The sequence below is a fragment of the Arachis stenosperma genome, chromosome 7 (genome assembly GCF_014773155.1).
Source record: "Arachis stenosperma cultivar V10309 chromosome 7, arast.V10309.gnm1.PFL2, whole genome shotgun sequence".
Taxonomy (NCBI): domain Eukaryota; kingdom Viridiplantae; phylum Streptophyta; class Magnoliopsida; order Fabales; family Fabaceae; genus Arachis; species Arachis stenosperma.
In genome coordinates, this window is record NC_080383.1 from 15,503,030 (window position 1) to 15,575,118 (window position 72,089).

At 36.1% G+C, this 72,089-nt stretch overlaps 2 protein-coding genes and 1 pseudogene across 2 annotated transcripts; all 3 read right to left on the reverse strand.

Moving 5' to 3' along the window:
* Positions 1-843: 843 nt before the first annotated feature.
* Positions 844-2,645, reverse strand: LOC130939468 (uncharacterized). The gene is made up of 5 exons (XM_057867571.1): positions 2,476-2,645; positions 1,919-1,976; positions 1,745-1,876; positions 1,517-1,637; positions 844-1,031 (listed from the first exon to the last, which is right to left on the reverse strand). The coding sequence occupies exons 1-5, from the start codon at positions 2,643-2,645 to the stop codon at positions 844-846; spliced, it is 669 nt and encodes a 222-aa protein (XP_057723554.1).
* Positions 2,646-7,848: 5,203 nt separating this feature from the next.
* Positions 7,849-22,142, reverse strand: LOC130939469 (uncharacterized; annotated as a pseudogene).
* Positions 22,143-37,862: 15,720 nt separating this feature from the next.
* On the reverse strand, positions 37,863-40,353 carry LOC130941260 (protein phosphatase 2C 37-like). The gene is made up of 4 exons (XM_057869693.1): positions 39,535-40,353; positions 39,092-39,406; positions 38,751-38,856; positions 37,863-38,596 (listed from the first exon to the last, which is right to left on the reverse strand). The coding sequence occupies exons 1-4, from the start codon at positions 40,045-40,047 to the stop codon at positions 38,259-38,261; spliced, it is 1,272 nt and encodes a 423-aa protein (XP_057725676.1). The 5' UTR covers positions 40,048-40,353; the 3' UTR covers positions 37,863-38,258.
* Between the last annotated feature and the right edge of the window lie 31,736 nt (positions 40,354-72,089).

The window sequence follows — 72,089 nt, forward strand, 5'->3', positions numbered from 1 at the left end:
GAATTTTAATTGATCATTGCAAATATATGATTTATCATAAAAAGAATGTTTAATTATTCTGATGGTCTTTATAGTTTCATCAAATTTTTAATTAGGTTCTTATATTTTTTTTCTGTTAGATCCCTACATTGCTTTAATTTTGTAATTAAGTCCTTTTTAAGATAAAAAATAGGTTTAATTATTTTGCAGGTCCCTATAGTTTTACCAAATTTTTAATTAGGTCCTTATACTTTTTTTTTTTAATTGGGTCCCTATACATTTTTTTTTCAATTTAGTCCCTCTTAACGTTAAACATTAAAAAAATATTATTAAATTGTGAAATTACTTGTATACATTTAGAGACCAAATTAAAAAAAAAAAAATATAAGGACCTAATTGAAAATCTGGTAAAACTATAAATATTCAATGAAAAATATTCCTATAATTCTTATTCAATGATTCTATAACATGAAAGATATTCTTATAATTTCTTTTATTTTGTCACTATTATTCTTTTGCTTATTTATATATAAATTGTATCAAAAATATTTTTTTATTTTTAAAATACCTTATCTTAAGAACATAAAAAAAATAAATGGATAAAATAAAACTGAAATAATAATAATAAATATATATAAAATTCAGTTCCATCTTTCAATTATTCATTATGATAATGTAATATTACATTTGGCTCAATATAAAAGAAAGAGAATGCAGTTCCAAGACCATCTCTAGCCAAGTTTGGTATAGGCTTGACAATTATATGATCTAACTCTGACATCAACGTATTTTTTAGTACTAGAACATGAAAATAGAACCGAGTCTAGCATATAATAAGAGCCTTAGTTCAAACAGCATTCATATTTAGATATTATTCGACCAGTTAGCAGCACTCCCAATCCTTGACATACCAGTTGATTTCTTCTTAGCCTCATCCATTTTAAAAGTTGCACCACACACCTGACCAGAACTGTCAACTCTTGAGACAGACTTCACCTCATTAAGTGGATGCTCAAAATTGTTCAAATCTCCGGATGTTGTAAAGAAAAATCCTAAACAAGCAGCAATACAAGTTAGTTTTTGCCGCATGATGTATAATTTAGAATAATATGAGGATCTTGAAATGGGAAAGATATTGCAAAGTAAACTATAAAAAACAGAGGCGGGTGAGGAAAAAGAAAATATCTATGTACCTACATTTTTCATTCTTGGGTTACCAACTCTTAATTCTTTTCTTCCCCGAGTTAGGATATTGATATAGCATTCGAGGATTCCTAAACATCTTTCTAAATGCTAAATTAAATAAGAAGTATATAATTTCAATGTTCTGAAAATTTTAAAAGCCAATAGGTTCTTCTATTATTTAGTTAAGATGCTTCAAATGAACCATTAGGAGGATAAATAATTTCATTTTCTTTTTCCCCTTAATTTACTTTTCGCGAGCATATTTATAAAACGTTAATTCTCACAGAAAATACTCAGTACAGCAGGCACAAAATAGTCACCAACTTTTTACATAAAATCATTTTAATATTACTTTTAGGAAATAGTGTAGAAGATGTCCCATAGCTCTTAGTTACAACTTTTTTCTCATCTGTAAGAATAATATTTTCATCAGTATCAGCTCCCCAAAAGAAGAAAATACACCCATCAGCATCCTGAGAAAGAGCAGGAAGATGCATTGTACCCCAAGGTATAGTCATATAGAAGCAAATTACCGGCAAATAAATATGAGAGTAAAATAGATAGACCAAGGATTACTCACTACAGTAATAAATACGGTTTTAGAACCACTGTCAAATGGAATAAACGCAAATTTGTCTTGAAAATTTCTCACAACCTGAGCAGCAGGATAGGGACCACGATCTCTAAGAGTCCTGTATGCCTCTATGACAATGATCAATTAAACTTAATAATCAATTAATTATAAATAAAATACATAATCAGAACTCATATAATCAAACACTTTATCTCCAATCTCACCTCTTTTCTTATTTCTAACATAATCAATTAATTACAGATAAAATACATAATCAGAACTTATAATCAAAATTTTTTAACACAATTAAAACTAATTTTAACAAACTAAACTTCACAATTAGATTAATTGGTTCTCCTTGTCATTTAGGATGCTGGTTACCTAATCAATTAAAGTAAAATTATATACAAGCGGCAACAAAAAATAAGCATAAACAAAATTAGAGGTATTTAACAATCAAGATTTCTCAACATTGTACTTGAAGCATTGGAATTGGGAGAGGATGCCATTTGACTACTAGTTGTTTTAAGCATAACATTTCTTCCGTTCTTAGTGTAGTGGGAGAAAGACATTATTGAGAAGAATTATTACCCAACGCTGACAGAAATCCACATGTTCCCGATATTTGCAATTCAAAAAATGAAAGCCATCTAACTGTTTCCTTCCTACATGCCACCTGGTCCCTTCATCTCCTCCGATCCAACAGTTGAAAAACTAAAACAAAATTCAATCATCACCTGTTGTTGCAGAACCAGTCCAGACAGCAAAACGGAGTCAAGGGGCGGCAATTCGAGGCAAGGCACCGCGAGGCGCGGTGAGACAAGGCGGACGAGCGGAGCAGAACAGAGCACCCGTGGGCGACGCAGAGGGATGACGACCATCCAACGACAGACGACAACGACGCCATGGAAGACGGCAGCAGAGTGCAATGGAGGAGAAATCCAATTGGGAACTTAGGAGAATAACTTAGGGCTAGTTAGAGTTCTCTGATTTTGGGGGACAAAATATAAAGGATATTTTTGGTATTTTAAAAAAATAGAGGTGTTTTTAATTAGGTCTTTTAATTAAATTAAGAGAATATTCGATTTTTTAATAGAATATTCTATTATTTCAAACGGTTTGATGACGGTAGGGACTAAATTAAAAAAATTAATGTATAGGGACTCAATTAAAAAGAAAAAAAATATAGGGACCTAATTAAAAATTCGGTAAAATTATAGGGACCTGCAGAGTAATTAAACCTAAAAAATATTAGAGTTAACTGAATATTTCTTCGCAAATTGAAAGTATTTATAATTAAAAACTTAATTAATTCTTTAACCGCATGTATCTTCGTAAAAATATTATGTTAATTTTAACATTTTTAACACGAAAAAGACGCCATTACAAACTTAAAAGTAGTGTAGGGATCTAATTGAAAGAAAAAAAAGTATAAGAACCTAATTAAAAATTTGGTGATTCTATAAGAACTAACAGAATAATTAAATCTAAAAAAATTATTTTAAAATATCAAAATATATAGAATTAATTTACCCAAATTATTAAATATTATTTAAATTATAATTTATTTATCCTCATTATTGGTAAATTAATAATAATAATAATAATAATAATAATAATAATAATAATAATAATATCAATTAATAGCGGTATAGTAGTTGCTAGTTTACCAATAATGACGATAAATAAATTATAATTTAAATAGTATTTAATAATTTGGATAAATTAATTCTATATATTTTAATATTTTTAAAATAATTTTTTTAAGTTTAATTATTCTATTAGTTCTTATATATAGAATCACTAAATTTTTAATTAGGTCCTTACATTTTTTTTTTTAATTAGATTCCTACACTACTTTTAAGTTTGTAATGACATCTTTTTTCTGTTAAAAATGTTAAAATTAATATAATGTTTTTACGAAGATACATGCGGTTAAATAATTAATTAAGTTTTTAATTGTAAATACTTTTTAATTTGTGAAGAAATATTCAGTTAATTCTAATATTTTTTACATTAGAAAGAATTTAATTACAAAATTAAAGCAATATAAAAATTTAACAAAAAAATATAAGAACCTAATTAAAAATTTAGTTAAATTATAAAGACCATTAAAATAATTAAACATTCTTTTTATGATAAACCAATGATCAATTAAAATTTCTATTGATTTTGAGTAAAGGGATAATAGGATTTTTTTTTTTTAGGTTATTCGTTTCTATGGGACCTCCTATTAAGCCTAATTTAAGGGAGGGTTTTAATTATTTTTACGGTCACATTTTACACTCTTTCAAATAATTTTGTATAAAAAATTATTTTTTAATTCTAGTCATTAGCGTTTTTTTACATATTTAATTACAGCTTGATTCAAAAATATGTGGAGTCTACCATTTTTCAAATTACAGCTTTTCACAATTTTTATAAAACTGCTAATCAACACACATTTTTATATTGACGAGCTGTTCTATTTATATACATGGCACGTGATTTCTATACATATAGAACCCATAATATATCTACACACTAGCAACCCCTCTAAATAAATTTAAGAGAAAAACCCAAATCAGCCCCTGACAATTACCTCGAAAGACAACGAGGCTCCTGACAAAAAAAAATCCCAATCCGACCCTTGACAAAAAAAAAACTCAACCCGATCCCTGACAATTATCTCGAAAGGACAACGAGGCCCCTGTGCCAAAAAAAATCAATATTATTTTTTTTGGCACAAGGGCTAATCAGTCTCAAAAAAATTATCAGAGGCCGGATTGAGTGTTTTTTTTTCTCGGGAACCTCGTTGTCCTTTTGAGATAATTGTCAGGGGCCGAATGGGATATTCATTCATAATTTAATAGTGCTATTAAACTAATAATATATAAATTTATCAATATAGATATAGAATTAATAATTCTATTAATTTTTTAAAATTTATTAAATTATTTAAGAGTAGACAGTAGAGTATTTTTTTATTTTAAAAATTTGTTAAAAGTTTTAAATATATTCTTAAATTTTATTTTGTTTTAATTTTATCTTTTAAATTTTTGAATTACAACAAAAATATATGCCTAATAGTTATCACTGTTTAAATAAAAAACTAACATGTATAAGTTGGCAAATTGATATCTCACGTGATTTATAAATGACTGACTGAATTAATAATTGTTTTTATTTTTTTTAATTTTTAAAAATATATAAAAGTTTTATTTGAAATTTTTTTTATTATTTTTATTATCTTCTTCTTCGTCCTCTTCTAAAATTCTTTATTTTTGTTCCTACCATAATTAAAAACCCCCATAACAGAGTCATTAAACCCATCAAACTCTCAGCCTTCAAATTCAAGAATCAAATATCAAACAAATAACTAAACCCTAATCCATAAATTACAAATTTAGATACATTGATCAATTGATCAAATAAACTCAATAAACACAATCTTTATCAAATCAAACCAAAACTCAATAAACACAATCTTTATCAAATCAAACCAAAATTCTCGCCAAAAAAAAAAATTTCTGTCGTCACTTTCTTCTCTCTATTTTCTTGTCTCCCTTATCTTCGTGGTTCTCACTTTGGCTCTCATTCTCTGCTTTTTCGTTGGCAATGAAGTTTGTTGTGCTTTGTTTCAACGTTTAGAAGAAAATGACGCCATAATTTTCTCTATGTTAATCGTCGAACAATGTAACTCTCCACTAGGGGGTGAACGCAAATCAGATCGAGTTGGATTAGATATAGCCAAAATTTCAATCTGATGTATATACTAAAATTGTCAGACCAGACCTAATATCCGCGTTTTTTAAACTTAGATCTGATCCGCATATTTGCACATCAAATAAGATATCATATATATCTACAAAATATAAAAATATTTAAAAATCTTATTTTTATTTAAAAATATTAAAATATCAATAAAAATTTTTTTTATTCTTTTAAATATGTTTACTTATAAAATATTATTAAACATATTTTTTAAATAATAAAAAAATAATACAATATATATGATAATTATTAATTGAAATAAAATATAAAAAAATCTACTTATTTATTTATTTTGTATGAATCTATGATATGCGGATATCTACCTAAAATCTGTAATTCGATTATATGAACAAATTCGATTCAATTCGACCCAATAACATGGATTTAAATCCTCTAAAGTTTGAATTTTACTTTAAAAAATAAAGTATAATTTCTCATAATTGATTTTATAGGTGAGACCAAAAATAAATATAAAAAAAACTATTAAAGAGTAGAAAATCACACTTTATATTCTAAAGTAAAATTCAAATTTTAGAAGATCAAAATCCCAATAACATTATAAATCAGATCAATATTTATAATTTTTTAATCAAATTTAAATAAACACCACAAATATATACGGATCTAATTCAATCTATCATCACCTTTATAGTCTCCACAGCATTACTGCTCATAACTCTCACAATGTCGCCTAGACAAAGATAAGAGAATAGCGTGACAGTTTTCGTCCCTATTACGGTTTGTGTTCCTATGTTCTCTCACTTCTCTTCCTTTGTGGCTAAGGAAAAGAAATGCAAGAGTAGTTTTTGAAAAGGGAAAGACTAATAGTTTAATTCACATAAGAGGTTGGAGCTTTGGATCGGTGTTAAGGAGAAAGAATGAAAAAAAAAAAAAAAAAACAAAGCCCTCGTTCGGAAGGATTACATGGTTGGTGCTTTCAGGGAGCGGAGCTCAAGGCAGGGCCTGCGGCAGTTGACAAGTTTCAAATATGGTGGCATCTGTAGGAATGCCTACATACTGGATGAAGAAGAAGAACCCGTCTCCTAATTTCTAGGTGTGTTGGTGTTGGGCTTTAGTCTAACAAAGATAAAACAAAAAAAATTTACATTTGGTATTTTTTTGTTGCCACGTCAAAAATTTAGTTTGCCATGTCATTAATATCTGTCAATAATTTAAACGTTATTAATAAAAAAATATATTTAATATAAATTAAAAATTTTTAGAATAATGTTGAGATATTAAAATATAGGAATATTTTTAAATTTTTTTATAAATTCTATAAAAAAATATATTTTACTCATTATTTCATAAATTTATAATAAACGTGACTATTAATATATTAAATACTGTTAATAAATATTATTATAGTGACATTATAAACTCCTTTTAATATATTAATTTTAATAAATACTATTATAGTACTTATTAATTTAATAAATTCTATTATGGCTTATATAAACGCGATCACCATTCACATTACATATAGAATTATAGATATATTAAACTAATAATATAATTATATATAAGTATATTGTAGAAAAGATGAACATCAAATAATTCTCCCAAATATATGTACCAGTGTCTTATATTATGCCGTATGCCGTACGCGTAGAAGTTTCTTCATCTTGAAGCCTTTAAATTTCAGTTCAATATATAAGTCTCTTTATTTAGAACATAGCAGAATTAAATTAATAATTGAACTGTCCGGTTATTAGGTTATTAAATTATTAATTTAATTAGTAAATTATTGATTAAATTGATTGATTTAATTTTATATAAATAAAAATATAACATAATTAAAAATTTATAATTAATTTTAAAATATATATTTTTACTAATATTTTAAAAATAATCAAATTATTTTAAAATAATATGAAACAAGAATAATAATTATTTTATTATTTTTATTTTTTTATAAATATTTTTATTTTTTTATATTAAAATAATAATTATTTTCAAATTTTAATAATTTATTAATTTGTTTATATTTATTATACTATTATATATTATAAGTATTTATTAAAAAGATAATATTAATAGATATTATATAATTATAAAAATAAAAATAATTGAATTTATAATATTGTTAAATAAAAATATAATTAATTTAAAAATGAGTGAGTTTATAACTAAAATTAAAATAAATTAAGTAGAAGTAATTATTTGATGAAAGATATCTAATGTTTAGAATGAATTAGTAAAACTATAGAATTGAATTGAAAAAGTGTTTGGAATGCCAGAATCAAGGTACGTAAATAAGCCAAAATGAAAATTATTTCAGCAATAAGCCAAGGGATATTTATATATAACTCGAACTAATGTGGTTCGAACTACAAAAGCTAATAAATCGAACCAATTCAGTTCGAAATAGGGTCAGAATTGATTGAACATAGTTCGAACCAAGGTGGTTCGAACTCAAGATGCACATAATTCGAACCATGCTAGTTCGAATTATACATAGGAAAGCGTTGCATGTAATTCGAACAAAGCCTGTTCGATTTAAGGAGAAGTAATTCGAACCAACCTAGTTCGAATTACTCATGAATCGGCTATATAAGGAGTTCGAATTAGCCTCATTCGAACCATTCTTCCCTTTCCCTACCCCACAAAATTCCAGAGAAAACGACCCAGATTCTCTCCGAGGAAGACCTAGGAATACTCTGCTGAATGGGGGACGATCCGGCACGGTTATATCGCTTGGACGGATCATCAACGAGGAGGTTAGTACAGATATAACTTCGTGGTAGTGGTATTTGTGAGTTAGTGGTTTTGCATGCGGGTTTAGTGGCAGTTCATGTTAGACGGTGCTTTAGTTGGTGGTTTATGTATGTGGTTTCTGTTAGTGGTTTATGGTAGCAGTTTATGTTAGTGGTTTATGTTAGTTGTTTTATGTTGGTTGTTTTATGTTGGTGGTTTAGTTGGTGGTTTAGTTGGTGGTTTATGTTAGTTGTTTTATGTTAGTGGTTTGTGTTACTTGTTTTGTGTTAGTTGTTTTATGTTAGCTGTTTTTAAGTTGGTGGTTTATGTTAGCTGTTTTATATTAGTGGTTTGTGTTAGTTGTTTTGTGTTAGTTGTTTTATGTTAGCTGTTTTTCAGTTGGTGGTTTATGTTAGCTGTTTTATGTTAGTGGTTTGTGTTAGTTGTTTTATGTTAGCTGTTTTATGTTAATGGTTTGACTTATGCTATTTTATGTTAATGGTTTTACTTCTGCTGTTTTATGTTAGCGGTTCTAGTTAAGCTGTTTTATTTTAGTGGTCTAGTTGCGTGATCTATGGTAGTTGTTTTGCATGTGGTTCTCGTTCATCGATTTTTATGCAGTCTTATTTAGTATGATGTTTTTTGGTGAGTTATCAATTTCGTTATGTTTGTCATTGGTTATGAATCCGGTTATTACAATGCGGTGAATGTCATGTGCAGCCCCAGCGATGCATCAGGAGCATGCGGCGGCAGCAGGGCATGCGACTAGATGACAGATACGTTCCGTACTTGCAGATGGCAGGTCTATACCATCTTGCAAGACTGAACGATAGATGGTTCCGGTTAGACGAGGCCCTTGTCAGTGCATTTGTCGAGCGATGGCGTCCGGAGACGCACACCTTCCATATGCCGTTCGGAGAGTGCACGATCATACTTCAGGACGTGGCATACCAGTTGGGGTTACCAGTGGACGGGCGTTACGTGAGCGGCTGCCTATCAGAGTTCCATTTATACATCCAGGGTGGCCGTCCAGCCTAGGTGTGGTTCCAGGAGCTGCTTGGAGTGGTACCTCCTCCCAGCCAGGTTCAGAAGTACGCAGTGAACTGCAGCTGGTTTCAGGAGACTTTTGGTGAGTGCCCTGATGGAGCAGATGACGAGACTGTGCGGCGATATGCCCGTGCGTACATCATGATGTTGTTGGGTACGCAGCTGTTTGGGGACAAGTCTGGCAACTGCATACACATCAGATGGCTTCCCTACGTAGCCAGGCTGGAGGAGATGGGTACCTATAGCTGGGGTTCTGCAGCACTGGCATGGTTGTACCGGTGCATGTGCCGAGTGGCAAACAGACATGTGGTCAAGTTAGCGGGCCCACTTCAGCTACTTCAGTCTTGGATCTTCTGGCGATTTCCTCGATTTAGGCCTTCTGGATATGAGACGTTCAGCTGGCCATTGGCTTCGAGGTACTTTACTCAGCCTTATCTATTTCATTTTAATATAAATAAATCCATGTTCAATAATAATGTATTAGAAACCCTAAACACACAATTAAGTGAAAATAAGACACGTGTATGATGCAGGTGGTCAGGATACAACCCTTCTGGTAGCGAGAAGGGTCCTAGAGTGGAGATGTGGAGGCTGAGGATAGACCGGTTACAGCACGGGGAGGTGAGTATGCTACTTAATAAGTTTCTTTATTTAACCAAACTTTATGAGTTGGCCTGACAATGGAGAGTTCTCCGTGCAGTTTATCTGGATGCCGTACACCACTCCTGACGTACTTCAGGTTGTGTATCAAGAGGTTTTGGAGCCTCGGCATATGGTGTTGTGGCGGTCAGTGACGTCGCTGATCTACTTTGCCGTCATAGAGTGGCATCAGATAGATAGGGTTCTTCCGTAGTTCGGAGGGGTGCAGCCCCCCTCCGAATCCTGCACTGAACATCGACTTTCTGATGTCGAAGGACGGCAAAGGAGACGATCGATGGTTTCCGTACGATCTTCAGAAGTGGCATCTGTATTGGGAGTCCCATGCGGACACGGTGCTGAGGTTTGATGTTGTTGCCGACCCTGGACCATCGCATTTGTTTCTCGAGTGGTGGAGTCAGCATGGAAAGAGGTTCTTGTCTCCGGATATGCAGTTGGGGGATCCGAGAGCCGTTCCTATTCCAGTTGAGGCCTCACAGCGAGGTGCCGGACAAGTTCCTGACATGGATCGTCCTGAGGACGTGCCTGACAGGCGCAAGGTTGAGAGGAGAGCTCGTGTGGGCACACGACGGAGCCAGCGTGAGTGGAGGTGGCTTGATGCGGCTTTAGACGATGATGACCATGCTGGTGTGGCTAGAGGCAGACGACGAGGCCAGGGAGGGAGACGGAGAGGGCGTGGTGCCGTGACGATTTGATTTTTGATGGTTTAGAATTCACAAATGAATTCTCGTTGCAAGTATAGTTTCTAAACCAACAATAATCCTTTCATACAAAAGATTATTTGTCACAAGTAACAAACCCCTAAATTTATAAACCGAAGTATTGAACATCGGGTCGTTCTCCCTAGGAATTACAATAAAGTGTCTTGTTATTGGTTATGAGTTGTTTTGGGATTTTTGGACAAGAAGCATGAAAAGTAAATGGCAATGAAAATAAACTAATGGCTAAAAAGGTCTTGGCAAGGGTTGGTAGTCAAGGATCTCTATCCTAATCACTAACCATAATATGAGAATTGGCAAGGATTAATCTCATTAAATCATCCTCTCACTAGTAGTAAAGGAAAGTTAAATGAGCTATACCAATCCTAGTCCATAAGTCCTAACTCTCCACCAATTCAATTAGTGAGAACTAGAGTCAATGGCTCCCAATCATCAATCACTTGGACATTAGTAACTCAAGAGTTCCTAAGTTACCTTTCCAAGCCAAGAGTATAAAATTCTACTCTAAAATCCAACCAAGCATTTCATCAAACACTTGGAAGGCATAGAAAGAAAGCATAGTAAATTGCAAGAAAAGTAAATCTACACTACTCAATTACAAGGAATTAACAACAACAAATCAAAAGAAACACATTTATTAAAAATTACCTTTTATTGAATTGAAAGAATGTAGAAGGAGCAATTCTAGATCTACAACAAAATCTAAGAACAACATAAAGGAAATTATAACAAAAGAATAGAAGAAGATTGAATGTAACTACAAAGAATTGAGAGATAGAAGTGGAAGAAAGCAAAGATTAAAACCTAGATCTAAGAACTAAACCTAATCCTAATCCTAATTCTAGAGAGAAGAGAGAGCTTCTCTCTCTAGAAACTACCTCTAAACTAATCCTAAGGAGTGTGTGTGAACTAATGAGTTGGAATCCCCTTTGCTCTTCAATCCTTGGCTTTAAATAGCATCTTTGGCGCCAAAGTTGGTTGGGATTGGGCCCCACAACCCTTCAGAATTCGTTGGCCATGTTTTCATTAAAAGATCATAAACCAACACCGACGCGTACGCGCACAGCACGCGTACGCGTCCATAGGGTAATTCGCAGGTGCGCGCAAGCGCCAGGTGCGCGCGCGCGTCCATGGGCGATTTCAACTTCTTTGACTTTTCATGATTTCTCCACTTTGCATGCTTTTCCTCTTCACTCCTTTGATCCATTCCTAGCCTTTTCAATCTGAAATCACTAGCAAACATATCAAGGCATCTAGTGGAATCAAAGGGAGATTGAAATCATCAAATTAAAGGCCTAAAAAGCATGTTTTCACATGTAAGCACAAATAAGGAGACAATCACAAAACCATGCTATTTCAATGGATAAATGAGGGTAAAAGGTATTAAAATCTCTTAGAATTAATGCAAGACAAACCGTCAAAATGGGGTTTGTCAACCTCCCCACACTTAAACCAAGCATGTCCTCATGCTTAAACCAAGAATGAAGTAAAGGGTATGGCATTTATTCAATGGAACTAACTAAATGCAATCTACCTATATGCAACTATCTAAATGAATGCAATTGCTTGGTCAAAATAAATCAATTCCCAAGAAGCATATATGCACAAGGGCTAAGGACTAGCAAGTCTAATCTGCAATTGAATTGAGTTATTAAATATTTTACAAACTTTGCATGAAAAGAGATGATCATAGGTGGAAACATGTAATTGAGCATCAAACCCTCACCGGTAGTGTTTGCACTCTATTCGCTCAAGTGTTTAGGGTTGATTCACTCAATTCTCTCCTAATCATGCTTTCTAAGATTTGTTTTTCTTCTAACAATCAACATATATCTCATGCATGCGTACATATATCATGAGGTCTTTTCTTTGGTTATAATGGGGCTAGGGTCAAGGTAGGATGCATATTTGGTCAAGTGAGCTTGAAATTTGAATCTTTGATAAGCTTAAACTTCCCACCTAACCTATGACATCCTATACAATTAAATTCCAACCTAACTACCCATTTTTCACTCTTTCACATACTCATGTATTCCTTTTAAATTTCACAACACCTATGCATTGATTTTATTGGACTATACTTTGATTTGGGGCATTTTGTCCCCTTTTTATTATTTTTCTTCTTTTTTTTCTTTCTTTTTCTATTTTTTTTCTTTTGTTTTTCTCATTTTTTTTATATACAAGAATCTCAATGCATAAGGTTTTACATTTGATCAATACATGAGTATGTACCCAATTCCCAATATTTTCAATAACAATACAAAATTACCCTTTTATTCACCCAATGTCCCAAGGTTCCCACACTTGAATGATACTCACACACTCTAGCCTAAGCTAATCAAAGATCCAAATAAGGACATTTATTGTTTTTCGCCTTAAGGCTTGTAATGTGCTAAAATTAAGAACAAGTGGGTTAATTGTAGGCTCAAATTGGCTAACAAAGGAATATAAAAGGGTTGGCTATTTGGATAAGTGAGCTAATGAAATGATGGCCTCAATCATATAAATGCATGTATACACAGAATAATGGACATAAAGAATCAAACAAATCAAAGATTACAATCATAAAAAGAGAATAATGCACACAAGAAGGAAAATAAGTGGTTATAGGATGTAACCACACTATTAGGCTCAAATCTCACTTGCTTGTGTTCTTAGCTCAAAAATATGATCCACAAGATATATAATTCAAGCAAGTTCTATGAAAAGTTCTCACTCAAATCAATTGGTGCCCTATAGATAGAAATCTTGAAAAATTTCATTATTTTGACTAAGCTTATTGTGTATGTGTATGCAAAAACAAGAAAATGCAAGTAAAAACCATAAAATCCTAGAATGAAATGCAAAAGTGTTGGGGTTAGAAATTTATCACCCAAGATCGCCAAACGGTCGGACGACCTCCCCACACTTAAAAGTTTGCACCGTCCTCGGTGCACTCAAAGATGAGTAGGGGGACGGGTTGCTACAATTGATGAGCTCCTTCAAAAGGTTGTGCGGATGACTTGTTTGTTGCCCCCTTTAAAAGCTTTTCCTTTCTCCCTCCTTGGTGGCCAACCTAAAAGGATAGAAAAGGAAAGGAATATTAAGCCTATGACAAAGGTATCAAAGCAAATAGAACATAGGCGGGGGCTAATGCCAAATAAAGGTATGGTTCTCTACTACATGGTAGCTACAACATGTAAAAGAGAAAATAATATAAGCTAATGGCATATTAACTAATACTTGATGCAAGAGTAAAATCAAAGCATGAAAAGCATATGGTACATCAAGTTCACATAAGAAGAGGTGGGTCATGAAAGACAATATAAGGTTATCTCAATGCACAAAGACATAAGAGTCTTACAAGAGGAAGCATTGATTTAAAAGTTTCATCACCCAACAATATCAAACAAGTCAAGAAGCACCAAAATAATGCAAGAATTTCTCAACAATTGAGTTTAAGAATCCAACACCATTAATGAAATGACACTTAGAAAAAACTGAAAACATGCTGTAGAAACAAAATGAAAATGGAAAGAGTAGAAGTATGCGAATGCAGTGAACAAAAGAAAATGGAAGATGAGAAAAAAAAACTCTTTTTTTTTTTTTTACCGACGCGTGCGCGTCATGCACGCCTACGCGTCGATGTGCATATTGGTTGAAGGACGCGTACGCGCCAGGTGCGCGCACGCGTGCATCGAGTTAGGCCGGAGGCATAATGTCGGCCCAAGTCTGGCACAACTCTCGGGTAAAAGTACCGGGGGTGCAGATTGTGCAATCGACGCGCGCGCGCACAGTGCGCGTGCGCGTGCATTGCGAATTTAAGATCATGTGCGCGTACGCGCCAGGTGCGCGCACGCGTGCATAGACTTGTGCCCTAGGCCCAATGTTCGCACAGTGCAGGCCTGACTCTCGGGTTTTTGGCTGGGGTTGAATTTTTTTTGCATCCACGCGTACGCGTACAGTGCGCGTCCGCGTGGATGGTCGAAAAATGCTCAGTTGCGCGTACGCGTCATGTGCGCGCACGCGTGGATGGTGTTCTGTTTTTTCAAAAAATATTTTTCTAAGTTCTTACACCAATCCAAGCCTTTTAATCCTCCAAACAGCTACCAAAACGCCCTAGAACCTTATTCAACATACTATACTACTAACTAAACCTGATAAAACAATAAAAACAAGAAATTAAACTAATTCTACCAATATTTACAAAAGATAAAAATGAAAATGAGAATCTACCTATAATGGCAACTCAATTCACTTATTAACAAACTAAAAGAGTATGAAAAGAGTTTACCATGGTGGGGTGTCTCCCACCTAGCACTTTTATTTATTGTCCTTAAGTTGGACTTATGGGAAGCTTCTTATCAAGGTGGCTGGTGCTTGTATTCATCTTGGAACTCCCACCAATGCTTGATTCTCCATTGTGCCCCAAGATTTCTCATGGATTGAGCCAAGTGTTGATGGAGTTCTTCACAAGCTTGGGGCTCCCAAAGTTGATCCTCTTCTTGTGATCCGGGGTCCCACACTTTGTTTTCACACCCGTCTTGAGGTTGATCATCATTATTAGTCCAACCGGGTGGTGAGTAAGGCGAATTCTCTATAAAGTGCCCAACAATCCTCCTAGACCCATCTATTTGAGCACTGCTCCAACCTTTATATCTCATGTTTGATGCATCAACCATAATGAGCCTTGATTTGCAACGCCCACCACAAAACCTTTTCCGCTTACGCTTCATCCCACAAACTTCCCTAAGTTGGCCATCCGTTTCAAGCAAACCATATTCAAGTGGGATAGTAAAGCTAATAGAAATGAATTTCACCCACTCAAATGAAGGTGTAGATGGCAATCTAGGCAAAGATGCTTCCAAAGGTCTTGACAAAGCATAACCAACCCTCGTTCTTCTATTTCTAGGGACTTCCACCTCTTCACAAGATCTCTTAATCTCAATCCTTTGTTCAACAATTTTATCTAAACCTTTTCCTTTACTCAAATCATAATAGGGAGGGTGAGAAAAATTTACCTCCTTAACGCTTTCAAATCCAACCGGAGAAGGTTCTTCATGCTCAAAGGATTCTTCACCACTAGGACTTGATGCTTGCTCTTCATTGCCATGGGAACTCAATTCTTGCTCTATCCCATCCAAGTCTTCATATGGAATATGCCTTGGAAGGTGTGCACTTTCCTCCCTAGCATCAATTTCGATCATCTTGGAGGGGTCTTCTTCAACTCTATGTTCCCATGGAGGCTCCGCATCTCCTAAGTCTTCTACCACTTCTTCCTTGTCTTCAACAATTAAAGCTTCCTCCAATTGTTCCAATACAAAGCAACTTCCTTCATTTCCCACCGGAGTTTCCAATCTCTCCTTCATGCTATGTTCTTCATTTGATTCTCCACATGTAGCCATGGGAGTTCCTTGAGTGTTCAAGCATTGGGAGGCTAATTGATTTGTTACCGCATCCAAGGCGGCCATGAAATTTTGCACATCCCTTTGCATCTCTTCTTGCCCTTGAACAAGAATACCAAGGGTTTCATCCATTAGAGATTGGGGTGGTTGGAAGGATTCATCATTTTGGGGGAAGGGTTCATAGTAGGAAGGTAGTTCTTCTTGGTAGAGTTGTGGTGATTCAATGTTTTCCATTCTTTCCACTTGTTGCACAACACACTCCATGGTTGCTTGAAATTGATCCAATGCTTCCTTGAGATGATCCCTTGACTCTTGTTCCTCTTGGATAATATGATTAGGATCATGTGGCTCTTGGATCAATGGATATGAGTATTCTTCCATGGGAGGTTGTGGTGGAAAGTAGTATTCATCTTGTGGTTGAAAATTTTCATATATTGGAGGTGGTTCATCTTGGTAATAATATGGAGGGGGTGGCTCTTGAAAATGTTGATGTTGGAGTGGTGGCTCTATGTGTGGTTCATATGGCTCATATGGTTGTTGGTAGGATGGATATGGATTAGGGTCATATGAAGGTGGTTGGTGAAAAGAGGCTTGTGAGTATGGTTGAGAGCTATGTTGAGGATATGGTTCATAGGCATATGGTGGTGGTTCTTGAAAGTCACAAGGTGATTCACCATAGCCATTGGATTGACATGCATCATGGAATGGCTCTTCTTCATAGTGCATTGGTGGAGGTTGTTGCCATGAGGATTGATCATAAGCATATGGCTCCTCCCACCTTTGATTGTCCCATCCTTGATGCATCTCTTCATTGATGCTCTCATTTCCTACAACATAATTGTAATCACACTCATAGCCAAAATGAGAATTCATAATGAAAAGAGAAAACAAAAATCAAACGATAATAGAAAACAAGAGAAATAAAATTCTACAACTAGCAAATAAAGCAAAAGGCAATATATTTACAATATTCACATATATACAATAACCAATAACACAACACCATTGCAATTCCCCGGCAACGGCGCCATTTTGACGATTTGATTTTTGATGGTTTAGAATTCACAAATGAATTCTCGTTGCAAGTATAGTTTCTAAACCAACAATAATCCTTTCATACAAAAGATTGTTTGTCACAAGTAACAAACCCCTAAATTTATAAACCGAAGTATTGAACCTCGGGTCGTTCTCCCTAGGAATTACAATAAAGTGTCTTGTTATTGGTTATGAGTTGTTTTGGGGTTTTTGGACAAGAAGCATGAAAAGTAAATGGCAATGAAAATAAACTAATGGCTAAAAAGGTCTTGGCAAGGGTTGGTAGTCAAGGATCTCTATCCTAATCACTAACCATAATATGAGAATTGGCAAGGATTAATCTCATTAAATCATCCTCTCACTAGTAGTAAAGGAAAGTTAAATGAGCTATACCAATCCTAGTCCATAAGTCCTAACTCTCCACCAATTCAATTAGTGAGAACTAGAGTCAATGGCTCCCAATCATCAATCACTTGGACATTAGTAACTCAAGAGTTCCTAAGTTACCTTTCCAAGCCAAGAGTATAAAATTCTACTCTAAAATCCAACCAAGCATTTCATCAAACACTTGGAAGGCATAAAAAGAAAGCATAGTAAATTGCAAGAAAAGTAAATCTACACTACTCAATTACAAGGAATTAACAACAACAAATCAAAAGAAACACATTTATTAAAAATTACCTTTTATTGAATTGAAAGAATGTAGAAGGAGCAATTCTAGATCTACAACAAAATCTAAGAACAACATAAAGGAAATTATAACAAAAGAATAGAAGAAGATTGAATGTAACTACAAAGAATTGAGAGATAGAAGTGGAAGAAAGCAAAGATTAAAACCTAGATCTAAGAACTAAACCTAATCCTAATCCTAATTCTAGAGAGAAGAGAGAGCTTCTCTCTCTAGAAACTACCTCTAAACTAATCCTAAGGAGTGTGTGTGAACTAATGAGTTGGAATCCCCTTTGCTCTTCAATCCTTGGCTTTAAATAGCATCTTTGGCGCCAAAGTTGGTTGGGATTGGGCCCCACAACCCTTCAGAATTCGTTGGCCATGTTTTCATTAAAAGATCATAAACCAACACCGACGCGTACGCGCACAGCACGCGTACGCGTCCATGGGGTAATTCGCAGGTGCGCGCAAGCGCCAGGTGCGCGCGCGCGTCCATGGGCGATTTCAACTTCTTTGACTTTTCATGATTTCTCCACTTTGCATGCTTTTCCTCTTCACTCCTTTGATCCATTCCTAGCCTTTTCAATCTGAAATCACTAGCAAACATATCAAGGCATCTAGTGGAATCAAAGGGAGATTGAAATCATCAAATTAAAGGCCTAAAAAGCATGTTTTCACATCTAAGCACAAATAAGGAGACAATCACAAAACCATGCTATTTCAATGGATAAATGAGGGTAAAAGGTATTAAAATCTCTTAGAATTAATGCAAGACAAACCGTCAAAATGGGGTTTGTCATGCCGACGACGATGACGACGATTAGCATGGTCCGGTGGGCGGGGATGGTGCAGGGGCTGTTTCAGTTGGTGGTGTTAGTACCCACAATGGCGGACATGGAGGAGAGTGGTATGGGTCAGGTATGGGTGATGGGGCTGACCCTGGTGACACTGGACTTGGGCCTGTGTCTCTTGGGGATTACTTCGTTGGTGTACCCGCCCATGACCAGCCTGAGCAGGGGGGTGCCCCTTGGGTTATTCCGGGATCACAGTGGTCAGATTTCCTTGGCTCAGATACTCTTGATGCGGACTTCGGGGGTCCACAGTTTCTAGCAGACATTACCGCCATCATGCAGGAGGACGTGCCGGCCCGGAGGCGTGGTGAGACCTCAGGCACTCAGGCACCATTAGATGTTGATCTGAACGAGCCTCCTACGGTATCTGTTGGTGATCATTTTGGTTTGGGAGGCACCCCACCATCCGCCTACGCCGCTGCATCAGAGTCTGTTGCCGGGCCGTCTGTGGCAGCCTCCCATTTTATGCCACCTGCACAGCCTGGCCCGGATGAGGACGCGGATGAGATCGAGGATGAGGAGCCGTTTATCCGCAAAGGTCAGCGGGCACGGGTACCCCGTCGTTGCGGTACGGGATCGCATCTGTTTAGATGAGTCACACATCATGTATTTTGTTTCGTAGGGTTTATTCATGTATCTCAGACATTGTACTTTTGTTGTTATTTTAGAGGAGTTTTCCTTTGTTGTTTGTTCATCGAATTGTACTTTGAAAATTGCTGTTTATTTAGTGGGACTGTGACTATTTATAATCATTGAATCATGTAACAGTTTAATGTTTTCATTTACTTATTAAATTTTGCATTTATGGGACTTGTAGCAATACTCAAAGTGAAACACAACATATTCATTACTATATGCAACAATCACAGTACAATGTAGAAAGATCAACCAATTACATAAGAGCTCAAACATAACATATAACTGGAAAAGTTAAATATAATAACTACTAACACTAACAAGATGCCAACTAATGGCCCCCTGTGTGAGACGATCCTCCAACCTGTGGGCAACTACGTCCTGTATGTCTGGGTTGGCGACAGAGGCCGCACCTCTTCGGCCGGTTCGGATCTGCCTCGTCCATGTTCGTCCGTATCCTAGTGGATCTAGGACGACCCTCTCTCGCACGCCTCTTGTTAGGGTCCGGAATCACGGTGGGCCCGTCGTAAGGTGGCCAAAAGCCCTCTGGGATCGGAGGTGTGAATCCTATCCGATACACACTGAATACCGAACTAATCTGATAGACGCTGTGAACGTAAGAGGTCCAGGTAACCCGTGAGTAGGCACAGCATGCAAGTGCGTGCTGACACGGGAAATGAAGCGCCTGGAAGTACCCGCAGTCATATGTCCGAGAGGCAAGTGATACTCTGTAAGTACCCAACGAGAAAGAACCAGTCGGAGTGGTCTCTGCTACGGTGAATTCGGAGTTATCCCGGTCATACAAAGTCACCGTGAAGCACCTGGACGTCTTCAAGTTGGCCTCAATAGACTTCACCAAATGCTGACGGAATTGTTGTCCGGTTCCCATCTGGGCCTCAGCCTCTCTCTCCTTGCGAACAAAGAGTTCTGCAAGCCTACCATATGTTGCCTTCACCAGGGAGGCTACAGGGAGATTTCTGACACCCTTGAGGATTGAGTTCACACACTCGGAGATATTCATCGTCATGTGACCAAATCTCCGCCCCTCATCACGATGCTGAGTCCACAAGGAATAATCAATCCGGTTCGCCCACTCGCACATTGCCGGGTCTTCAGACCGCAGAATATCAAACCAGTAATCAAATTCAACCTCGGTCTTCGCATACGTCGCATTCACTAGAAGCCTCTGTGCGTCTTTGCCCTTGAAGGTAAGGGCAAAATTAGCCGCTACGTGTCGAATGCAGAATGCACGGTATGCAGCTGGAGGTAACCAACCTCCGTCAGGAGCCTCAAGCGCAGCCTTGATGCCGTTATGTCTGTCCGATATAACCAGCAGACCCGACTGTGGTGTCACGTGCTGTCGAAGGTGTGAGAGAAAGAATGACCAGGACTCTGCATTCTCACCCTTAACTAGTGCGAATGCAACAGGTAGAATGTTGCAGTTCTCGTCCTGTGCAATCGCGATGAGCAACGTTCCCCCATACTTCCCATACAGATGTGTGCCGTCAATGCTGACTAGCGGCTTGCAATGACAGAATGCCTCGATGCACGGAAGAAAAGTCCAGAAAAGTCTGTGAAAATACGCTTGAGACTCGTCCACATGTCCTCCAACTCGAACGGGGCTCGTCCTTAGGACTGCAACAGTACCAGGCATCGTCAGCTGGACACCCAACACCCACCTAGGTAGCTCGTTGTATGACTCATCCCAGTCACCGTAGATGAAGGCGATAGCCTTCTGCTTTGCCATCCAGACCCTCCTGTAAGTCGGCCTAAACCCAAAGTGTGCTGTCGTGGCGTTCAGGAGCACCTTTATGCTGACGGATGCATCAGCCCTAACCATTGGCATAATGAACGCCGATATCACATGATAATCCAAACTCATGTGGTCACTAGAGATGGAGGTGGCAAGACAGGTGTGAGGTCCATTGTACCGTTTGACCTCCCAAATGCCCTTGCGCTGCCGGAGACTCAGTCGAATCAACCATGTGCACCCATTCCCAAACTCTGAACACTTGCCCACATACCTGCGATAATCAGACTCCACTACCTTGTACTGTACCCCTCGCCGGATGCTGTAAGTCTTCACACTTAAAAGGGCCTCATCTTTATCCTGAAATTGCTGACCAACCTGGAACTCTGTTAGACCAGCAGTCCCTTCCGCATCTCTAGCTCCGAATCCAACAGAGTGCCCAGAACCCCCCTCCTGCCTCATGGCATCCAAGTCCAAGGAGGAAAAATGTGGTGGATACAGCTGTGTGCCAGTGCTAGAACCACCTACCGCCAATGCAGGCTCACTCGCTCCAATATCATCGCCGCTGTCATCATCAATCATATCCGGCTCGACGTCATCCTCATATGCATCACCTAACACTCCGTCTCCAACGCCAAGCGGTGCAACGCCGAGTAAATCGTCCGGCAGATTTTCCCTTGAACCTACGTCGTCACCTACGCTGCCATTGAGATCAACAGCAAAAGACGGGGAGGCGACAGCTTGGACCACTGGCTGGTAAACAGGGACGGAGGAGGAAGCAACGGCAGGCTGGGAACTAGAACCGGCTGGCGTGGCTAAAGTGGTGGTATTCCGGTTCGAACCCCCCGAGCTGGATACCACATCAACCAGCTTTGCCAACAACTCTGGGGTCCTGACCTCCGGAAACTGCCGCCGACAAAGAAACATTACTTGCAAGTCCTCATCACTACTAATCGTGAAATAATCATACTTCACGGTATCCTGGAGCACCGTGATTGGAATGCGATAGAAAAACTTCTTAACCTGCTTCAAATCTTCTAGCCCGAGCTTCATCAGTACAGATCTAACAAGGTCATCATAGCTCGTCCTAGGAGTAACAACAATACAGAGAGGATCTTTATCTGTGAACTTTACTCCGGAACGAGTTTTCCTCTTAATGGATCCTCTGTGGTGAACCAAAATAACAAAACTCTCTTCACTAGCCATCTTACTCACTCTAATGAGACCAACTCACGTTTAGACCGGTTATATAGAGCTCTCTCTCCCACTAATTCGAACCGACCTGGTCCGAATTATGGTTTGTCTAATTCGAACCAGCCCGGTTCGAATTACTAAGGCCGGCTGCTCTCTCTATAATTTGAACCACTCAGGTTCGAATTACGTTCATTCATGGTTCGAACCAACTTGGTTCGATTTATTAACAACAACCAACTTGTAATTCGAACTGGTCCGGTTCGAATTTCTACCACATGCAGTTCGAACTACATTGGTTCGAATTATATTAATATACGACCTGGCGCATTATTGAAACCATTTTCGGTTTGGCTTATATACGTTAATTCTACATAGCATTGGCTTATAATGGTTTTTTGCCCTTTATTAAATTAATTAAAGTTTTATAATAGACAACTTTATCCTTTATTAATATAAGGGTTAAGTACTTTTCTCGTCTTTAAGGTTTGGGGTCAAAAATTCACAAAACATTATAAAATCATCTTTTTCACCCTAAAAAGACAAATTTATCCTTACAAAAAATAAATTTTAAAATTAAAAAATACAAAAAATAAATTACAAAATTAGAAATTATAAAATAAAAAAATTAAACTCCATTCTTCATTCCAGATCCCACCATTATTTTTAGCCCTAACCCCGTCAACATCCTCTCATCTCTTTCATCTATCCCTAAAAAGATACCCATGCAGCTGTGCCGCCAACCTCCCAACCAATGCTGATGAACTTCTATCCGCAGTAAATCGCCGCCTGTCAACTCACCGGCAATGACGACCACAGCCACCATGAAGGGAGTCTCGAGCGCCGTCGATCAAGGGAGTCTCCATACCCCTTCACTTGCGACGACGACGACCCCACGAATGGAGTTTTGAACATCGTCATTACCCTACACAACCAAAGCTCTCGACCGCCGACCCCATGCCATCCGTTCTTCTCGGCGAAGCAATTGACGACGTCTCCTCACCGCAGAAGATGACGTCAACAACCATGCAAAGGTAGTCCGTCTCTTCCTCGCATCCAACCACAACCTCCATCAGCTCTAAGTCTCCCTGTTTGTGTTCTGTTTGTTGTCTTCTTTTTTTTAAAACCATGAACAAACATGAATAAATTAATTATTGTTAGTGCTGTTGTTGTTAGCAGAAGAGATATGGTAGTGGGTAGAAAAAAATTATCGTTATTTTTTTGTCTTTTCTTCTATTATTATTGTTGATAGTGTTGGTAGATTGTGAGAAAGAGTTTGTGGGTTGCGTCTGGTGGTGAGAGAATGACAGTAAAATGAAAATAGAGGTGTGAGTAACTGAGTGCGTATGGTGGTTGACTGGTTAGTGGGTGAGGTTTAGTGAGTCACTAGTGAATGAATGAGGTTGAACAGTGGTAGGTGAGTGAGAAGAGCTTGACTTTCATTAAAAAGCAAAACGGATCCCCTCCGAGGTCTGGTGCATATGAAGTAATTAACATCTCCCTTGAACTTTTGTAATGAAATATTATCTTTAATTTTTGGAAGTGGTAGCAAAGCTTCTGCATCTTGTATTCTATTTATCTCACCGTCTTTTACAATGGATTTGTCGCCAATAATGTAATTGGAATGAAGAGTTTTGTTAGGAAAGGATTTTTTAATTTTAAAATTTATTTTTTGTAAGGGTAAATTTATCTTTTTAGGATAAAAATGATGATTTTATAATATTGTGACGTTGAGGATGATTTTAATACAAAAAAAAGGATGGAGACGATTTTAATTTTGACCTCAAATTTTAGGGACGAAAAAAATACTTAACTCTTAATATAACATCATATTTAAATAATAAATATATTTATATATTATAAATTATATGAAATAATTAAAAAATATATTTTTTAACTAAAAATTTGTTCACTTAAAAAAACAAAAAATTAGATTAATATAAAAATATTAAATTTACAAAATATTATTATTAATTAAAAAATGAAATGGTTCTTCATAGTTGATTCTAGCGACAAACTAATAACAGAAAACCAAGATGAATTATCAAGAACTAATTTGTTGAGTGGTCTAATGACATAGCAAGTAAAAAAATAGTTATTAACGATAAATTATAGCAACTAATTCATGTTAATAAAATGGAACAAAATTATGCCATTTTTTGCTAGTGTCATGATTGACACAATTTCAATTGAAATGTTCAGACGTATTGGCAAATACTTGATGTTATTAGTCTAAATTAACACAAAATTTATATGCGTGGAAATTTTTTTTAGATTTACATAATAAACTTTTAAAAAAATAGGTATATATTATATTAAGGGACTTGAAGAAAAGGAAATAAAATGGACGAAAAGAGAAAAGAAGAGAATAAAAATGGTGAAAAAAAAAGAGAATATGTGTTGAAAAATAAAAAGTGTTGAGAGAATGTGAGTGAAAAAAAATAAAAAAAGTAATTAGATTATAAAAATATTTTAAGCATTTTAAGTTTTGAATGAAATTATGATAGAATAAAATTTTAAATTAAACTTAATTGAGTCGGAATTAATTTTAAGGAAAAACAATCTGTTTAAATTGAATTTTTATCTAAACTAATTTAATTATTTTTATTTTAAACACTGAAATTGAATTCAATTCCTATAAAAATTAAATTTCAAGAAGTTTCCAAACACCCCATAAAAAATGATAGAATGAATGTATTTGTTGTACATATATTAATTTTATGTCAGTCAATATTTAGTTTATTGTCAAATTACCCTAACTCCATTATATAGAGATCTCCCTACGTGCGAAGCATCTTAGATTTTATGACGAACTTATGAGCATTGAATCATAATATTCATTTTATGAAGTTACAGCGCAAGCATTTAAGTTCTTTCATTTTTATTTGTTTTTCATGATTATGTCATATCTTAGTAACCGTCCGCTTTTTATTTTTAATACGGGAGAGATGGGGTGATACAACATTGTAAAGAAGAGGGATGTTTTTTCTATAGAGAATGATAGTGTACAGAGCAAAATTTAAAGATATACTTACGTGACGAAATTTAAATCATATACTCTAAAATCATACTTTTCACTCAAAATCATAACTCTTCACAAAGAAAAGCGTCACCTAATGGGAAAAAGTAAATTAGAAGATTTAAGAGAAGAAATAATTAAGTTATCAAAATTAATAGATCAAAAATTAATGATTTTAACTAATGTTAATTGTAATGACACCGAATTCTTAAAATCAATACAAAATGATTTTTCTCAAAATCTTTATTTTACTATAAGTTTTATTGAAGGACTTCAAAAATCTGAAAAAAACTTATTTTTCACACGGAATTTCTAAAAAATGTTACCATGGAAATGATTTTCCACATCTTTATCATACTTTCAACCCACAATTAAATTCTATAGTAGATATGCTTGAAGAAATATTAGTATCCATAAAATTTCAAAGGGATAAGGAAAAAGAGAATCCCAAAGAAGAAAAATTTCAAAATATAATCAACATAACAGATCTAAAAGTAAAACCACCATTGAAATTATGAATATTGAAGAAAAATTAGAAGAAGTTACAATGCTTTTTAAACAATTAAAAATGGCTCAAGAAAATAATATTATGGAACATGGTTTTCAAATAGAAGAAGAGTTAGTAAATTCTGAAAATATAGAAAATGAAGAACACATTCTAGATTATTCAAGTGACGAAGAACCAGCAATTCCAATACAAGTAAAAAATGAAGCTGGAACATCTAAGGATAATCAATCTCAATTTAAATGGAAACAGGTTTTGATAATTATGCCTTTAAAAAAGGGTTTATAAATAAAGATTCAAAATATACAAAAATACTATCAAAATATGTTCCTAAAATCCAGGAAATGGAAGGAGAAAGAATGCTTGACTTAGACTGTAAAAAGAATGAAAAGGAAATTTTCGAAAATTGGTTGAATTCCTTTTTATTAGAAGCCTTTACTAATCCAAAACTTAGTGAATTGTCTGGAAGAGATATTTGGAATTACATAGGGTTTCATACTAAAGGAACTATAAGAGATTATATGACATCAATAGAGAATCAAATAATAGAAGAATTAGCAACAAAAACAACAGCTTATGATAAAATATTATATATAATGATGATTCTATATAAAAAAATTTTTGGAAAAAATATTATAGATCATAGACAAGAAGTCTATAATAAAGAATATCAAGAAGCAAAAAACCATTTAGCTAATATTCTGATATATGATCTATGTAATGTAGAGTCTTATATATGTGAATATAGAATACATTATTACAAATTAAAAGAAGAAGATAAAAATCATTATCTTAGTATGTATATAACAAAACTTCCATATCCTGCTAATGAATTTATAATGGGAAGATTTATAAGAGAAATAAATAGAGGGACAATTGAAAATAATTTTGGTGGAGCAACCTCTGCAATAAGAGATGAAATAAAAGAACGTTGTATGCAAGAAGTGACTCAAAAAAGATTTGCAAATATAATTAGAATTTGCTGTCAGGATAATGAAGAAATACCCCAAAAATATGGTCTTAATAAAAAATTTTAAAGAAAAAGAAAATATCAATTTAGAAAGAGAAAATACTATCCAAACTGGAGAAAAAAGAGGTACTTTAGAAAAAGAAATAATAATAAAAATAAAAGACAAAAAAATGACTATTGTCTGAATAAAAAAGAAAATTGCAAGTGTTGGTATTGCCAAGAAGAAGGACACTATGCAAATGAATGTCCCAAAAAGAAGGATAAAAAAGATCTTACTAAGCAAATAGAAATTGCTAAGTCTTGTTTCATGGAACCATTAGAGGAATCTGATGATAACTTAGATTATATTTTTGAATATGTCTCATAAACAGACTCAGAGATTGAGTAATAATGCAACATTTATTACTATAAAAATAACAGAAAAGTTTATAAATGCTTTTATAGATTCTAGAGCAACACAATGCTTTGCTAGTTCAAATATAAAACTTGATTGGAAAAAATTAAAGAAACCATTAAGAGTTAGAATAGCTGACAAATCAATACATAAAATTGACCAAAAAGTAGAGATGGCTGAAATTTTTATTCAAAATTATAGGTTCATTGTTCCATCTATATATATATGTTAGATTTTGGAATGGATTTTATTATAGGAAATAACTTTTTAAAGCTATATCATCCATTCATTCAAGAATTAACATATATAGTTTTAAAAGCTCCACACGATTCTTCAATAAATCAAAAATCAAAACGTATAAAAATACCAACTACTACTATAGATAAGATTCTAAAATTTAAAATATTTTCTATCTTAGAGACATGTTATTTAAATTTATACTTTCAGATAAATATTCCAAAAAATAATCTTGAAATAAAGATAGAAGAACTTTTGGATGAAATTTGTGCTGAAAATCCTTTAGATGTTAAAAATACAAATAACGAATTAGTAAGCATTAAATTAAAAGATCCTACAAAAGAGATAAATGTTCCAAATAGAATTCCTTATTCCGCAAGAGATAGAGAAGAGTTCTCATTAGAATGTAGAGATCTTTTGGAAAAAGGAATTATAAGATTAAGTAAAAGTCCTCATGCGGCTCCAGCCTTTTATGTCGAAAACAATAATGAAATTAAAAGGGAAAAACGAAGAATGGTTATTAACTATAAGAAGATGAATGAAGCAACTATTGGTGATGCTCATAAACTTCCAAGAAAAGATTCTATTTTAGAAAAAATCAAAGGAGCAACTTGGTTTTCATCTCTTGATGCAAAATCAAGATATTAGCAACTTCGTTTAGACGAAGAAACAAAGAAATTAACTGCTTTTACTTGTCCAACAAAAGAATCAATAAGTGTGTTGCTCTATGAATAGAATGTATTACCATTCGGATTAAAACAAGCCCCAGGTATTTATCAAAGATTTATGGAAGAAAATCTAAAAGAGTTAAATGAATTTGTTTTAGTGTACATTGGTGATATACTAATTTTTACAAAACAGGATAAAGAAGATCATCTTCAAAAATTATTAATAGTTTTAGAAAGATGTAAAGAAAAAGGATTAGTTCTTAGCAAAAAGAAAGCAAGAATAGCAAAACAAGAAATAGAGTTTCTTGGATTAATTCTATCCACCCAAGAAAAGCTAAAACTTGAACCAAATGTTCTAGAAAAGGTAAATTTATTTCCTAATAAAATAGAAGATAGAAAACAATTACAAAGATTTTTAGGATGTATAAATTATATTTCTGATCAAGGATTTTTAAAGAATATAACAGAATACACTAAAAGCTTATTTCCAAAAATAAGTACTAAAAAAGAATGGAAATTGGATGAAAAAGATAGTATGCAAATTCAAAGAATTAAAGAATTATGCGAAAAACTTCCAGAACTTTATATTCTAGAAAAAAATGACTACTTAATAGTAGAAACAGATGCTTCAGACATAACCTGGTCAGGATGTCTAAAAGCTAAGAAAGCTATAAAAGGTTTGGAACAAGAAAAAGAATCACTAGATTCTAAATATTCCTCAAAGGAATTACTTTGCATGTATATTTCAGGGACTTTTACTCCAACAGAACAGAGATATACCACTCATGAAAAGGAAACTCTAGCAGCAATTAAATCTCTTAAGAAATGGAAAATTGATTTACTACCCAGAGAATTTACATTAAGGACAGATTCAAGTTACCTAACAGGTTTCATACGATATAATTTAAAAGTTGATTATAATCATGGACGATTGGTAAGATGGCAATTATTTTTGTTACAATATCCAATAAAAATTGAATATATTAAGGGTGACAAAAATGTTATTGCAGATACATTAACAAGAGAATGGAGTTCGTCTACAACGCATTAGATCAAGAAATTCAAAAATATGAGCAAGAATTCGAAAAATGCAAGCATTGCCAGCAAATAAGGACACAGATCCAATCCCTCAAGAAGGCCATTGAAGCAATGAAATCAACACAACAAGCAAAACCATCAGAGTTCAGCCAGCTAAGCATGGTGGACAAACCAGGTGAAGAAAAAATTTCAGAAAATAAAACAATTGCTGAAATTATTAAAAAATCCACACAAGACAAAAAATATTATGTGATTTATAATGGCCCCATGAAAGGAGTATATGATGCCTGGGAAAAAGCAGCACCATTCACGCATCAATCAAAAATAGTTCATAAAGGAGGATTTTCAACACTAGAAGAGGCAAAGGAATCCTTCAGGGAATATGAAGCTCTTCATCCAGAACAAACTCTAAAAAGAGCAGATAAAGCTCCGATTCAAGCTCAGAGAACAGGAATAATGAGAAATATTCCTACAAGAGCTGAAATCAAGGAAAAGAAAAGGGTCTGTAGATCAAATCTCAGAGAAACCCTTAACATAGTCCTAAATTGGACTGAAGAAAAAAGGGCAATTTTGGGATATTATCCTATTGCCAAAGAACAGCTAACAAAGCTGGTTATATTTCCAGATGCTTCCCCATCGGACACATATCAGTTTTTTCAGTATGGATTAATTGATACAATTTTAATTTTTAATGATCTAAAAATTATTAGTGAGTTTCCTGCAGGATTCGTTGATGCAGTAAAGAGATTTAAAAATATGATTGACAATGTAAATCCAAGGGATATATCCCTAAAATTTACGAATAGTCAACCTATTTTTAATGAAGAAGAAGAATGCTTGGTTCCAGCACATCAAGTAATATTCATGTCCGTCTTCCCAGGAAATTTTCAACCAATTGATCAAGTTCAAGATTTAACAATCTACAGTCATGAAGGTAGACTAGCCAGCACACTAGCAAGGGTCTTCGAAAGAACTCAAAAGATAACAAGGGAATCTCACACAAGAATCAATTATAAAAGCAGAAATACTCTGCTTGTGTCCAGTAAAAGAAATGAAATTGAAGAAAGAGAGATGAGACTCTTGGTAGAGTTTGAATCTGCATTCTACAATCTATCCGGACTCTTAGAAAAGCTCCCTGAAGGGATAAAAAGGAATCTCTGCTATTTGATAAAAAAGCAGAGAAGACCACAAGTGCCAGCTGTGTGTCTCAGAAATATCTGAAGAAAGCAATAATGAAATGGGATCCACCCACATGATAAAAGAAGAAGACAGCGCATCCACCCACATAAAAGAAGAGGACAGCGCATCTGAAGCATCCCTCGACATTATTGCATAATGATGTAAGCGCTTAGGTCATAGAGCACCAACAATGTAGCTGGTGCAAGATAATAAACAATGATGTAAGCAATGACGTCATAAGAAGGGTAAGGATGGGAATTGTCCATCAGACCAAACCATTATAAATAGATTGCTTAGGCAATTGTAGAAGGTATCAGAAAACAGAAAGCAGAAGGCTAAGAGTACTCATATGCTAGGAGAGCAAGGAGGAAGTTGCCGAGGCGATTCTGTAGTCTGACAAAAGAATTCCCTTAGAAAAAAATAGTTTTAAACTCCCCTCTGGAGTTAATATCTATAATCTCCCTCTGGAGATAAAAACATCTTATGTAAAATATACTAAATAAAGGAAGTTTTTCTCCAGAAAGGTACGCCTTTATCTTAATCTCTTAGTTATGAATTATTTAGAAAGCTTAGAATTAACGGAAGAATCTGATTATTATAGATTAACTGCTTTATTAGATAATGAAAAACAGGTTGTTCTAAAAACAGAACTAAATCTCAAATCAAATGAAAATTTTAATAAACAATGTCTTTTAAAAGAAGTATTTAATAGAAAAAATATAATATACTATGGAAAAATTCAACTTGAAGCCCCTGTAAAAATAAAATCTGCTAATGGAGAACTTGAAATAGCCTTGATAAATGATGAAGAATTAAGTAAACAGATTGAGAAAATTAAGGATCAACAAAAAAGATCTAAAATTGGATGGATTCATATTAGTACTATACAAGTTTTAATTAAATCTACATATATGAAAGGAATCAATTCACCAATAAATTTAGCAATCTATGATAAAAGAATTACTGATGATCCAATAGATCAAATAATTGGAATTGTTCATGAAAATTTGGCAAATATAAATGTTAAATTTAATGCCCGTCTTGGATTTGCCATACCTCTATCAACCGAAAATCTTGGTAGATCTATAAGTTTAGCTTATAAATTTCATAGAAAAAGTTTAATGGAACAAGATGATGAACCATTTTCAATTACATATGCAATAAATTATGCTTTAACGAATAGTTATCATAGTATAATATTCAAAAATAGAGAAAGAATTTATGTTGATGAATTATTTCAGAAAATTGTAAAAACAGAAATACCAAAATATAAGGCTATTGAAAACCCAGTTCTATTATTAAAAGAACCATCAAAAAGATCGGTTTCATCAAATTTTCAAATAAGAGAATCTAAAATCAATAGTCCTTTAAGTTTATCTAAATTAAAAATTAAAGAAGAAAATTCTGAAATTAAAGAACTAACAAAAAAGGTCGAAAAATTAAATGAAACCCTAAACACTAAATTATGACAATAAATAAAGAAGAAATATATGTAACTTATCAAGACAAGAAACAAGAGCTCTTTGAAAGAAAAAATCGTTTGAATTATTTACAGTTTTCTGAAATAAATCAAAGAGCATTTGAAGCTCTAAAAATAATCTATGACAAGTTGAAAAGAGAAGTTGAAGAGCTAGAAAAATTAATAAGATCTTTAGAAAATAGTGATGAATCAATGATAGAGTTTGCAAAAATTTTAAAATAAATAATGAAGCATAAAAAGATTGAAAAACCAGAAAATAAAATAAAAAGAAAAAGGACGAGAAAATTAAAAAGTAAAATAAGGGAGTATAAAAGAGAATTAAATAATCTTCAGATCGAAATTGATGATCTTATAATAAAAAGGATAGAAATAAGAATAAATATAAACAAGTTGGAATTAAACTTAAAAAATTTATAAATGACTGGTAAACCATATTATGACTTAAAGGAATTAAAGCTGTTGAAAGAAAAAATGGAGAATGAAGTTGAAAAATTAAAAAGATATTTAGAAACAAGAGAAAGTGCAGAAATAAAAGAAGTTATTGAGGATTTAAGAAATTATATTAAAGAAAAAGACAAACAAATAAAAGATTTTATACACAATAATCCATGTAAAAGAGAATATTATAAACTAAAACAAGATTGAAAAACTATAAATCAAAATTATACATCAAGGACTAGTAATAAATGATCATATAACAAATACAAGAGAAATAATAGAGATGGTCAATACTTTAGATTATGAATTTGCAAATTATTTTTATCAAAATCCTTTAAATAAAGTACCACCAATTGAATCTATACAAATTATAAACTTATTCAAAGTAAAATATGAAGAGTTAATAGAAATTTCGAAAAAGAAATTAAAAGTCGGCTTTAAAAATTGGTATCAGAGCCAAGTTAACGATTAAGGGTAACACTTTCTCTTTAAGCAACACTTTTAGTAATACGCTTTTAAATCAATAAAACAAAAATCTGTAAATCTGTACAGAAATACATCTTTACAGTAGATGGACCCTTTTTCTATATGTGATGTTAGGGGTGCTTTAATAGAATTTGGAGGGTCTGTTTTGATCTAAAAAAAATTAAAAAAAATTAAAAAATCTAATCAAAAGGTCCGATTTTGATTTTAGAAAAAAAAAATCACAAATTGAACGGTCTGATTTGTATTTTCGAAAATAAAAAAAATTTTAATATTAAAATCGGATCGTCTGATTTTTTTAAAAATAAAAAAAATAAAAATTATAAATCAGATCTTTTGAATTGTAGTTTATTTTTTTCTTCAAGCAAATCAAACCTTCCGATTTTTAGTTTTTTTTTTCTTCAAGTAAATTAGACTCTCTTATTTGAATAATATCAATAAAAACTTATTATATAAAAAATATCTAATCTTTTAATAACAATATATTACATATATTTAATCAATATAAAAAAATTAGCCGTAACAGTCGCTAGTTTTGGTTTCTATGTCTTTTCTAATTTATGAGTTGGACTTCTTGAAACCTCGGATTTCGTTCAGAACAATATCTTTCTTTTATTGTTAAATTGTAAAAAGAACAAATTTTATTCTTTATTAAAAAATACCCTTCACCATAACATGATGAATTTGCAATGTTGATGGTGGAAAATATGAACTGTGAAATACTATATACAGAAAAGCATGAAAACAGTTCCGTACAAGGCCTAAGTCCACTAAGTAAGCTACCAACTTAGTTGCTTAACACACCCATTTAAAATATCTCCCAGAATACCGTAAATCAAAAGAGATATTCATGAGAGAAAAAATCAAAGCAATTAGTATGCAAAATACATAGAGTTTAATTGTTACACAAGAAATCACATGGAATTATAAAAAGCCTATAAAAGTCAATAAAAAAATTAATAATCGAATTAGTCTTACAAAAGATAGTTTATTTTTTAAATTTATTCTTAAAAAAATTTATCAATCATATTAGTTTATAAAGATTACAAACACTATAGTTTCACTAAAACTATTTGAAAGAAGTTGGATTTACTTCGAATTAAATTTTTTTACTTAATTTATATTAATTGATAGAGTTAATACTAAAAATACGTTGAGTAAGTTTGGTATAATTAAATTTAGGAGTAAAGTATAGTTTTTGTCTCCAACATTTTGGGTAAGTCTTAAAGTTGTCTCTAACATTTCAATCGTCTTATTTAAGTCTCTAATATTTTAAAATTGGCTCAATGTTGTCCTGCCGTTAGGGATCCGTTAACAGAATTGACGGCGGGACAAAATTGAGACGATTTTAAAACGTTAGAGATTTAAATAGAACGAAAACGTTGGAGACAAAAATAATACATAAAAATAAATTTTAATTTTATCCTTTAATAATATCAATTTTTTTACTGTATATAATATTAAATTATTTTTTAATCACATCTAAGTAAATTATACTTAATCACACTACTTTCATTCTAAATAATTTTTTTTTAATTTTTATATTAACTTATAACTTTAAGTGTAAAATTATAAAAAAATAAATTTATTTAAAATGAAAGTAATGTGATTAAGTGTAATTTACTTAGATGTGATTAAAAAATAATTGAATAACTATGTACCGTAAAAAATTGATATTGTTGAAAGATAAAATTAAAATTTATTTTTATGTATTATTTTTGTCCCCAATATTTTCGTCCTATTTACGTCCCTAACGTTTTAAAAAGTTTCAATTTTGTCTCATCGTCAATTATGTTAACAGATTCCTAACGGCAAGACAACATTGAGCCAATTTTAAAACGTAACGGACTTAAATAGGACAATTTAAACGTTAGGAACAATTTTGAGACATATTCCAAACGTTGAGGACAAAAATAATACTTTACTCTTAAATTTAGTGACAATTTATGTGTGTTGTGTGGTAAGAATGTAGAGAGTGTATACCATTTGTTTGTTATAGGGGAGTTTTCATGGCAGGTGTGCTGTGCTTGGGCTTGTGATGGTGGTTGTTTATGGATTATTTCAGGTACGGTAAAAGAACATTTTAAAAGTTGGACAAGAATAACAATAAAAAAATCATAAAAAAAAGTTGTTGATAGAATTTTTTGTTATTGTTTGAAATATTTGGTAAGAAAGAAATCAAAGGACCTTTTAGAATAAGACATCACAAATTGCTGATGTTGTTCAATTTTCATTTAAAAGTTATAAAAAGTGAATTTGTGTTGATTCCTTTAATTGTTAATGGCGGAGATGACAAAGGAATATGGGTTATAAATAATCTTTTATTCTTGTTTTTTCTTTATTCCATTTTATTGTGTTGAGTTTTGTGTTTAAAAAAATTATAAATTAATTATTTTTCTCTTTTTGTCACGTAATTAATAGTTTCTGTTAATGATTGATAATATAGAACGTTAACCAATAGTAGGGGTATTCATGGATCGGGTGAAATCGAATTTGTCCTGACCCAGATCCGACCCTAAATATACACTGAATCTATTTTTTTTAGACCCTAACTCGGCCCTAGATCCGATGAAATCTAAACGTTTTCAGGCCACATCTATACCGGGTCTAAATCGGGTGAAAATCGGGTCTTTAAAACTTTAAAAATAATTTATAAAGAAACTTATTTATGATACACTTATTTATAAAAAGAAACTTGTTATCGAAAAGTTGATATCCATATTTGAACTTGAATTTGTCCCTAAATTCTAATTTGATGCTCCTTTGATCTATTTTCTAATTCAACAAGTGTAATTAAAAATAAAACAATAAGTTTATAATTAATATAACATAATATTAAAATTAATATAAAACATATATATCTTTTTTAATTTCTTTAAGATGCACATAGACCGGGTGAAACTGGATTCGCATTGATCCGGACCCGACCCAAAATAATGACTAGGTGTATTTTTTAAACCCTTACTCGACTCTAGATCCGGTGAAATCATACCAAATCAGCTCGTAAAATATTCGAGACCGAGCCGGACCATGTGCACCCCTAACTAATAGTATACATGATACCTAACATGTCTAATTAGACGCTAAATAAATATATTTATGAAAATCTATTAATTTAGTCACTTTTTTGAATTATATAAACCATAATCCTAATATAACCTAACGACACTAAATTGATAGATTTTTATAAATTTATTTGTTTTTAGAGTATCACTTTTATTACTTTTAAGAAGTGAATTGATTTAGAATTGAAATTTATATTGGAGTTGATTGATGAAAAGAAACTAGTATGGCCTTAATGAAAAATCAATAAAATTTTGCCATTCGTATAATTATGTTAATAAAATAATTTAAAAAATATAAAATTTTAATTGAATTAAAACTAAGCATTAGAGGGACACGTTTCACTTTTAATTTTAAATCACTGTTTATGACAAATACTTCTACAAATATTCAAAATGAAATTGAAATTGAAACTAACATTGAAGATGCTCTTAGGATATGTTAGGTATCGTGTATGATATAAGTTAACATTTTATGTCATTATTGACAAAAACTTTTAATTAAGTGAATAAAGGATAAAAATATTAATTTATAGTTTTTGAAAGATCAATTTAATTAATAAAATCTTTTAAAAATAGATTTAAAAAACAAACAATCTTCTAAAAACTAATTTAACTGTTAATCTCTCCCGTAAAAACACAAAATCTTTAGCTTGGGAATGAACCTAATAAAACATGTTCGAATCTAATAAGGGAGGTATATGGTTCTTTACTTCTTTATGCTTATAATATACTTTCAGAAGCTATTTACTCATTTAAATATCAAAATATTTTTAAAAGTAGCAATCTCAATTCGTGCGGAAAAACCATCCGGGTTATAGTTCATGGGAACAAAAACAAAGTAACAATGGGTACAGGAAAAGCATATGTTTATGTGTGTATCATGTATGGTGTGGTATTGGCCCTTAGCCGTAGGGACTAGGGAGAGTGTAGTGGGAGGGTCAATAACTCCCCTTTCGTTTCAGCATCTTCATCCATCCTACTCAGTTCCCACTCCTTTTTTCACTTTACTTTTTTGTTTTCTTAAATTCTTTCTTCCTTCTCAACCCCATCTATCCTATTCTCCTTTCAATGACTTGTCAACTTTTATGTTGCTTTAGGATCGGAGAAGGATATATATATATATCAAAGAAAATATATTTACAATTAGAAAAATATCTCTTAAAACAAATTGTCCTACACTTGTCAACTATCATATGAATATATAATTTAGTATTTCTTTTCTGAATTCCAACACTCAATCATCAGTACCTAACTAGTAACATGGAAATATTTAGAAGAAAGAAATTCCATGTTTGAAGTGAAAAGAAAAGTCGTGGAAAATTTGTACAGGGAAAATTGGTGTGAATATTCAGTGTTCCCATTTGGGTAGAAATGAATAACAGTATAACACCATTAGTTTGTGTTTTTTTTTTTTTTCTCTTGTTTCTTATTTTAAATTTATAACATGGCCTCTTTTGTGACAACTCCTCTGGTAAAAGTAGTTCAAAATCCAAGTCTTTAAAGAAGACAACGATGACGATTGATGATTTGACGAGGACGAAAATGAAAATGTACGGACAAAAGGTAAATGCATATTTGTAGATAGTGATTTTATAATAGGCTAAGTGGCTAACTTTTAAAATTAATTTGAAATAATCTTAGATAATCTATTTATTATTAAGAATTTAATTTTAATACATTAATAATATAAAAAAATTATACAATTAATTAATTATATTTATTCTTTAAATAATTACTATCTATGTAACAACCTATCAAAATTAAATTCTTGTTATTAATCCAAAAATAAATGAAACATCTATTATTTCTTCTTTTAGAACATATGCATATAATATTATAATCTAATTCGCATATTTTTCTTTTCATCGTTTCCTTTATAGTTTATATAATTTCTACACCTCCTTTTATGATTTTTTTTTCTCTCTTACAATTTTTAAATATCAACTTTCTATAAAAATAATTATATTTAAATTTTATCAATAATAATAATAATAATAATCTGTGGAGGAGGAGTGTGGTTCTTATTCCATTCTTAAGGACGATTTCGACAATCCAACAAGAAAGTTGACACACTCCCCAATTAGGGAAATTTTCTTGAACTCTCTTTAAACGCGCCATGGGGTCAAGAACAATAGCTTATATGTTTATAGTATCTCATTCTATTATAGTTTCAAAATCTCAGCCAATATAATTAGTGATCCAATATCGCCGGTATTGTTCATAGTTTCTTCAATTTTAGTTCAAAACCACGGACCGAAGTAGAATGCAAAAGTACACTAATTGCCATACGAACACAGAAACGTGTCACAAGGCCTACTTAAGCCCTTTGGGTGACACTTCTTTTTTTTAACTACACTAAACTTTTATCTATAATTTCTTGACACTCCCCCGCCCCGAGAAACTTAAAACTCCCCCCTTTTTAATTAAAATTAAAACAGAAAACCTAGATTAACTTAAACTCCATTAGACCATTACTATCACATGGAATAACAACTCCATTTTCCCCCCTTTCTGTTAATATTTAAATCCTGTAAAATGGAGGCGTTATGCCCATTCATTCACAAACTGCCCATTTTAGTGGTCATGGACGGTTCCATTAGTAGTAATATTTTTTTCCTCCTCCATAATCATGTCCGCTAAGATTAATTAATTTAATCAACTTTGTTGTTGACGTTGATCCCTCCTCAAATCAACCACCACCACGCTAACATTGTCGGAGCTGTGCCTCGCCAAAGCCAGCTTCGTCAGAAGAATCGAAGCGTCGGAGCACGCCTTGTCAGATCCATCCGCCGCCACATCCCTCCCCGGAGACCCCGGCGGCGACGGCAGCTTCTGCGCCTTCAGACACATCCTGGCCACCCCACACGCCGTGTCGTTAGAAACAACATCCCAAAGCCCATCACTCGCCAGAATCAAACACTCATCCGCCTCACTCCGATCCGTAACCGTCACCTCCGGTTCCGAAATCACATAAGGCTTCAAATAGTTATCACCTGCACAACAACAAAAACAAGATCATGTTATTACAGTTTACAACCACCCCAATAATTCAGAACCGCACACACCATGCTATAATGCGCCACATGTGCGAATCTTAAGAAACCTTTTTTTGGTTAAAGTTAGGTTTTATCGTGCGCACTCACTCACCTATGGCTCTTGACATGGCCAGCACCCCAAGCACTCTTGGACCGTCCCAATAGATCACGCGCCCACCGGCGTTTTGGACTCGGAGCAACTCGTCCGGTCGGTCCGGCTGAACCGGAAAAATAATAAAACAAATCGGGTCAGATCACATGCACGCACTAAACCACTTAAACCAAGCACAAGCGCGTGCACAGCATGTGCCATGCGTAACTAATTTGGAGGCAACATAGAAAATTTCAGATCCCAACCCTCAATCATTTCCTTCAAACAATTTTTTTAAAAATTATTTATTTTTTAAAATTTAATTAAGAAAAGAGAAAAAATGACTAAAACGATTAACTAACCTTGTGATCACTGGAGAGGGGGATGGCAACACCGTTGCGGCAGAGAACGGCGCGAGAGTCGCCGCAGTTGGAGACGACGATTTTCTCCGGCGTGACAACGGCGACGACGGCAGTGGAGCCGACGGCGTCGCAGTGAGGTGTTTGGAGCTCGCACCTGCATGTGGAGGTTTGATTGCTATGGCTCCAGCTTTGAACCTCGTCGTCCATGCGAGTGAAGCTTTTCTCCATGGCGGATTTCCATTCAAAGTTCTCTTGAGATTTTCCAATCTCATCCTTCACAATCCCGTGAAGCCTCTCCTTGCACATAGTTGCAACCTAAACAAAACCAAAACGACGACGTTTAGTTATAACTATGAACCAGATCTACGTCTACTACACTTAAGTGGTGAGAATTAACAAAAACGGAAAAACCATGCTGCAGACAAGGTGTTCGAGTTATTTACATGTGAACATCCATGACCGTCATATACACCGAAGAAGTGAAACGGCACGTCGTTTTGATCGTTTGTGTTTGTGCCGTTTTGAACTTGGCAGAAGGAGGGACGCACCGAAACTGCGTCTTCCATGTCCCTCCTCCTGCCACATACCGATGTGACTCCGTACTTGGGACACTCTTCAACAACCTCGTTTTTCTCCTTAGAAATTAACGTTGGTACTTCCGAACTGCTACTTGCTTCGTGATTTGTTGATTCCTTCTTGATGTTAAGCTCTTCTTTGAGTTTACTAGAGTTTGATTTGGAACTCTCAACTGCGTTCTCGCACTCCCTCGCCGGAGAGGCAGAGAGATCCAGCTTCTGCCGCTTACGGCTGCCCTCGGGCGGCGGAACCGCCATATCGGCAATGTATTTCAACGGCAGGAGGTCCAAACTCCGGCGAGCTAAAGGCCGTGAAGAAGTTGGCTCAATTGTAGCTGGATTCTCTGCGTCACCAACAACACCACAACAAATCCCAGCCATATTCCAAACCACACAGATCAAACAACAAACTCTTATACTTCAGAATCCTTCAACTTTTTATAAGCAACAGAACCTTGGAAGATATAGCTAGCAAGCCTAGTACGAGATTGAGAGGGTGATTGTGAGTATTTAATTTAATTTGATTTGATTCCGATATGATATGATATGATATTTAACTCTACGGAGAACGGAGCTTATAGGGAAATAAAAGAATAGCAGGGAAAACGAGCAGATTTATAGTGGGAAGAAGGGGTGATTTGGGTAAGAGAGAATTCGAACGGGCAGGGAAATTAGAGACCCATGGAAACGGGTTTGGGGGAAGCTTTTCTAGGGAATGAGGGAGAGAGAAGGGGGGGCACTGGGGGCCACATTAATCACGGGCAGGCTGCCCGTCACCGTCACGGGCATGATCCGACACATACAGTTGGTATGACGTCGAACGACTGAATTCCAGAGATGCGATCCTAACCTTTGATCTGATCGCCAAAAGCTCGTTATTTCGACACGTGGGGTACCTGTCCTCTCGCGACGCCAATACGTGGCCCAATCATAACATTCCACGGTAGGTTGAAATATTGTTCCTTTTCTGACACGCATGTGGTCCTCTACTACTTCCTTCACACACTCCATCTCTCCAATTTAATTCTAACATATAATGCTTTTTTGCGTCTCCTTTGCATTTTTATTTTTGTTTTTACTTTTATTTTTCGGAGTGACTGTTAATTGAGACACTCGGCGAAGGGATGTTAACACGTGGCAGCATCGTGGAATACGAGATTCTTGTTTGGATTCGTGATATCTGCTCAGCTCCACGCGCCCTCCATCGCGGCATCACTCATCCGCTTTTTCGCTTGTCGTTTTGTCTCTCTCTCTCTCTCTCTCCCTCTCCCTCTCCCTCTCCCTCTCTGCTAGTGTTGGTGTGGTACATAAACATAAACAGGTAACGCTGTAACAGTAGTGTTTACAAGGGAAAGCTCTGATCCTCTATGGGTATTTAAAAAAAAAGTGAATTTTAGACCATTTAAAAAAAAACACTGAAGTTGACAAATAAAAATTAAAAGATAAAAAAATAAAAAATTAATATTAAATCAAATTTTTGTATTATATTTAATATAAAATATATAAAATTGCGTTATATTTAATATTTTATTTAAAATATTAAAAAATTATTTAAATTTATTTTTTTTTGAATATTAGTTAACTACCAATATTTAAAAATATAAAATATAATATATGAATGAATTATTAAATTAAAAAAAATTAAACTAAAAAAATGAATTAATAGTTAAATAATAGTTAAAAATAATATATTCTGATGATTTTTAATATTTTTTATCTTATTTAATTTAAGATAAATATAAATATAAAATAAAAATATTTATAAAATATTTTTAATTATTAAAAAATATTATTTAAATTTTAATTTTAATTTTTTATGTTTTTACTTTTTGAAAATATTAAAAAAATTAAAATTTTATATATTAAAATTAAATTTTTAATTCTAATTTCAAATACTGAACTTTAATCTTTCAGACTCAGTTTTAATATTTGAAAACAAACACTAACGTAATATTTTAGTGTTGGAGAGGTTCTGTTTGGCAAGAAATTGGACACCAAATCAACCATAACTAGGCCATGTTACTTGTAAACGGTGGATTAGGTCTTTATCATAATTGTAAATGTGTCTATAGATTTGGGCCATTTTAAAATTAATGAAAAGCATTACGTGTTTTGTTGTATTTTTTTTATGCGCTTTTTTTCACGAAAACCTCGCATTGGGTTCTCCCAGTTCCAATATTGATATAATATGCTGTATTTGATGAGGAAAAACCAAAAAGTAGAAAATAAAATCTTCGAACAGTCTCAAAATGGTGTGAGACCAGGAGCATGGAGATGGAGATCCTGATTTAACAAGCTTTAGTAAAATTCCATAGAGGCCTACTCCGTTTCTATTTACTAAAATTCTTTTTGCCATTGTCTTATATTATCGTAGGTCTACGTTTATTTTTCTCTGTGGCAGGGACGATATTTGGCTAATTTTTTTTTATATAAAAAAAAATTGTGTGTAATTCATCGTCATAGATTATTAATGTGTTTTTCTTGAATATGAATTAATTTTTTTTTTAATTTTGAGTAACAAATCAGACCCTTAGATTTAGGGGAGTAGAAAAATCTGAGGGTCAGATTTCATAGGATTACAAATCTAAAGGTCAGATTTGTATATTAAAAAAAATTAAAATAAAAAAACTCAAATCTGACCCTCAGATTTATATTTTTTTAAAAAAAAATTAAAACCACAAATCTGACCCTCAGATTTGTGGTTATCAACAAAAAAAAAAAAAATTTAAAACACCACAAATCTGACCTTGAGATTTGTAATGTCCATATAAATAAAAAACACACAAAGTTTTCACCTTATTTAAAAATACCACCTTCTACCCCATATTAAAAATACAAAGCGACGATATTTATGAGTATTCATGACTATTAAATTTAATCTTTTTAATTAATATAATTATTTTGAGAATTATTTAAAATTGAGTTACTTTTGAATCTGAACGTAAAATCCTAACTCTATTTGAAGCAGTAATCGACTTCTGTTGATAATGAACTATCTGTTCGAGTTTTTTTTGAGGAGGTGGGGTGGTACATGTAAGAGATTTCGATATTTAAATTAGCAAAAATTTAAACAGATTTTTAGTAAATTAGGTTCTGAATATACCTGAAGATGTTAGTATATTTATAGTAGAATAGATAACCATTTTTTAGAAAAATTCCACCTTTAAAAGTAGATCACCGTTCCTTTTTTTTTAGCAAAATTATTGAGATTTCTCTTCTAAATGAGCGTGAGATATCTTAGGAATTAGTTACTTATTTGAATTTTGAATAAGTAGGGTCAGACCTTTGTTGCAGTGTCCGACCTCTATGAGGTCAAGTATGAGTGGATTGAGTTGGATCTCTTTAATTGAGCCATATTCATTTTGGGTCTGGTTAGGGATCTTGGGTCAGGGTATAAATAGTACCCCTACTTGAATCCGAGCTTCATGAAGTCGGGCTCGAACATTTGTAGGTTAGCTTGATTTCTTGTGTGTTAACCCATCACGTCAGGCACACTACCTTCCTAAAAGCTAGATCTAGTACTTAATGTGTTTTTGCGAACTTGTAATGTCACATCTTTTTGTAGTCTTGGACACGTTACTCAACGGTTACCTTGATAACCGTGCGTCATAAATGAGGGGTTACAAAATTACTCTTTTGCTCTTAGTATCTTATAAATACCTAAATTTCTTTTTCTTCTTTTTTTGCTTCTTCATTTGTGTTGTTGCATTTTTCATTCTTTCTCAAAGAATTCTTCATAACTTCTTTTATATTTTAAGGTTTTTCCTCTTTGAGTTTCTATTTTAGAATTTTTTTGTTTGTTGGAGGTTCTTGAATTGTCTGTATCTTGCTGTTCAAGTGTCCTTCTTCGCACTCTATCAAGGTTGGCATTTTAACCTTTTGAACTTTTTCTTTGTTTCTATGTTCTGGGTGATGTGCTTTTTCTTTGAATTTATTTTTTGTTACTTTAGCGATGATGTCATGTTCGAAAATCAAGTTTAAAACTTTAATTGTTGTTGCCATTGTGAATCTGAGTGTGGAGTTTTACACTATGTTGCCCCCAAATGGTGTCATGCTATCTATTGAAGATGGCACCATTTCTATATTCGGTGATGTGGTGTTTTTGTTTTGCATATGAGAGGTTGTGAGAACTATAAAGTTCTTTTGTATTGTAGAAGACGACTCCACCTTTTGTAACTTTATCTGTATGTTTCTGTTGTTTTGTCTAGCCTGCTGACTTGTAGTGATGATTTTTCTTTTGTTATATTGTAGGTATAGCTTGTACGTCTCATTCAGTAATTCTCAACATATCATCTAAAGTTCCGTCCGACCTAACTTGGGTAGATATATCTGTTCTTTCTATCCTTCCTGTTGTTGATAACGAGTATTTTGAGACCTTTCGTATGCATTATAGGTTGTGTGTGAGTTAGGAGGATGAGAGAAAGTATTAAATCGTAGCTGCCAATTCCAAAGAGAGAGTTTGTTTTTCCCGACTTGACAAGTCGGAGCATCATTTTATATACATATATAAATGCTTTTTCGCAAGGTTGGGAGTTAGCTTCCTTTTACCGATTTTGAATCTGAGGTTCTTAGGCTCTATAATATTATCCTTTCCCAACTTCACCCCAACTTTTGGAATTTTTTGAAAATTTAATAACTCTTTTGCCATGAACTCGACATCCCTCCTTCTCTGAAAGTGCTCTTTTATCTTTTTGTACTTACCAAATCTTCTAGCTCTAAAAAGCAGGGCTGGGTCTCCTTACGAGCTATTCAAGAAAGGAAGGTCTTTTTCATCTTTGATGATTCCTTCGACGACTTCAAAAATTACTTCTTTAAAATTCGATTTGTTGAGGGTGTTAAACCTTTCTTTCTGGATGAGAGAGATGAGTCCCATTTTAGCTTGTATTGGGAGGAGAATCCTATAGTTCTTAAATATAGTTTGGATGATTTGGATAAGGTTGAAGAGTGTGTAGTCGCTTTATTCCAAGAGTGTTAGGGCCGAGCTCCTACTCTAGACACCAACAAATATTTAGGAAACCCAGGCTAAATCCAATCCGAGTTAGGCAGCATTCTTTTTTCGTTTTGTAGATATAATTTTATTGATAATTTTGTTGGCTAATATAATCCGACTTTAATGTCGTGCAAAAAAGATGACTGTGAAGTCGGTCACCATGAAAAATCTTTTTACAGTAAAGAAGAGCGTTATTGCTTAAAATATAAAATTGAAAGAGGTTGGCAGAATGGGCGGCCTCTCTTCTCTATCCAAGTTGGATTTAGGTGCTTCGACCTCCTTTAACGTATTCTTAATCCAACTCCTCCTCCTCTCACTCCTCTTTCTAACTCTGGTAATCAAACAATTTTTCTTGCGCTTCCTTTTTCCGAGCCTAAGTCTAAAAAATGTAAGACTTCTGAGTCTGAAAGTGTCTATGAATCGGATTTTGATGGTATAGAGTTTTGTGAAAAACATATCCTTCCACATAACTTTATTAGTGTGGATGATGTTTTCATAAAGAACCATCTTCATGTACTTGCCCGAGGTGGAATTCGGACAGTCGGGGTGTACTCTACTTTGCTAAGGAAATTGGAGAAGACTCTCCTTGGTGCCACTCAGCGCTCTTTTGCTAACCTGTAAGCTGAAGTGGCATCTTTGAGGGCGTTCCAAAAGGAGTTGGAGGGTGAAAAGGAGGAGCTTATTTCTGAGTTTTCCAAGGCTCGGGAGAGGTTGAAGCAATCTGAAGCTGCATGTGCCATGGCAGAGGGCTTAAAAAAGAAGGTTGAAGAGAGTTATACCAGAGTCTTTGAAAAAAAGTTGAATCTGGTGGATGAGTTTGCCAAGGCAAATGAAAGATATGTCGAGTTAGAGGAGACTATTGCTCAGAGGATGGACGAATTACTCGAGAACTTAAAGGCTCAGTTCTAAGTTATAGCTCCTGAGGTTGACCTCTCCCTCATTAATCCTGACATGATCGTGGTTGATGAAAAAATTGTCCTTGCCTCGAAAGACGAGAAAAACACTCTCATGCCTAATCCAAAGACTTCGGAGGTCCGAATTGAAGGAGCCTCTTAGAGCTTTCTAACTCGGATGGAAGATGAGGTTATCCCCTCTCAGCCTGAAACTCTCCCGACTTCCTCCACGCAACCCGAAGACACCTCCAACATGGTTTTCAGTGAGCAGATCCCTTCTCCCTGATTTTAATTTCAAAATATTAGATGGCTCAACTTTTGGGTCTTTATGAACAATTGACTTTATAATAGCTATAGTTTGAACAAATTTTTCTTTTAATTTTTCTACCTTAAAAACTTCTCCCAACTATTTTGATATGTGGTAGTTTTTTGTATGAATGAATGTTTTCTTAATCACCCTTTCTTGTATTACTTTTAGTTGGCGCAATTGTTTTCGTAGGTTTTTGTGACTTAATAAAAATTTTCGTTACGTCACTTGATAACTTTTGATGCTAATTTCGTTAAGTTGATGAAGATGTCGGTTAAAGTAGGTTGGTCACGGTATTGAACCTTTTTGTAAGGTTGGGACTATATGTTTTCCTTAATTAGTTATTGTATGACCTCGAATTTTCAGAAACTAAATATTGCTATTTAATGATTTATTTTATTTATTCGAGAATATAAGTTTTAGAAATTTTTATATTAATTGAGTACTTTCTTATTATTGATTTTAAAAGCTTTAATAATCAAGAAATAAAGATTATTTTATATGCTTTAATTTGAATAATTAAAATTTTAACTTTATTTTATAATTTTAAAGGAAATTAATTTGATTATCTCTAACTATTGAATTAGAGTATTTATTTGAAAATTAATTTGTAAGTTGATAATTAAATAGAATTTTTATAAATATTACTGTTTGATTAAAATTAGTTTTCAATTACTATATTTTCCTAATTTTATTAAAATTACTAAACTACCCAAAATTTCCAATTTCATACACAAAACCCTAAATCTCAAATCAAAACCCTAATTGACACTAACCCTAACTTAGCCACCGATTCACCGCCACTCACCTCTCTTACCCCACCCCTCACCCAATACACACACGCAAACCACACATACGCAGAGATGGATTAATAGAAAAAAAAAGAGAGATGGAGATCAAGAGAGTGAGGGAACAGAGGAGGGAGAGGGCTGCTGCGCCAGCGTTGCTCCTCACCGCCGTTCAGCTTCGTTCTGCCTGTGTCTGGTCCGCCATAGGGGAAGCTGTTCGCGTTGTCGCCGTCGTGCTGGGCTTGTCACCGTCGTTATTATTGAGCCGCCATTGATGCAAGGAATTGCGCGAGAGAGGGAAGAGTCTTTGAGGGAGAAGCAAGTCGCGCGGAGGAGGGTGAGCCAGAGGAGAAAGAGAGCAAGTGGGATTGGAGCAGAGAGAGTGAGAGACGCGATGGAGGGATGAAAAAGGAGTTGTCGTCGCTGCTGACCCGTTGTTGAGCCCCATCGCCGTCAGATTCATCTCCATTTCTGCTACCATGGCCGCCGCCCTTCGAGGTGCTGCCCTGGTGGTGGCCATGCCTCTGGTCGCCGGGAATCGCTGTCGGGGTTAGCCGTTGGAGCTGCGGTTATTTTGTTCTTGGTTTTTTTCTTGGTACAATAAGTCTTTTTACTCCAAAAACCCCTTTTTGTCGCTGTTTTGTTATAAATTATTGAGTTTTACACGACGATGATGCCTTAGAATTGAGCTACGATTCTTGCGTTCTGTGTTTAGAGGTTGTGACTACTGTGAGGATAGTCATTATTGATGCCGCTGCAGTGAGGTAAGAATAGAAACGTAATTTGTCGCGTAATTGAGTCGGGAACAAGGTAGGAACAATTTCTTAAACTCAATTTACTATCAAAAATTGTTATAAGTCGATATTAATACGAAAACATATATTTTTATGATTTTCGTAAGTTTTCTAGATTGAATTAAGTTGTTCTGAATGATTGAAGTTGTTTGTCTGATTAATTCGTTGACTATTTACGAAGGCTAAGTATTCTATTTTGTTGGTTCCCTTGGTTGATTTGGTTTGTTTCATTTTATAAATGATTTGATATTAGAATTGGTTGGATTTTAGGAAAGGATTTGAGATTTGAAAATGGTTTGGTTGGAACCCTTGAAGGGTGGCTGAAATCCGAGTTTCAGAGGGAATGCTGCCAAAATTTTTATAAGCATTTAAATGAATTTGAATCATTGGAATTGATCTGCGAAAGAAGATGAGTTTGTTTATTTAATTTTGGTTTAAAAATTATGTTTTGAGTAATTTTAGAGAAAATTAAAGTATTGAAAGTAAATTGGAGATTTAACTTGTTTTGGTTTGGTTAACTTTGAAAATGGTTTATGTTTTGGGAACCTTTTGAACTTAAGAATGAAATTGAAATCGATTTAAGGATTATCCTTGTGATATTGTGAACAGAATGAATTAAGATCATAATGAAGTTGATTTGAAATGCGATTATATGTATAGTTGCGGCTTTGATTCCGATTCGGTTATGTTTGATTGTGATTGTGAATGGAATAAGATTATGATTAATGTTGTGAGGAAAGTGGTTTTTTCCCGCTCACAGAGTTGGTAAGTTGAGGATGAAGGATTTCCTCTCTTATCATGGTATGGATGTGGGGAAGGTGGCTCCTTCGTATTGTTTTCTCCTACAACTTTCTCTGGTTGTAAGGTAGAAAGGCACACTCCTTTGATGTGGAAAGACATTCTCCTTCATAATTCCTCCATGAGAAGGTGGAAAGGCACTCTCCTACGTTTGTGTTCCTCCAGGGGATGCACAACCTAGAGATAATATCTGGGTTAACTAGCAGATGTGTCGGACTCTAGTGATTTAACCAACACATGAGCTCACGGCCAGTAACATAGGCATGCATCATAATTGCATTTGTTTGCTTTGATTGGGTATGCTTAAGGGTTTTGGTTTATCTATCTAATGAATTCTGTTAAACTGGTAATTGTGAATACTTGTTGTAATTGTTCTTTAAATGTGTTTGCTTGTATTTTGTTTGTGCTTATGATTGATTTCTATTTTGATTTTTGATGGTGGTTGATTTGATTTGGGCCAGAGGCCGAGATTCGTTGGTATGTTGTGCCGGAGGCCAAGAATTGTTTACATATTGGGCCGGAGGCCGTGACTTGATTTTGTATTGGTATATTATTTGACCTTTGAAATTCTTATATTAAAGAAGAAAACTTTGGATTTTGGATAATTAAATGTGGTGTTTGCAAAGGTTAATAAAATGAAAGATGATCTTTACTTTTGAAATTCATTTTTCTGTTATATATATCCTCTTGTAACAATTCTTCAAAATCCTCTATTGAGAACCAGCGAGGACGACGTTCTCACCCCCTACAACTTTTTCTTTTCAGGATGGACGAAGAAGCTTGTGAAGTTTTTGTTAAGTACTTAGATATGCTGTTTCTGTTTCTATACACATGTTATAGATTTTTCCCTCTCCCTTATTATTATAATGTTGTAAGAGGGATAGGAATTGTATGTTTTATTTGTATATTATATTTATAAGATACTTATGTAAGAAGTCTTGTATATAAATATATGCTTGTTTGTTTTTAAGATAAAGTATTTTTTTCCAGTTTTTAAAAAAATCAGCGATACGATTTCAAGCCAAAGGCTCCTATTTTTATTATTAAGTAAATTAAGTAGTCGTAATACTTCTTGCTATCAAAGTGGTGCAGCCGGAAGGGTGATATTTTGATAGTGAGGGTGTTACATTATGGTATCAAAGCAGTCTTTCCTGTAGAGCCTGAGGAATGTACTAACTATGCTTCAGTTGCATACTCTGAGCGTTTGTCATGTACTAGGTCCTATTCGAATGGCAAGAGTTAGAACTTTATGCACATGACTGCCTAATGATTAATGTCGTTAGTCTATCGTTGCATACATGACGGTAATAAATTTGGTCGGCTTAACACTGATGGTTTATGTATATGAGAGCACTAACGGGTTATCGTAGGCAAAATAGAACTAATAGGTAACGCATATCGTGCGGCTTGGGAAATGTTAAAAGTTGACACTCTGAAGCTGATACAAGATTAGAATGCGGCCGTTAATCACGTCATTTTCACCCCCAACCTGATTTATAACCCTTCGCCGTTTGCCTTGTCATCACATGCTTGAACCATGTCTTCTTTTGCATAAAGCTTGATTTGTAACTTCTACCTTGCAATCACACTCTTACCCTTATATCTTTATGCTATATGATAATCAAAGTATTTGAAGTTTTGTGTGTGTGTGTGTGTGTGTGTGTGTGTGTGTGTACTGAGGTTCTTTGCTTTCTCCATAAAGTGTTAAAAACTATGTAATATTCTCTATGATATGCTAATTTTTTAGGACGAAAATTTTTTTAAGTGGGGTAGTGTTTCGAGGGTTACCTGAAACATTGAGGTTGATCTCGGACGAGATCTCCTGGTTCGGTTGAGTCTGCCGCGTCCGACTTACTGGAGCTGAGGTGTCGCTGACAAACCCCAATTTGACGGTTTATCTTGTATTGAATTTAGGGGATTTTATCACCTTTTACCCACATTTATTCAATGAAATAGCATGGTTTTGTATATTCTCCTTTAATTGTGCTTAAGAGTGAAAACATGCTTTTTAGGACTCAAAATAGCTAAATTTAATTCACCTTGACTCTATTAGATGCCTTGATATGTTTGTTAAGTGATTTCAGATTTAGGAGGCAAAGATTGAATCAAGGGAATGAAGAAAAAGCATGTAAAGTTGGAGAACTCATGAAGAAATGATGGAACCAAAAAGCTGTCAAGCCTGACCTCTTCGCACTTAATTGACCATAACTTGAGCTACAGAGGTCCAAATGATGCGGTTCCAGTTGGGTTGGAAAGCTAACATCCGGGGCTTCGAAATGATATAAATTTTGCCATATGTTGCTTCGTGTTCAGGGGCGCGCACGCGCACTTTGCGCGCGCGCGCCGATTCTGTCCGTGGCCCACTTTAATGAAATCGTCCCCAGCGGTTTTAGGAGCCTTGTGGGCCCAATCCAACTCATTTCTGATGCTATTTAAGTCAAGTATTGAAGGGAAATCAACAGACTTTAGAGACTTTTGATCATTAGCTTAGTTTTAGGAGTTAGAGTTAGTTTTAGAGAGAGAAGCTCTCACTTCTCTCTAGGATTAGGAATTAGGGTTAGATTAGGATCTCATAGTTCTAGGTTTAATTCAAGTCTCCTTCTACTTCTACCTTCAAGTGGTGATTGCTACACTTTGGTTCTTCTTTCTATCCCTATCCTCTTGTTGTAATTTCTCTTATTTTGTTTCTAGGTTTTGTAATTGAGATATTCTTGTTCTTTTGTTTTCTTCTAATAATGCAATTTGAGATAATTCATGTGATTGTGATGTTGTTGATTGTTGTTTTGTTAATTCTTTGTAATTGTTGGTTGTTGATTCCTTTTATTCTTACAAATAAAAATGCTTTCTTTCATTACCCTCCAAGTGTTTGATGAAATGCTTGAGAGGATGTTAGAGTAGGATTTTATGTTCTTGGCTTGAGAAGGTAACTTAGGATTTCTTGAGTCACTAGTGTCCAATTGATTGCTAGTTGATAGCCATTAACTCTAGCCTTCATTAATTGAATTAGTGGAAAGCTAGGACTTATGGACTAGGATTGATATAACTCACTTGACTTTCCTTTGTTAATTGATTTAAGGATGACTAAGTGGGATTAATCCTTGCAACTACCATACTTGTGGCTAGTGATAATGATGAAGACCCTTGACAACCAAATCTTGCCAAGACCATTTTGTTAATAAAGTTTCCTTACCATTTACTGTTCATGTTTCTCATCTAAAACCCCAAAATAACTCACAACCAATAACAAGACACTTTATTGTAAATCCTAGGGAGAACGACCAGAGGTTTAAATACTTCGGTTTATAGATTTTAGGGGTTTGTACTTGTGACAAACAAATTTTTGTATGAGAGGATTATTGTTGGTTTAGAGACTATACTTCGACAAGATTTCATTTGTAAAATTCTAAACCGTCAAAAATTCATTCATCAAAATGGCGCCGTTGCCGGGGATTTGCAATGGTGTTGTGTTATTGGTTATTGTACATATGTGAATATTGTGAATAGGTTTATCTTTTGTTTGTTTCTTAATTTCTTGTTAGTTTTATTTTGTTCTCTCACTATGAATTCTCACTTTGGTTTTGAGTTTGGTTCTAATTGTGTTGTAGGAAATGTGAACTTTAATGGCAACATGTACCATGGATGGAACCAACAAAGATGGGAGGAGCCTCAAGGAATTGATCACTCCTATTGGCAACAACCTCCGGATACTTATAGGCATAATTTCCATCCTAATGCATGCCAATTTAACGGCTATGATGATTCTTTTTGTGACACTCAACAACCACCATCATATGCCTATGAATCCTATCCTCAACATGAACCTCAACCATTCTCACAAGCCTTTCATTACCAAACACTGCCCTATGATCCATATCCATCATATGACCAAACCCCCATACCATACTCTTATGACCATTATGAGCAAGAACCTTTAGAACCACCACAACCCTATCGAGATTACTCCCAAGAACCACCTCAATACACACAATCTCCACAACCTTACCAAGAAGAACCACCTTCCTATTATGAACCCTCTCTCCAAAATGATGAACCTTCCTACCTACCACAAGCCCCAATAGACGATTCTCTCACTTTGTTACTTCAAGGACAAGAGGCCATGAAGCGGGATACACTTGAGTTTGTGACCAACTTGACCAAGGTAGTACCTTAGCCTACCAATGCTTGAATACTCAAGGTACTTCCGTGACCACATGTGAAAGGTCAAAAGAAGAGCAAAGCATGAAGGAGAAATTAGAAAATTCGGTGGAAAAGGAGGAGTCAAATTTTGTGTTGGAACAATTGGAGGAGCCTATGATCATTGAAGAAAAGGGAGACGTGGTTGAAGATTTAGGAGATGTTGAAAGTCCATGGGAATGTAGCATCATGGAGAACTCTTCCAAGAAGCTTGATATTGATGTTGAGGAGGGTGCGCAACCTCCAAGGCATGTCATCGTTGGAGACTTGGAAGAAGCTTATCAAGAGATGGATTCAATCATGGATGAATTTCTCTCTACAATAGAATCCTCTCCCATTGGACATGAAGTTGAAGTTATAGAAGAGTGTGCACAACCTTCCATACCCTTGGGGAGCAATGAGAAAGAGAGCTACCAAGAGGAAAACGTTGGCACGGTGTATGTTGAGATTGAAGAATATGAAGAGGTTGATCAAAAGATGGATTTATTCATCAATGAATTTTTATCCAAAATTGAGTCACCTCCCATTAGGCAAGAAATCAAAGTTCTTGAAGACAACACCAAGCCATGTGATAAAAGGGGAAAGGTTGAAATCGAGAAAGCTCGCAAAGAGGTGGAAATACACAAAGAAGAGCACAAGGAAGTGGACCTTGCATTGTCTAAGTGTGGGGAAGCCTCCCTTCCCAAGTTACCATCCAACACAACATTCAAGTGGGTAAAATTCTTATCCATAAGCTTTGTTTTCTCGCTTGAATATGGTTTGATTGAAACGGATGGACAACTTAGAGCTCTTTGTGGAATTAAAAGCAAGAATGAGTTGTGTAGTGGTTGGAAGTTTGGAATTAAGCTCATTGAGGTCAAAGCTTCAAAATGTGGGAACTATGATTGGATGCATGCTACCTTGTGTTGGTCTAGGAGGAAGACTTGGTATACTCAAGAGAATTCTATGTCTCAACCACCCGGATGGAAGAATCATGATAATCAACTAGAAGATGGGTGTGAGAATAAGATATGGGATCCCAGATCGAAGCATGTCAACCAACTATGGGAGCTCATTTCTTGGGTAGAACTTTGCCCAAGGATGGTGAATTTGGTTGAAATTTCTGTCAACCATTTGAAGAACAATGATCCTTGGAGATTCAAGGATGAGTACAAGCATAAGCCACCATGACAAAGAGCTTCTCAAAATGTCTAACTTAAGGACTTAAACTAAAAGTGCTAGGTGGGAGACACCCCACCATGGTAAACTCTTTCCATCCTCTTTTAGTTTTGTTTAATAAGTGATTTGAGTTGCCATTGTAGGTAGATTTTTATTTCATATTGATTTGTTTGTAAAGATTGGTTGTTAGTATGTTATATTCATTAGTAGTAGATGAATAAATTCTAAAATCAAATTGCATTTTTGTGAATTGTTTGATATTTGATTGAATAAAGAAGAGTTTTGGACATTATAGGGAGCTCTTGGGCATTTTTTTCTGCTTTTTGGGCAAAAAAAAAAACGGCCATCGGCGCGCTAGCACGCTGTGCGCGCGCGCGCACATTGCACTTCCGCAACTTCTGGTACAAAAACTAGAGAGTTGTGCGCGCATTGTGCCAGCATTGTGCTGGGAGCACAAGCTCATCCACGCGTAAGCGCGCTGTGCGCGCGCGCGCGGATCGTCCCTGCTGCATCCACGCGTGAGCGCGCTGTGCGTGCGTGCGCGGATTGTCCCAACCTCATCCACGTGTAAGCGCGCTGTGCGCGCGCGCGTGGATTTGCTCCCTGCTTTTCCCCTTCCTCCTTTCTCCTTCTTTCCTCTTCTCTTCTTCTTTCTTTCTCATTTTTTTCTTCTTCCTCTCTTGAAAGATTTTTTTTCTTTTCTCTTTTAAAAAAAATAAAATAAAATAAAATAAAATATTTTTTTAATAATACAAAAAAATATAATAATAAATAAATAAATAAATAAATAAAATACTAAAAAAAATAAAAAAAATTTAAAAATATATAAAAAAAAATTTTTTTCTTCTTCCATTTTCTTTTGTCTATTACATTTGCATACTTTTATTCTTTGCATTTTAATTTTGTTTCTATAATTTGTTCTCATTTTATTTTCTAAATTTCTCATTTTAATAATGGTGTTGAATTCTCTCACTCAATTGTTGAGAATTTCTTGCATTTGTTTTGGTGCTTCATGACTTGTGTTACATTAATTGTAATATTTGTCAATACACAAGGTTAGTGCTTTAGTCCTTCCTAATTCATTATCCTTTGTTTTTGTACTTCTTCATCATTGAGTTAGGATGGGACCAAATGCTCTCATGCTACCACAAATCTTGTTCGTGTCTATTCTTGTTTGATCTTGATGCTCAACATGCTTTTCATGCTTTGACTTTAATCTTGCATCAAGTATTAGTTGATATGCCCTTTGCTTATATTGTTTTCTTACTCACATGTTGTAGCTACCATGTAGTAGAGAACCATACTCTTATTTGGCATTAGCCCCCGCCTATGTTCTAATTGCTTTGATGTCTTTGTTATAGGCTTAATTTTCTTTCTTTTTCTCTCCTTCTAGGTTGGCCACCAAGAAGGAAAGGAATGAGAAGGCTTCTAAATGGGGCAACAAACAAGTTCATCCGCATAACCCTTTAAAGAAACTCATCAATTGTAGCAACCCGTCCACCTTGCTCTTCTTTGCATGCACCGAGGACGGTGCAATATTCAAGTGTGGGGAGGTCGTCCGACCGATCTCCATGGGTAACAATTTCCTTTTTCAACACCAATGTTAGCTAGCTATTGCATTGCATGATAGGTTGCATGTTAAGTTAGAATTTATACATATTTTAGGGCACCCTACCAATTTGAAAAAGAAAAATTTTTGTTGAACTCGCTTGAAAGAATGTATTTTGGAACATGGCTTTTGAGCTAAGAACACAAGCAAGTGAGATTTGAGCCTAATGGTGTGGTTACATCTTATAACCACTTATTTTTCCTTCTTGTGTGCATTATTCTCTTCCTATGATTGTGATCTTTGCTTTGTTTGAGTCTATATGTCCATTACTCTTTGTATTCATGCATTTATATGATCGAGGTCATTGTTTCATTAGCTCACTTACCCAAATAGCCTTACCTTTTATCTTCCTTTGTTAGCCAAATTTGAGCCTACGATTAACCCACTTTGTTCTTAATTCAGCACATTACAAGCCTTAAAGCGGAAAATAATAAAAGTCCTTAATTTGGATCTTTGATTGGCTTAGGCTAGTGTGTGTGAGTATCATTCAAGTGTGGGAACCTTGGGACATTGGGTGAATAAAGGGTAGTTTTGTATTATTAGTGTAAATATTGGGAATTGGGTACATACTCATGTATTGATCAAATGTAAGACCTTATGCATTGATGCTCCTGTATATAAAAAAATGAGAAAAAGAAAAGAAAAAGAAAAAAAAACAACAATATGGAAAAGAAAAAATATAGGAAAAAAAAAGAAAAAAAAAGAAAGAAAAAAAAAAAGAAAAGCAATACAAGGGGACAAAATGCCCCAAAGTAAAGTTCAAATAAAATCAATGCATAAGTGTGATAATAAAAAGAAAATGCATGAGTATGTGAAAAAGTGAGGAATGGGTAGTTAGATTAGTACTTAATTGCATAGGTCATTATATAGGTTAGGTGGAAAAGTTTCAGTTAATCAAAGATTCAAATCCTAAGTCCACTAGCCAAATATGACCCTACCTTGACCCTAGTCCCATTACAACCTAAAAGAAAGACATCATGATAATTGTATGCATGCATTGAATAATTGTTGATTGTTAGATGAAAAACGAATCTCAGAAAGCATGATTAGGGGAGAATTGAGTGAATCAACCCCAAACACCGAGCGACTAGAGTGCAAACACTTCCGGTGAGGGTTCGATGCTCAATTCCTTGATTCCCGGCTTTCACGAGCGTTCTTCTTGCAAGTCTATTTGAACTTCAATTTTTATATTTGAATTGGTAGGATTCATGAATCGTTATATGATCTTGACCCTACTTGTGCATGTATGACTTGGAGGATTGATTTATTTTTAACCAAGTAGGTACAACCATTTTGCATCTAGTTGCATTCATGTAGATAGGATGCATATAGATAGGTTACATTGAATAAATGTTGATGCCCTTTGCTTTCTCTTGGCTTAAGCATGAGGACATGCTTGGTTTAAGTGTGGGGAGGTTGACAAACCCCAATTTGACGGTTTATCTTGTGTTGAATTTAGGAGATTTTATCACCTTTTACCCACATTTATTCAATGAAATAGCATGGTTTTGTATATTCTCCTTTAATTGTGCTTAAGAGTGAAAACATGCTTTTTAGGACTCAAAATAGCTAAATTTAATTCACCTTGACTCTATTAGATGCCTTGATATGTTTGTTAAGTGATTTCAGATTTAGGAGGCAAAGATTGAATCAAGGGAATGAAGAAAAAGCATGTAAAGTTGGAGAACTCATGAAGAAATGATGGAACCAAAAAGCTGTCAAGCCTGACCTCTTCGCACTTAATTGACTATAACTTGAGCTACAGAAATTCAAATGATGCGGTTCCAGTTGGGTTGGAAAGCTAACATCCGGGGCTTCGAAATGATATAAATTTTGCCATATGTTGCTTCGTGTTCAGGGGCGCGCACGCGCACTTTGCGCGCGCGCGCCGATTCTGTCCGTGGCCCACTTTAATGAAATCGTCCCCAGCGGTTTTAGGAGCCTTGTGGGCCCAATCCAACTCATTTCTGATGCTATTTAAGTCAAGTATTGAAGGGGAATCAACAGACTTTAGAGACTTTTGATCATTAGCTTAGTTTTAGGAGTTAGAGTTAGTTTTAGAGAGAGAAGCTCTCACTTCTCTCTAGGATTAGGAATTAGGGTTATATTAGGATCTCATAGTTCTAGGTTTAATTCAAGTCTCCTTCTACTTCTACCTTCAAGTGGTGATTGCTACACTTTGGTTCTTCTTTCTATCCCTATCCTCTTGTTGTAATTTCTCTTATTTTGTTTCTAGGTTTTGTAATTGAGATATTCTTGTTCTTTTGTTTTCTTCTAATAATGCAATTTGAGATAATTCATGTGATTGTGATGTTGTTGATTGTTGTTTTGTTAATTCTTTGTAATTGTTGGTTGTTGATTCCTTTTATTCCTACAAATAAAAATGCTTTCTTTCATTACCCTCCAAGTGTTTGATGAAATGCTTGAGAGGATGTTAGAGTAGGATTTTATGTTCTTGGCTTGAGAAGGTAACTTAGGATTTCTTGAGTCACTAGTGTCCAATTGATTGCTAGTTGATAGCCATTAACTCTAGCCTTCATTAATTGAATTAGTGGAATGCTAGGACTTATGGACTAGGATTGATATAACTCACTTGACTTTCCTTTGTTAATTGATTTAAGGATGACTAAGTGGGATTAATCCTTGCAACTACCATACTTGTGGCTAGTGATAATGATGAAGACCCTTGACAACCAAATCTTGCCAAGACCATTTTGTTAATAAAGTTTCCTTACCATTTACTGTTCATGTTTCTCATCAAAACCCCAAAATAACTCACAACCAATAATAAGACACTTTATTGTAAATCCTAGGGAGAACGACCCGAGGTTTAAATACTTCGGTTTATAGATTTTAGGGGTTTGTACTTGTGACAAACAAATTTTTGTATGAGAGGATTATTGTTGGTTTAGAGACTATACTTCGACAAGATTTCATTTGTAAAATTCTAAATCGTCAAAAATTCATTCATCAGTCGCCGGTCTTCGGTCAGTGGGGGGTGGTGGTACCTGCAAGAGACTCCGATGCTTAAGTCAGTACGGGCTTTAGGCAGGTTTTTGTAGAATTGGAGTATGAGTTATACTTGGGTACTCCAGTGTATTTACAGTGGTGTTTTGGCGAACTTCAAGATAAGTTTGTTATCTTATCTTATCTGTTGTGGGTGAGATCATATCTTTTGTCAACCGCTTCCTTGTAGGCGGTGGCTCTTCGATTTGGGCCTCTTTAGAGATCTTCCAAACTCTTTGTGAAGAGGTCGGTAGTGGGCCAACCTTTCATAAGGTTGGTCCTTTTATCTACGGTCAATCCGGCCCCATAACTCAGGCCGGGGTATGAACAGTGCCCCTACTTGAGCTTTGACCTTTTCATGAGGTCGTGCTTATTTCCGAGCTTCGACCTCTTTGGGGGAGATTGTGCTCAAGCATCTTTCTGTTGATCACGCCCGGGGTGCTTTTATTCTTCTTGGGCAAACTTTGCGTCTTTAATTCTTTCGAAACGCGAAGTGTTTTTGCTTTTAAATGTTGCACCATTTTCGAGTGTATCAGTTTCTTGGATTCATGCAAGCGCTTTTAAGGCCTATTAATTGGGCTTTTACTCTTTGCCGTTTCGTTTTCCCTCTTTGCATTTTGTTTAAAATAAGAGGGGCTTTGCTTTCTTCTCTTTTTGCTTCCATCTGCTTCCCTTTTCTTTCTGAAAAGAAACATCCTTTCATTTTGTTTTTTGGTTTGCCCCAAGTTTTTCTTTTCTTTGAAGCTTTGAGGTGCTCGTTGGTGTGGATCATTCGTGAATTTGCCTTTTGTTCATCGCTGTTTATGCTTCTTCCTTTCAGGTTGGTACTCGTTTGCAGCATTTTGGGTTTTTCTTGTTTGATGGCGGTTGTGATCCTTCTTTTCTTATTTTAGGGCTTGGGCTTTTTATTTTCTTTGATCCTTTGCGCTATTCTTTTTGTGCTTGTACTGCCTCCAAAGGGTGTCTCTAGGTTGCGGTGGTAATTTATTTTCGTGAACCTTGGGGCGCCCTTTGCTATCTTGTTGCTGTTTGCTGGTTATTTCTTCATTTTCGTATTTTGGCCAAGTTGTTTGGTAGTGACGCCTTTTCATTTTCTTGCTGTAGGTATAGTGTTTATGTCTCATAAAAATATTGTTGGAATGTCCACAAAGGTTCCTCCTAGTATGGCTGACTGGTTAGATTCTGTAGTATTGGGTTGTGTTATTGTAGCAGATCGGGAATACTGTGAGAAATTTAGGAGATAAAATAGGATTTGTGAGAATAGGAAGGAGGAGAAGGATTATGAATTAGTGTCCCCCGATCCCGAGGAGAGAGTCTGCTTTCCCCCTTTAAGTCGGACAGAGCGTCCATTTTTTTATGCATATGATTATTTCACCAAGCTAGGTATCACCATTCCGTTTTCTGAGTTTGAAATTGAAATCCTTTGGAACTGCAACCTTGCCCATTCTCAGCTTCATCCCAACTCTTGGGCTTTCATGAAAATTTTTCAGTTGTTGTGTCAAGAGTTGGGTGTCTGACCTTCCCTCTGTCTTTTTCTTTACCTGTTTGTGCTGACCAAGCCGGGGGCGGCCAAGAAGAAGGCTTCTTGGATCTCCTTTTGGGCTACCCAGGGTAGAAAAGTTGTTGCCATTTTTGATGACTCTATCCACGATTTTAAAAATTTTTATTTCAAGGTTCAGCTATGGATGATGTTCACCCTTTTTTCTGGATGAGAATAAGGAACCCACTTTTCGACTTTGGTGACAAGAGAACCCTGTCGTGCTTAAGTACTCGTTAGGGAGTCTTGACGAGGTAGAGAGGGCCTTTGTGGGTGTTTTGGAGGAGCATTGGGGGGAGCCTTCTCATTTGGATACGAAGAAGTTTTTAGGGGATCCTGCTCTTCTCCGTTCAAAACTAGGTAGTGTCCGACTTTCTAGATTTTTACTGTCTTTGTTTGTGGTTACCATTATGTAACTATTTTTGTGATTTTTCCTTTTCAAAGATGGCTTCAGGCTCTGATTCAATGAAGGTCCTCCGTAAGACTAAGAAGACTGTGGCTGCTCAAAATCTGCAAAGAAAGACGTCGGGGGAGGGTTCTTCTCAAGTCTCGCAGAAGAAAATGGACTCGGGTCCTCAAGGTCCGAGGAAGATTATCCCGACTCCTCAAGTTTGTGTGGCTCCTATCGATCCGCCTCTTGCGAGCTCTGGTGTTGCTTCTTCCCCTTTTTCGTCCGGGCCATCTCTTAAGAAGCAGAAAACATCTGGCACTTAAGACCTTAACGACAACAATTTTGATGGTGTGGCCTTCACTGAGGAGCACATTGCCCCGTATGGTTTCGTCCCGACTGATGATGTGTCTATTCTCAAGCACCTTCACTTTATGTCCAGCATCAGCGTCCGGATGGCCAGCCTTAGTGCTGCTTTGGCGAGGGAGTTTAAGAAGTCCCCCATTAAATCTACCAGTGCCTTCCTTGGGAACGCCATAACTGAGTTTGAGAAGGTGGATGGGCTGAGGCTTGAGCTGGAGGCAAAAAATGTTGGGTTTGAGCTTTCTTTGGAGAAGGAGAAGGCCCAGGCTACTGCAGCGGAGGCGGTTGCTAAGTTGGAGGAAGAGATGGCGAAGAAAGCCAAGGAGAGTTATACCCGGACTTATGGTGAGCTTCTTGAGGTTAAGCAAAAGCTCCAATCCTCCTACGATGATTATGCCGAGCTGTAGGGTCACGTAGTAAATGGTATGACCGCCTTGTATGAAAATATGAAATCTAAGGTCCAGGTTCTGACTCCTTATGCTGATCTCTCTCTGTTTTGTATGGATAACATTGTGGAGGATGTTAAGATTGTGTCGGTCCCTAATGAAGATGAGACCTCTGCTCCTGACCCGAAGACCGCAGCTTCTGTGGCCATTTCTGCCGAAACAGCTCGATCTGCAGCCGATCCTGACGTGGAGATCCAAATGGTCCAGATGGTGTCGTCGGGGCTGTTCTTATCTCGGTTATTCCTCCTCCTCCTCAAGACACAGCGACAGGGGCGAAGCTGGATCCTTTATGACCTCTGTTTCCTTGTTTTTTTAACTATGTGTTGATGTGGTCCGACTTGTGGACCTTTAAACTCTTTTTATTGTAATGTTTTGGGGTTGTTTTCTGACACTTGCGGTTGCTTCTTAGCAACCTTTTAGTTTGTAGTTAAAACACTTTTCACTCTTGAGTTGCTGTTTTGAGTAACCTTTGAGTTTTAATGCTTAACCTTTTTGAAACTTCTTGTTTTGATTGTTTAGGTAGTGCACTGGCGGCTTCCTGGGTAGTGTTCTTGAGGAACGCTTACCTTTTGGTCGTCTTGCTTGAGCCTTTCTGGCCAGCACCCTTCCTGATGACCATGAGGTAGTGTTCTTTCGCGAACTTCTACCTTTGTTTATTGGTCTGCGCTTCTTTTAGTTGTGTTGACAAATTTTTTGAGTTATTTTATTCTGCTTTTGGTGAGTTTGTCCTCGCAGTTTAGTGTTGGCACTTCGGGCCCTTAGTCGGGTTCCAATAAACTTTCTAGGTAGCGTTCTGTTCTTGATATTTTACCTTTTAGTTGTTATTTGGACGACCTTTGAACCTTGTTTGGGCTTGTGATTGACTTTGCTTTTTAAGTAGTGTACCTTTCGGACTTCTACCTTTTAACTTAGCAACCTTTGGCACTAGGTTTTTCAACTTTTTCCGACCTTCGCATGGTTAGGAAGGCGTCATTCCCTTTTTAGTAATCCTTTTGATGGTCTGACTTCTCTGTCGGGCCTTTTCAAGTTATTTTTGCAACTCTATTTTTTATCCGACTTCATTAGGTTGCTTTATACGAGTTGTTTTTATAACTTCTCACATTAATTTGGACCTCATCGCTTCACGTTGCCGACCTTTCCTGATCGGGTGGTGAATTTTGCGTTTTTTTTTCAAGCATAAATTAATGCGCCTTGGTAGGAAACTTTTTAAGGAATAAAAATGTAGTGAATTGGAAAAAATGATGTAAATAGGTTTCTATGCATGTGTGGTTCCCCTTCAGGTCGGGCTACTCCTAGTTCTCGGCCTGGTGTCTCTTTAAAAAATCCTTTGCTGGGAAAAAAGAGTACACCTTTGCTCAAGACCTTTCTTAGCTATAGAACCTTCTCAGGTTACAGGCGTGCCAGGACCTCGGGAGCTCCTGCCCTTGGAGGTCGGCCACCCTATAGTAACCTTTTCCTAGTACTTCTGTGACCCGGTATGGTCCTTTCCAGTTGGCTGCTAGCTTTCCTTCTCCCAACCAACCGGTTCCGATATCGTTTTGGATTAGGATGAGGTCATTGGTAGCGAAGCTTCGTTGGATTACCTTCTGGTTGTACCTTGAGGCCATTCGATGCTTCAGGGCTTCCTCTCTAATCCGGGCTCTTTCTCGGACTTCTGGAAGCATGTCGAGCTCTTCTCTTTGTGTTTGGGAGTTGACGTCCTCATTATAGAAGATCACCCTGGGGATCCTTTGTCCTCAATTTCGTAAGCAAGTCGGAAGGGTGATTCTCCCGTGGTGGAGTGAGTGTTGTCCGATATGTCCATAGGACTTGGGGGAGTTCCTCAGCCCAGACTCCCATTACGTCTTGTAGTCGGTGCTTTAGCCCGGCTAATATGACTTTGTTTGCGGCTTCATCCTGTCCATTAGCTTGTGGGTGTTCCACCGAGGTAAACTGGTGCTTGATTTTCAGATCAGCTACCAATTTTCGGAAGCTTGTATCAGTGAACTGAGTCCCATTATCTGTCGTGATGGAGTGAGGAATCCCAAACCTTGTGATGATATTTCTGTATAAGAACTTCCGGCTTCTCTAGGCGGTGGCGACGGCCAGGGGTTCTGCCTCGATCCACTTTGTGAAGTAGTCTATTCCTACGATGAGGAATTTGCGAAGTATCTATTCCTACGATGAAGCAGTCTATTCCTACGATGAAGAATTTGAGGGGTTCTGCCCTGATCCTTAGGGGAATGGTCCTAGGAGGTTGAGCCCCCACTTTGCGAATAACTAGGGTGAGATGACGCAAATGAGCTATTCGGGTGGGGGGATGTGGAAGTTGGCGTGTTTCTGGCATGAAGGGCATGTTTTGACGAAATCAACCGCTTCCATCTGTAGGGTCGACTAGTAAAAGCCGGCTCAGAGCACCTTTTTGGATAGTGCTCGGGCTCCGAGGTGATTATCGCACATGCCGCTGTGAACGTCTTCTGAAGACCTCTCTTGTGGCAGAGGTCGGAACGTACTTTAGAAGGGGTGTTGAAACCCCTCTTCTGTACAGGACATTCTATACCAGAGTGTAGTGTTGCGCTTCCCGTATGAGCCTTTTTCGTCTTTCTTTTATGTGGAAAGTGTTTCGGACTTAAGGTAGTTGATTATGGAGGTCATCCACCCTTGGTTCTGGTCTAATATGCTTAACACCTTCTCTTCCCTTGAGGTTGATGGGTGCTGCAAGTTTGGATGAAGCTTCTATTGTTTTCCCTGGCTTGGTACTGGCTAGTTTCGAGAGTGTGTCGGCTCTGGCGTTTTGCTCACGGGGGATGTGTCGGATTTCGTATCCGCTGAAGCTACCGAGCTGTTCTTTAGTTTTTTCCAGGTACTTCTTCATACTGGGATCTTTCGGTTGGTAGCTTCCATCTATCTGCGAGGTGATTACTAGTGAGTCGCTGAAGATGGTAATTTTTTGTACACTGACTTCTTTAGCCAGCTTCAAGCCAGCCAGTAGGGCTTCGAACTCTACTTGATTATTTGAGGCGGGAAACTCGAATCTTAGGGAGAGTTCGAGTTGGGTTCCTTGGTCGCTTTCTAAGATCACGCCTGCCCCACTCCCAGCTTTGTTCGATGAGCCTTCGACTTAGAGGCTCCATTCTATGGGTGTCTCCGGGGTGTCCGTATACTCGGCGACAAAGTCAGCGAAGTACTGGGATTTGATGGCGGCTCGAGCTTCGTACTTGAGGTCGAACTCGGATAGCTCGACTGCTCATTGTAAGATTCTTTCGGCAAAATCCGTTTTCTGCAGGATGCGTTTCATGGGTTGGTTAGTGCGTACTCTAATGGTGTGGACTTGAAAGCATGGTCGAAGTCTTCGGAAGGTATAGTATCAGCTCTTCTCCTTGTTAAGGTCGGGTTAAGATGGGTGGTTATCCCAGGAATGATTTGAAGTCTTGGAAGGCTTTTTCGCACTCTGGAGTCCATTCGAACTTCTTTCCTTTCCTTAGTATTGCACAGAAGGGGAGAGATCTTAGGGCCAACCCGGCCAGAAGTTTAGATAGGGCCGCTAGTCTTCCATTTAGTTGTTGTACCTCTTTTACGCAAGTCTGCCTTTTCATGTTAATTATAGCTTTGCACTTGTCCAAGTTTGCTTCAATGCCTCTCTGGGTTAGCATGAACCCTAGGAATTTGCCAGCTTCTACCACGAAGGTACATTTTGTGGGGTTTAAACTCATCACGTGCTTCCTTATGGTGTCGAATACTTCGATCAGGTCAGATAGCAGTGCTTTTTCTTTTTTGGGTTTTGATTAGCATGTCGTCCACGTAGACTTCAATCAGCTTTCCGATGTGGTCGGCGAATACCTTGTTCATTAACTTTTGATATCTGACCCCGCGTTCTTTAGTCTGAATGGCATTACTACGTGGCAGTAGTTTACTTTTGGGGTTAGGAACGAGGTTTTCTCCTGGTCGGGTTTATGCATTGGTATTTGGTTATACCCCGAGTAAGCGTCATGAAGGAAAGGTACTTGTATCCTGATGATGTGTTGACCAAGGTGTCGATGCTTGGGAAGGGGTAGGGTCCTTTTGGCAGGCTTTATTGAGGTTAGTGTAGTCTACACACATTCACCACTTTCTATTTGGCTTTCTTACTAGCACAACGTTGGCAAGCCACAGTGGATACTTAACCTCCCTTATGAACCATGCTTTTAGCAAGGCTTGCACCTATTCCTCCACGACCTGTGATCTTTCTGGGGCAAGTTTCCTGCACTTCTGTTGTATTGGTCGAGCCCTAGGTATACTGCCAGTTTGTGGCACATTAAGCCGGGGTCTATGCCAAGCATATCGGCTACTTTCCAGGCAAAGAGGTCGGAGTTTTCCTTTAAGAGTCTGATCAAGAGCTCTTTTAGGTCCTCCTTCAGGTTCGCTCCTATGTTTGTTGTTTTGTCAAGGGTGTCCCCAACTTGTACCTCTTCGATCTCGCCTTCCAGCTGAGGACGGAGTTCTTCGCGAACCCGAGCTCCTCCGAGTTTGATGGCATTGGCCTCTTTTCGTCCAGGGTCACCTTTTAGGTTCAGACTTTCATTGTAGCATTGTCGTGCGAGTTTCTGGTCTCCTTTGATGGTAGCTATACCCTCCATGGTTGGAAATTTCATGCACAAGTGTGGAGTGGAGACTACTGCAGCAAGCTGGTTTAGAGTTGTTCGTTCTTTGAGAGCGTTATACGCGGAATTTACGTCGACCACGATGTAGTCTATGCTTAGCATCCTGGACCGGGCTCCTTTCCCGAAAGTAATATGTAGCGGGATGTACCCGAGCGGTTGGATCAGAGCGTCCCCTAGCCCAAATAGGCTATTGGGGGTATGCTTTTAGTTCTTTTTTTTCGAGCCCGAGCTTGTCGAAGGCAGATTTAAATAGGATATCTGTCGAGCTTCCCTGGTTGACCAGCGTTCGGTGGAGGTTGGCATTTTCTAATATGATAGTGATGACCACAGGGTCGTCATGTCCGGGGATGATGCCGGCGGCATCTTCCTTGGTGAAAGAGATGGTGGGGAGGTCGGGCGACCTACTCCCTTCTCCGACATGGTATATTTCTTTAAGGTGCCTTTTGTGGGATGACTTTGAGATCCTTCCTCCTGCGAATCCTCCGTTGATCATATGAACATGCCTCTCCGGGGTGTGAGGAGGTGTTCGGCTCGTCTTCCCTCTTCGTCCCTCCTTCTCTTTTTAGGATTGTCCATCCTAGTGGCTAAGAATCGATCTAGTCTTCCTTCTCGAGCCAACTTCTCTATGACGTTTTTCATGTCGTAGCATTCGTTAGTGCAATGCTCGTAGATTTTGTGGTATTCGCAGTACTTGGTCCGACTTCCTCCCCTTTTGTGCAATATTGGACGGGGTGGTGGGATCTTTTCTGTGTTGCATATTTCCCTGTAGACATCCACTAAGGATACCTGAAGAGGGGTATAGTTATGGTATTTTCTGGACTTCTCTATGGTTGATCCTCCTTTTTCTTTAGCTCTTTGTCCTTGTCTCGGGAGGGATAGGAGAGTCCAATTTTGGAGGTTTCCCCAGTAGGGAATTTTTCTCCATGTTAATGTATTTCTCGGCCCGTTTTTGTAGTTCGTTCAAAAACGTAGGGTGTTTCTTGGATATGGATTGGCTGAAGGGCCCTTCTCGTAGGACGTTGATAAGTCCCATGATAGCTGCTTCTGTGGGTAGATTTTGTATATCGAGGCATGCTTTATTAAATCTTTCCATGTAGTTTCGGAGGCTCTCCCGCTCTCATTATTTGATCCCTAGTAGACTTAGAGTGTGTTTGGCTTTGCCTTTTTGAATGGAGAACCTGGCTAGAAATTTTTTGGCAGAGCTTCAAAGCTGGTAATTGACCTTGGGAGTAGGCCGTCGAACCACTTTATAGCCGTCTTGGTGAGAGTGGTCGGGATGGCCTTGCAGTGCCTTCGGGGTAGCCATCGAACCACTTTAACTAACCCCATTATTATTGCTTTTGGAGGTAAATTCTAAATTTTCAAGCAAGCTTTGTTGAATCTTTTCATATAAGCCGAAGTGTTTTCCCAACCTCTATTTTGACCCCTAAGAGACTTGGAGCATGCTTGAATTTATCTTTTTTAATGAAAAATCGAATGAGAAACTTCCTTGTGAGATCGTCGAAACAAGTCACGACCTAGGTGGTAAGTTATCAAACTACTTCATCACATCTTTAGTTAATATTATCGGGAAATCTTTGCCACGAGTTGCATCGGACGCATTAGCCAGATACGTCCGACTTTTAAATTTACTGAGATGATGTCTTGGATTAGTTATTCCATCATAGAGATCCATGTTGGAGCTTTTAAAGTCTCTTGGAATTCTAGCCCACATGATCTCTTTTATGAACGGATCTTCTCCACCAAAAGGACTTACTTCCCAATCTGCATGATTGCTCTTGTTTCATAAGTCGGCTTCTAACTTCAGAAGCTTTTTTTCTAATTTTCTTCGCTGTCATACTTCTCTTTGCAGGTCTCTTTCAGCTTCTTTTTGTTACTCTATCTCCTGCTCGAGTTGCTTTAGTTGGCCATGATGCCTGTGTACAAGTCCCAGTATTTCTGTTGGGTGCAGAGGCTCCTTATTCTTGGGTGGATCTACCTTTAAGTTGATACGCCTGGGCTGAGGATTTTCTGATGTTCCCTTTCCATTAGGATTACTTATTCTATTTGGTCGTGGAGGTATCACGAGTGCTTGGTCGTCATTATTGTGCTCTGGTTCATATTTGGATGCCGTATGTCCATTTTCAAACTGATTGCCTGCCATGATTGGATGTAATCTTTTAGGTCCCTGACAATAACACCAATGTTATGAGGGTTACCTGAGATTGGGTTGCTTTTGGACCTGAATGTGAGGTCCAAACTACTTTTAAGGCAGTGTCCGACTTCTGCTGGCATCGAGGTGCCACCATCCATGTTCCTCTTGAGGAGGTGGGAGGTGGTACTTGCAAGGGACTCTGATACTTAAGTTAGCAAGGGTTGATGCAGGAGTAAGTAGAGTTAGTAGGCTAATTATATTAGTTAAATATAATAAGGGAATACAAGTCCCATATTATTTAGGATAGTGAATTTTGTGTTATGTATTAGTCCCACATCGTCTAAGTTATGAAGGCTTTTCCTTCTCCTACTAGTATAAATAACTCATGGACCTTTTATTTATGAAATAGAGTTGAAGTTTGTTTTTGAATATGAAATAAGTTGAGTGCTTATTTTCCTCTAGGCTCTTTGAGAGTAAGAGGTGCATCCTTGGCTTGGCCGACCAAGGTGGGTTTATGGCTATTTTCACCATAGTGGGGTTGTTAACCTCGCCAAGATTGGTGAATCTAAACTATGTCACTATAGTGGGGTTGTTAACCTCACCAGGATTGGTGGCCTAAGTGATGTCCCGGCGTCAAGGGTTTAAGCAGATTTTTAGTAGATTGGGTTCTGGATGTACTTGAGGATGTCAGTGTATTTATAGTAGAATAGATAACTATTTTTTAGAGTAGTTCCACCTTTGAGGGTAGATGACCGTTCCCTTTTCCTAGAAAAGTTGTTGAGATCTCCCTTCTAGATGAGTGGGAGATATTTTAGGAGTTAGTTACTTATTTGGATAAGTAAGACCAAACTCTTGTCGTGGTGTCCGATCTCTATGAAGTCGTGTAAGCTGGATTGAGTTGGATCTCTTTAATTGTGTTTTATTCATTTTGGGCCTGGTTAGAAATCTTGGACCAGGGTATGAACAATAATCATAATAAAATTCTATATAATTTAGTTAAATATATTAAATCAAACATAATTTAAACACCTATTTAACATAATAATAAACACATAAAATTTTTAATATATAAATTAAAATAAAATAAATTAGAGTTACTTTTATATATATATATATATACACACACACACAAGAACACTAAAAATTTTTTTTCATGAAAATTTTACGAGACCCTATAAAAAATTTGCAAATTTTCATTAATCTCTTCGTCGCAAATAATAATCCACGTGTGTGAATTATTTGGCCAATTCTATTTATACTAAAACTCACTTGCAAAAGAGCAGAAATTATTTTAGATATGGAGAAAAGAATGGTGTTTTGTTTAAATATTGGTATTTAGGGTGTTTTACAGACTTGTGGAGGTGTCAGAAACACAGTCCAACATGCAGGTAACGTGTTGGAGGTACAGGTGACATTTATGCTTTAGACCCACCCCTGGTGTATAAAAGCAGAAGAGGAGTGGGCTGCATATGATTTTCGTTCCCCTTTACTATCACCATACACCATACATTCTCAGCTCACCAAGCCAAGGTGCATTGATCAGTGGATCCAAACACGCGAAGGCCATGTGTCTTCATTCAGACAGCACGCAGGCTGCATGTTAACCACGCTCCGCCATGTGTCGGCTATCCAAGCAGCACGCAGGCTGCGTGTTATTGGCGCTTTGCCACATGTTAGCCATGCAGCAGTATGCAACATGCATGTTGTCCCATGTCTCCATGCAAGAGACAGGCCCCGCTTCAGAAACAGACGTCATTTATGGTGAGGGTTGAAGGTTGGTGCCACAGATGTATAAAAGAGTAGTGGGGTAAGAACTTCCTTTCATTCCATTGTTGGAGGAAAATGGGGCTAGGGCTTCGTTTCATTCTGTTAAGAGTAGTAGGGGTTGGGGTTTCATTCATTGGGGTTTAGGTAATTGAATTAGTTTTAATGTTGAGAGTGGGATTAAAATATTTAAAATAGTACGTAATTATACGTCTCCTGAAAATCATGTTATCAATTATTTGGGACATGCTAATTATGCAAGTTTGTTATTTTTTATTAATTTGTTAGTATTTACTTAGTTAACGTTAGTTTAGTAGTTCGTTATTATTTATTTGGATAATATTATTCTAAATATACTGTTAATTATTAACATAAATAAATAATATAATTAATAACAATTTTTTTTAAATGAATCTTAATCTGATGCTGCTTTTTTTTCTATTCTTGTGTTGTTAGTATGTATATATATTTTTTATTATTTATTAGAATATGATATTTTTGTTAATTTTTAAATTAATAAATAAGACATTTTTTTAAAATTTTCCGGTATAATATTGTGGTTATTGTTATGTTATGTAAATTTTGATGATTAAATTGAAAAATAATAAAAACATTTATACATAAAAATTCGAATTTTATGTGGTTTTTTATTTTATTTTTTGTTTCAACATGAGTATTAGGGTTATAAACATATATTTTGCTGGCCAATAATATATAATTAAATGTTATAGTAAAACTAATAAAGAATATAAATGTGAATAATAAGAATTTCGAATTTTTGTAATTATTATTTATTTTATTTTCTGTTAAAAAAGTTATTAATTTATTCTTTTTGCTATTTATTAAATTAATTCTTTTTGTGGTTGAATTTTATTAGGCTAATGAGAATCTTCTGTCCTGTAAGCTTGACCAGGCAGAGACGTGACATTCAGAGGTTGACCAAGCATTACGAACCACCGGATTCTACCAGCTCTCGAGAGTTGGAGTCATCAGAGTGCACTCTGCGATGCTAGCTGCTCTTGTGGAAAGGTGATGGCTGGAGACACATGCATAATGCCAGTGGGTGAGGTTACAGTGACACTGGAGGATGTGTTACACATATTCCGCCTACCGATCGATGGAGAGATTGTGACTGGTTGAACCAATAGCAGTCACGAATTCTTAGTCACCTAGAGCCTTGCGATATTCGGCAGCGAATCCCAAGTGAGCAGTTCCTCCAAAGGCTACATAAATATTTCATGGGTTCGCCATATTAGAGACACATTACCTTTGGACACATGAGAGTCTATTATGCACTATGTTAGGTATCACATCTTCTGTATGCTGGGTACCACCCTCTTTGCGGATAAGTTGACGGCATATGCTCACGCAAAGTATCTACCACTGCTCCAGAATTTTGATCAAATCGGCAATTACAGTTGGGGGTCAGCTTTTCTCGCGCACCTTTACAGCTCACTGTGTCGTGTATCACGGTACAATTGTAAGAAAATGAATGACCCCACTTGATTTGTTGTTTGCTAGGGCGTGAGAGCGTATGCCGTAGATGGCACCAATTCCCCGACACCAGCTTGCGCCGGCTGAGATATCAATGGCACGCAGGTAACCGTCATTATTTAATTTGAATTTGACTTGTGGTTTACTGGTAAGATGTAATTCAAACCATATGAATAATGTTTTGTGTTGCAGAGGGAGTTATCATCCACAGACCCGAAAATGGATGTCTATGACTCAAGCGTCTATTAAGCACACAATCGACTTTATGGAAGAGGTCAATATGGGTTTTGAGGTTTTCTGTTATAATTTACAGTATTATTAATAATCTAATACCTCTCGGGATATTTTTGCAGTTTGTCTAGAGGCCGTATGTCAGCATCATCATTCCTGTCAAACTACACGCATACCTTGATGTCTGTGACACAGTGGGGCCATTGGTGTCATTCGAGTGTGTCGAATGGCTTCATACGAACTGAATGGTTCACGAGTTGACATGTATTGCTATACTCTTCGGGGAGTACAGCACCGTGACTGGCACGGGATTCATGACAAATGGATACAACAATGGGGTAACCACCACAACAGTTATCTACGAGATCGGGGACTGTAACCAATTATCGACTTCATCCTGTCTGCCGATTACTGGAGTTGGTACATTGGATCATACGGGTGTACCTAAGGCTATCGGATGTCATTCCTCAGCATCCACCCCAGTAGCCTCCCCAGTATCCACCATAGCAGCCATTCCAGCATCCACCCCAACAGCTAGCACAACCTTAGTATTTTAGTCGTTTCCTTATCATCGCCCATAGCTATCTCAGCACAACAGATCAGATCATGGGCAATCCAGCCATCACAGCACACATCATAGACACCAGTCTCATCGCATATCACATCACAGCCATCACAACAATCTTTGATTCGAGTTGGAAGACATTCCTCCATTCATATCATAGACATTTGGAAACTACGATATCATCCGTCGATTTTTTTACAACGGTGGTCCTATTCTTGATGATGCTTACATCCCAACCATCCTATCACAGCAGTCCTCACAATCCTACTGGGCATCGTTCGACAGTTCATCTAATCGACACCATCCACTGGCCACACCAGATAGTCGAGCCAGTGTATGCATTGA

Excerpts from the sequence above, each read along its gene's own strand:
- LOC130939468 (XM_057867571.1), bottom strand. The coding sequence starts at position 2,645 with ATGGCGTCGTTGTCGTCTGTCGTTGGATGGTCGTCATCCCTCTGCGTC. Across the intron at positions 1,638-1,744 it reads AAACCGTATTTATTACTGTA|GATGCTGATGGGTGTATTTT; the intron begins GTGAGTAATCCT and ends GCTCTTTCTCAG. Across the intron at positions 1,032-1,516 it reads TTCTACACTATTTCCTAAAA|GATTTTTCTTTACAACATCC; the intron begins GTAATATTAAAA and ends CTGCTTGTTTAG.
- LOC130941260 (XM_057869693.1), bottom strand. The coding sequence starts at position 40,047 with ATGGCTGGGATTTGTTGTGGTGTTGTTGGTGACGCAGAGAATCCAGCT. Across the intron at positions 39,407-39,534 it reads ACGGTCATGGATGTTCACAT|GTTGCAACTATGTGCAAGGA; the intron begins GTAAATAACTCG and ends GGTTTTGTTTAG. Across the intron at positions 38,597-38,750 it reads GGCCATGTCAAGAGCCATAG|GTGATAACTATTTGAAGCCT; the intron begins GTGAGTGAGTGC and ends GTTGTTGTGCAG.